The 53,049-nt window shown below is 42.8% G+C and overlaps 1 protein-coding gene across 2 annotated transcripts; it reads left to right on the top strand.

Moving 5' to 3' along the window:
• The first annotated feature begins 2,558 nt into the window (after positions 1 to 2,558).
• On the top strand, positions 2,559 to 48,989 carry ccdc125 (coiled-coil domain containing 125). 2 transcript variants are annotated; one of them, XM_078396572.1, is made up of 12 exons: positions 2,559 to 2,612; positions 14,243 to 14,603; positions 16,754 to 16,812; positions 19,941 to 20,027; positions 23,190 to 23,267; positions 33,331 to 33,416; positions 33,921 to 34,003; positions 35,093 to 35,208; positions 38,078 to 38,185; positions 39,574 to 39,748; positions 42,010 to 42,146; positions 45,047 to 48,989. In XM_078396572.1, the coding sequence occupies exons 2-12, from the start codon at positions 14,294 to 14,296 to the stop codon at positions 45,296 to 45,298; spliced, it is 1,491 nt and encodes a 496-aa protein (XP_078252698.1). In that variant the 5' UTR covers positions 2,559 to 2,612; positions 14,243 to 14,293; the 3' UTR covers positions 45,299 to 48,989. The 2 variants fall into 2 exon arrangements, with proteins under 2 accessions (XP_078252698.1, XP_078252699.1); XM_078396573.1 differs by lacking the exon at positions 2,559 to 2,612 and adding an exon at positions 13,534 to 13,559.
• The last annotated feature ends 4,060 nt before the right edge of the window (positions 48,990 to 53,049 follow it).

The following is a 53,049-nucleotide window of genomic DNA, read 5'->3' as shown; positions in this document are numbered from 1 at the left end:
TCCTGCCCATGTTAGACTTACCAAAATGCAACACCACACATTTCTCTATATTAAATTCCATCAACCATTCCTCAGCCCACCTGGCCAATCGAGCAAGATCCTGCTGCAATTTTTCACAACCATCTTCACTGTAGGATAAAAGGGGAAAGATTTAAAGGTATATGCAGGCAAGTTTTTTTTTTTTCTCCACACACAGAATGACACATGGGATTAGTTTAAATTATGTGCTGCATGGGCTTTCTGGGCTGAAGGGCCTATGTTGTACTGTTCCATGTGCATAGCAAGGGTGAATACAATAAATATATTAAAACTTGTTCAATGTTTAAAGCTTATTACATTGTATTCTAAGATAGACACAAAAAGCTGGAGTAACTCAGCGGGACAGGCAGCATCTCTAGAGAGAAGGAATGGGTGACGTTTCGGGTTGAGACCCTTCTAAACTGGGGAGCCACACTAAATAAACCTGCAAACCCTTGTAAATGAAAATATAATTTTGACGAAATGGAAGTTGAAGTGCTGGAAAGGCAAGAAAAAGGATACCATTATAAAACGCAAAGGCAAACAGTATTTAAATAAACAAATGAAGTACCTTGCAACACATCTTTTTAATATGCCTTGTGTTTTGCATTTTATGTGTTTTTGCACTGTCTATAAGAGATGCGAACCTCAACCAGGATAATCAAGAGTTAAACATAATTAGAATTCCCGACATTACCAAGCTGCCAGTGTCTTTGTTAAGGAGAAAGTATACAATTTGGGGGAAAAAGTCATTGCAATGCAATGAATATGAAGATAGAATTTAAGCTGCAGTTTGGAATTTGACTCTAATTTGTAAGGGAAAAATCAGAGGTCAAATGTCTTATTTATTTTTAGATTTTAGAGATACAGTGCAGAAACAGGCCCTTCGGCCCACCAGGTCCGCGCCGCCCAGCGATCCCTGCACACTAACACTATCCTACACCCACTAGGGACAATTTTTACATTTGCCCAGCCAATTAACCTACATACCTGTACGTCTTTGGAGTGTGGGAGGAAACCAAAGATCTCGGAGAAAACCCACGCAGGTCACGGGGAGAACGTACAAACTCCGTACAGAGTTTTGTTCAGAGGACTTAATGTTATGTCACAGTTAAAATTGTAATGATGTCCTGGACAGGGATATGAAAGTGCCGAATACCTTCTCTGCATGATAGAAGCTTTCCTTTTCCAAAGGAGTTGCTGGGTTTATGATTCATAGAATATTAATAAACTTCTGAACTAATAGCAGAAACTGTTGGCAATATTTGTCAGGCCCGTGTGTGTGGAGTAATGAAAAAAATATATATGTGAAAAAGTTTGCAGATTGGGGAAAATATGGAAAGAATGAATTGCCACAGGAAGTGGAAGAGATAAAGAACCAAAGTATTCATGTTCATAAGTCTAGGAGCAAAATTATGCCATTTGGCCCATCAAATCTACTCCACTATTCAATTATGGCTGATCTATTTTTCCCTCTCAACTCCATTCTCCTGCCTTCTCCCTGTAACCTTTGAAACCTTTACCAATCAAGAATCTGTCAATCTCCACTTTAAAAATACCTATGCCAATAAAGTCCACAAATTCACCATCCTCTGACTAAAGGAACATCCTTTCCAAAGGTACATCCTTTTATTCTGAGGCTGTGGTCTGGTCCTAGATTCTCCCACTCGTGGAAACATCCTCTGCACGTCCACTCTATCCAAGCCTTTCACTATTTGGTAGGTTTCAATGAGATCCTCCCCCCCCCCCCACCTCCTCCGTCCATCTATTGTGAAGAGGACCAGACAAGTGTAAGGTAGGAAAATAACTGCAGATGCTGGTACAAATCGAAGGTATTTATTTCACAAAATGCTGGAGTAACTCAGCAGTTCAGGCATCATCTCTGGAGAGAAGGAATGGGTGACGTTTCGGGTCGAGACCCTTCTTCAGACTGATGTCAGGTGGGGGGACAAAGGAAAGATATAGGTGGAGACAGGAAGATAGAGGGAGAACTGGGAAGGGGGAGGGGGAAGAGAGGGACAGAGGAACTATCTAAAGTTGGAGAAGTCAATGTTCATACCGCTGGGCTGCAAGCTGCCCAAGCGAAATATGAGGTGCTGTTCCTCCAATTTCCGGTGGGCCTCACTATGGCGCCCATGACAGAAGGTCAGACTATGAGTGGGAGGGGGAGTTGAAGTGCTCAGCCACCGGGAGATCAGGTTGGTTGAGGCAGACTGAGCGAAGGTGTTGAGCGAAACGATCGCCGAGCCTGCGTTTGGTTTCGCCGATGTAATGAAGTTGACATCTAGAGCAGCGGATACAATAGATGAGGTTGGAGGAGGTGCAGGTGAACCTCTGTCTCACCTGGAAAGACTGTTTGGGTCCTTGGATGGAGTTGAGGGGGGAGGGAAAGGGACAGGTGTTGCATCTCCTGCGGTTGCAGGGGAAAGTGCCCGGGGATGTGGTGTAAGGTAAAGTGTAAGGTGTAGTTGGTTGCAGCATTCTTCCCATCCCATCCTGGGGGAGGTGACATCACTGGAAGGCGGGCCAGCCATGTGATCAGGCACTTCGGCCATTTTTCGGAGGGAGTGGAAGAGTTTCCAGGATCCGGTTCGGTAAGAAACAAGTTTTAAGTGTGTGGTGGTTGGTGGTGGGGAGGGCGACAAGAGTGGTCTGACCAGCACACTGAGGTAAAGTGAGGTGAGGGTGGTGTCCAGGGGAGCAGGCCCCAGGAGGAGCCATTTTGAACGTACCTGTGCCAACCGCTGCGCTGGCCGACAGCCCTGTCTGCCTCGTCCCTCTCACACGGCGCCTCTCATTCAGCTGCTTCTGTAAACACCCTCACCGCCCAGGCAATCAATAGGTTATCCTCCGAGCTTACAAGTGAGAAGTTCCCCGCTTCCTTGACGTTTGAGGAACAGCGCGCCCACACCTGGAGTGAAGTTGCCGGGGAAGAGCAGAGCTGAGGCTCAGCATCGCCCACACCTGTCCAACCTCTTTCGGTAGAGACAACATCTGTGGAGGCAAGTAAAATGGACAGGCAAGGTCTCAGGTCCCATCCCTTCTTCAGACTGGAAGGAACTCCTTTTCAGAACATGGAAACCGAATTATTTAGTTTGCTGATTGCATTTGCTCCAATGTATTTCTGATTAAACAAGCCATTCAGAGGGAGGAACAGCAAAAAACAGCAAGGTATTATTTACCCCCCCCCCAACAGCAAAAAACAGCAAGGTATTATTTACCCCCCCACCCCACAGCAAAAAACAGCAAGGTATTATTTACCCCCCCCACCCCACAGCAAAAAACAGCAAGGTATTATTTACCCCCCACCCCACAGCAAAAAACAGCAAGGTATTATTTACCCCCCCCACCCCACAGCAAAAAACAGCAAGGTATTATTTACCCTCCCACCCCACAGCAAAAAACAGCAAGGTATTATTTACCCCCCACCCCACAGCAAAAAACAGCAATGTATTATTTACCCCCCCCCCCACCCCCCAACAGCAAAAAACAGCAAGGTATTATTTACCCCCCCACCCCACAGCAAAAAACAGCAAGGTATTATTTACCCCCCCCCCACCCCCCAACAGCAAAAAACAGCAAGGTATTATTTACCCCCCCACCCCACAGCAAAAAACAGCAAGGTATTATTTACCCCCCCCCCCACCCCCCAACAGCAAAAAACAGCAAGGTATTATTTACCCCCCCCCCCAACAGCAAAAAACAGCAAGGTATTATTTACCCCCCCCAACAGCAAAAAACAGCAAGGTATTATTTACCCCCCCCCCAACAGCAAAAAACAGCAAGGTATTATTTACCCCCCAACAGCAAGAAACAGCAAGGTATTATTTACCCCACACCCCCCCCCCCAACAGCAAAAAACAGCAAGGTATTATTTACCCACCCCCCAACAGCAAAAAACAGCAAGGTATTATTTACCCCCCCCAACAACAAAAAACAGCAAGGTATTATTTACCCCCCCCAACAACAAAAAACAGCAAGGTATTATTTACCCCTCCCCGACTAACGTATTCTGTTAAAACATTGTAGTTTCTTACAGTAAAAGGGTTAGTCTATGAAACTGTGGGGTGGTGGCGGCGGGAGACTGCAGAGGCTGGAAATTTGATATAGATCTGAAATTTGTTCGTTTTTTCTGCAATTGTCACTGAGATTGCCATCATCCCCAAATAAAAAGTTGCAGCTACTGATCGGTGATGTGGCGTTGTTAAATTCTCCAGAGTAGGAATGAAGTTTACAATTGTTGATGATAATTTATGCAACTTTATAATATTTTGTTATAAAGAGCTCCTTATTATAAAGGGCATTCAATAGAGAGCTAGTTAGAGCTCTTAAAGATAGCGGAATCAGGAGGTATGGGGAGAAGGCAGGAACGGGGTACTGATTGAGAATGATCAGCCATAATCACATTGAATGGTGGTGCTGGCTTGAAGGGCTGAATGGCCTACCCCTGCACCTATTCTCTATTGTTTATGTGGGTCTTTTATTAAGTATGGCAATATTTCTAAATCTCGAATGTTGAGATTATTGACATTGTCATACGTTAGTAGATCACAGGATTTGGGTCTGTAATAAGGAAAAGGTTACAGGTGAAAAAGAATTGCCTGCATTTGTAATTTATTGTTATTGGTTTTATGTCTGTTAAAAGAACAATTTATTTTCATCAGCTGACTTGCTCTAGTGAGACCACACCTGGAGTATTATGTGCTGTTTTGATCTCCAAATTTGAGGAAGGACATTCTTGCTATTGAGGGAGTGCAGCGTAGGTTCACAAGGTTAATTCTCGGGATGACGGGACTGTCATGTTGAAAGAATGGAGTGACTGGGCTTGTATACACTGGAATTTAGAAGGATGAGAGGAGATCTTATTGAAACATAATATTATTAAGGGATTGGACACCTTAGAGCCAGGAAACATGTTCCCGATGTTGGGGGAGTGCAGAACCAGGGGCCACAGTTTAAGAAGAAGGGATAGACCATTTAGAACGGAGATGAGGAAAACGATTTTCACCCAGAGAGTTGTGAATCTGTGGAATTCTCTGCCTCAGGAGGCAGTGGAGGCCAATTCTCTGGATGCTTTCAAGGGAGAGTTAGATAGAGCTCTTAAAGATAGGGAGTCAAGGGATGTGGGGAGAAGGCAGGAACGGGGTACTGATTGTGGATGATTAGCCATGATCACAGTGAATTATGGTGCTGGCTCGAAGGGCCGAATGGAATACTCCTGCACCTATTGTCTATTGAGGCTATATGGGTATAACTGTATTTAGAAACAAAAAGGGGAATAGGTGACATTTCGGCTCGAGACCCTTCTTCAGACTTGACCCGTAACATCACCCATTCCTTCTCTCCAGATATGCCGCCTGTCCGCCGATTTACTCCAGCATTTTGTGTCTATCTTCAGTTTAAACCAGCATCTGCAGTTCCTTCCTACACAAACAAAAAGGGAATGATGACTTCAGGACTGTATTATAGGCCTGCCTTTAGTCATCAGGAATTAGTGGAGTCAGATTGCTATAAGAATAACAGGGTAATATTAGAGGTAACTGTGTGCAAAAGCTTCCATAATCAATATATAGGGAACCCTAATAGGGTGGATCTGCTCTTGGTGAATGAAATAGAACAAATGATTGAAGTATCAGTAGGGGACCACTTTGGCTCCAGGGACAATAATTCTATTAGTTTTAAAGTAATTATGGAGAAGGATGGTACTGGTTCAGATGTTAAATCAACATCAAGCAAATCCACTGGTGAGTATAAGAAGTGTAGGAGTACACTTAACAAAGCAAACAGGAGGGCAAAAAGAGGACATGAAATGGAGCTGGCAACCAAGGTAAAGGGAAATGAGATTCTCCAGATCTATATTAAGATTAAAAGGGCAGCCAGAGAGATAATAAGTCTTAAGATCAGGATGGCTATCTTTATGTAGAGTCTCACAAGATGGGGAAGATATTAAATAAATATTTCTCATCAGTTTTTTACAGTGAAAAAGATCATGGAAGCTAATAAATTGACGTATACGAGTTGCGATGTCTTATACCATGTGCAAATTACCAAAGAGGGAGCATTGGTAGTTTGAAAGCAAATTAACGTGGATGAATCCCGAGGGTCTAATCAAGTGGCTTGAGGCTCTGGGTTGGGCCCATTGCTGTTCGTGGTTTATATGAATAATTTGGATGAAAATGTACAAGGCATGATTAGCGGGTTTGCAGATGGCACCAATGTGGGGTTATCTAGAACAATTAAGATGGTTATCAAAAATTACAGGATGATCTTGATCGGCTGGGCAAGTGGACTGAGGAATGGCTAAAAGAATTTAATGAGATAAGTGCAAGGCATTTTGGAAAGTCAAACCAGGGCAGGACTAAACTAAACTAACTTTCACAGTGAATTGCAGAGTGTTGGAGAGCAGAGGGAACTAGGAGTACAGATACATAGTTCCAGAAGTGATGTCACAGATAAATGGGGTGGTAAAGAGGGTTTTTTGCTACATTGGATTTCATCAGTTAGGGTATTGATTATACAATACAATATATCTTTATTGTCATTGTACAGGGGTACAACGAGAGTATAGAAGTTAGGACGTTATGTTACAGTTGTACAAGATGTTGGTGAGGTCGCATTTGATGTATTGTGTTTAGTTTTGGTCATCCTGCTCTAGGAAGGATGCCATTAAGCTGGAAAAAAATTCAAAGAAGATTTACAAGAATGTTTCCAGGACTTGAGGTGCTGAGCTTTAGGGAGAGGTTCAGCAGAATAGAACTTTATCCTTTACAGAGCAGAAGGCTGAGGGTTGATCTTATGGAGGTGTATAAAATCATTAGGACAATAAATAGGATGAATGCACAGTCTTTTACGTAGGTAGAGGAATCAAAAACCCGAGGACATAGGTTTAAGGTGAGAGGGGCAAGATTTAATATTAACCTGAGGGGCAACCTTTTCACCCAGAGCATGGTGGGTATATGAACGAGTTGCCAGAGAAGATCATTGTGGGAGGTACATGGTTTGGAAAGATTTAGAAGGATAAGGCAAATGTGCTGGCTTTACCTTGCACGAAACATTATTCCTTTATGTATCTATACACGGTAAATGGCTTGATTGTAATCATGTATTGTCTTTCTGTTGACTGTATAGCACCCAACAAAAGCTTTACATTGTACCTTGGTACACATGCCTATAAACTGAGCTAAACGGAGACTAGCTAAGATGGGGCATCTTGGTTGTCATGGACCAGTTGGGCCAAAGGGTCTGTTTCATTACTGTATGATTCTATGACTCTTAAGTGTCAAACCTTGTGGGAAGCTAGGGAGAATATTAGGGAGATACTTGTGGAGATGTTTGCATCATCTTTAGCCACAGGTGAAATTCCAGAAGACTGGAAGGTGGCTAGTATTGTACCATTATTTAAAAAGGCCAGCAAGTAAAAGCCAGGGAACAACAGGTTGGTGAGCATGATGTCAGTGGTGGGAAAGTTTTTGGGGGGGATTCTGAGAGACAGGATCTACCAGGATTTGCGTTGGCAGAGATGGTCAACATGCCTTGGTGCGTGGGAATCGTGTCCCACAAATCTGATCAGAGTTTTTTTTGAAGATGTCATCAAGATAAGTGATGAGGGCATAGCAGTGGACATTATAAGGATTTTAGCAAAGCCTTTGACAAGAAACCACATGGTAGGCTGGCCTGCAAGGTTAGATCACTTGGAATCTAATAAATTGGATTCAAAATTAGCTTGGAGGAAAGAGTCAAAGGTAGTTCTGGAGGATTGCTTTTCTGATTGCAGGCCAGTGATCAGTGGAGTGCCGCAGGACTTGGTGCTGGGTACACTGCTCTTTATTAAATATGTTAACGATTTGGATGACAGTGTATTTAACATTGTTAGTAAATTTGCAGTTGACACTGAAATTGGTGGCACAGTGGCCAATGAGGAAGGATTTCAAGTGTAAGGTGTTGCTGTTATGGTGTTATGTCAAACTGGGTCAGGCTTAGCTTAGCTGAGGCCCCCTCGGTCATGGCTGACCATGGGTGATGCATCCTAGTTGGCTGCTTGCTCCACACCTCGGCTAGAGCAGCGTCGCTTGTGGCTGAAGAGACCAATGCGGGAGTGACAGTCTCTGTCGCAAAGGTCATATTTGTGTGTGGTCTCTGGTCTGTTGAAGTTGCTGCGCTCCTTTCTGCGTGCCCACTTGTCTACCGCTGCGTTCGTCAGTTTCTCTTCCCCCATTTTGAGATGTTGGTTCAGGTTACCTCTCCACCTCGTACGGCCAGCTGCAAGGCTCTCCCAGGACTCCACATCGATGTCGAGCACCAAATCTCTCTTGCAGTCATCCTTGTAACGTAGCTGGGGGCGGCCGATGGTTCTCCTCCCATATGTCGGCTCTCCATAGAGGATGTCTTTTGGAATACGGCCATCCTCCATGCGGTGGACATGGCCCAGTCACAGCAGCCTGCGCTGCGTGAGTAGAGTGTACATACTCGGAAGGCCAGCGCGAGACAGAATCTCGGCGTTGGACACTCTGTCTTGCCAGGATATACCCAGGATACGGCGGATGCATCTAAGGTGGAAGGTGTTGAGTCTTCTCTCCAGTCTGGCATATGTAGTCTAGTGCTAGCGCCATTCCGGTTCACCCTGTACACAGCGGACTTCAGGCATAGCTCTGCAAACTCCTATCTACAGAAGTTCTCTGACGACTCTGCTATCGTCGGTCTCATCACGGGCGACGAGGACAGGGCGTACAGAGAACTGATCAAGGAGTTTGTGGACTGGTGCCAGCTGAACTGTCTCCGGATCAACGTGGGGAAAACCAGGGAGATGGTGGTAGATTTCCACAGGCGCAGCCTGGTCCCCCCGACACCGGTGAACATCCAGGGAATGGACATCGAGAGGGTGGATTCTTATAAGTACCTGGGTGTCTACCTCAACGATAAACTGGACTGGACTGAAAATACCGATGCGCTATACAGAAAGGGCCAGAGCAGACTTTATCTGCTAAGGAGACTCGGGTCCTTTGGATTGCAGGGGGCACTCCTAAGGACCTTCTACAACACGGTGGTTGCATCGGCCATCTTCTATGGAGTGGTCTGCTGGAGCAGCAGCATCTCAGCGGCGGAAGGGAAGAGACACGACAAGCTGGTCAGGAAGGCCAGCTCTGTCCTGGGTTGCCCCCTCGACTCAGTGCAGGTGGTGGGAGAGAGGAGGATGATGGCAAAGCTAACATTGCTGCTGGACAACGACTCCCACCCCAAGCAGGACACTGTAGTAGCTCCTTCAGTGACAGACTCCTTCACCCCAAGTGCGTGAAGGAGAGATATAGGAGGTCCTTCCTTCCCGCTGCTGTGAGACTGCACAACCAGCACTGCTCCCAGCAGATGAGTAAACAATAACAGCTAAGAACATACGGAAACAAATGACAATTTATGTATCTTTTATTTATAATGAATGATCTCTTGCTCTCTTGCTATCCACTTTGCTGCTGTAACACTGTAAATTTCCCCAGTGTGGGAACGAATAAAGGAATATATTATTATTATTATTATGTCTCAATGCTGTACAGCAGCATGCTGTTGACACGGGCGTTGTAGACTGCTATCTTTGTCTTCACTGTCAACTTTGGATTGGTCCACACTCGAGTTGTGAGACGGACGAGAGTTGTAGATGCCTTCCCGATCCTCTGGGTCAGGACTTACACAATAAATGGTAGAGCTCTGGAGAGTGTTAGGGAACAGAGAGATCTAGAAGTAGAGGTGCATGTTTCTCGGAAAGTGCAATTCAGTTGAATAGGGTGGTGAAGAAGGTACACTTGCCTTCATTGGAAAGGGTGTTGAATATAAAAGTTGGGATGTCATGCTACAGCTGTACAAGTTGTTGGTGAGACCACACTAGGAGTTAGCATTTCTGTATGCAGTTCTGATCGACCAGCTATTGGAAGGATGTCATTAAGTGGAAAGGGTGCAGAAGGGATTCACCCCCAGATTATTACTGGGTCTTGCGGACTTGAGTTATATGGTGAGTTTGGACAAGCTGGTACTTGTTTTGTTAGAGCATAAGAGGCTGATGAGTGACCTTATTGATATATACCAGATCATGAGGGACATGGATAGAGTGAACACTCAGTCTTTTTCCACAGGATAGAATATTCAAAAACCAGAGAGCATAGGCTTAAGGCGAGAAGAAAGAGATGTAAGAAGGACCTCAGGCAATCTTTTCACTGATCTAGATCTGGAATTAGCTACCATGGGAAGCCATGGAAGTAGATACAATTACGGCTTTCAAAAGACGTTTAGACAGATATATATATATATATACACATACACATACACAAATTCGGGCAAATTGGTCTCGCCCAGAATGCTAATTTGGTTGACATGGATAAATGGGTACAGAGCCTGTTGTCGTGCTTTATAGCTCTGTGTCTAAGCAGAAAATTTAAGTGACATAAACAAACAATAATTCTCATTTTATTGCTACTGCTTATATTTCCATTAAAGGAATTGTATCACCTGACCAGAATTATGCTCTTAACATTTGGAATTCATTGTGTATTATTTTTTTCCATGTTGCAGTTGTGTTGGGTAGATTTTGATTCTTTGTTTTGGAAAAAACTGACGGTGGGATCACGTAAGAACAGATTAATGAGGTAAAATCATACCATGTAAATTCTTCGGTGATGACAATAATATGGATTTTAAAGGGTGAGAAATATATATTGCTGTTGTGGCAGTAGTTGTAATAGAATGATGTACATGAGGGCATGTACAGTGCCCTCCATAATGTTTCAGCCAAAGACCCATCATTTATTTATTTGCCTCTGTACTCCACAATTTAAGATTTGTAATAGAAAAAAATCACATGTGGTTAAAGTGCACATTGTCAGATTTTATTAAAGGCCATTTTTTATACATTTTTGTTTCACCATGTAGAAATTATAGCTGTGTTTATACATAGTCCGCCCATTTCAGGGCACCATAATGTTTGGGACACATGGCTTCACAGGTGTTTGCAATTGCTCAGGTGTGTTTAAATGCCTCCAGTCTTTCCATCACATTTAGAAACTTTTATTGCTGTTTATCAACATGAGGACCAAAGTTGTGCCAATGAAAGTCAAAGAAGCCATTATGAGACTGAGAAACAAGAATTAAAAACCATTAGAGACATCAGCCAAACCTTCGGCTTACCAAAATCAACTGTTTGGAACGTCATTAAGAAGAAAGAGAGCACTGGTGAGCTTACTATTCGCAAAGGGACTGGCAGGCCAAGGAAAACCTCCACAGCTGATGACAGAAGAATTCTCTCAATAATAAAGAAAAATCCCCAAACACCTGTCTGATAGATCAGAAACACTCTTCAGGAGTCAGGTGTGGATTTGTTAATGACCACTGTCTGCAGAAGACTTAATGAACAGAAATACAGAGGCTACACTGCAAGATGCAAACCACTGGTTAGCTGCAAAAGTAGGATGGCCAGGTTACAGTTTGCCAAGAAGTACTTAAAAGAGCATCCACAGTTCTGGAAAAAAAGGTCTTGTGGACAGATGAGATGAAGATTAACTTATAACAGAGTGAAGGCAAGAGCAAAGTATAGAGGAGAGAAGGAACTGCCCAAGATCCAAAGCATACCACATATGTGAAACACGGTGGTGGGGGTGTTATGGCTTGGGCATGTATGGCTGCTGAAGGTCCTGGCTCACTTATCTTCATTGATGATACAACTGCTGATGGTAGTAGCATAATGAATTCTGAAGTGTATAGACACATCTCATCTGCTCAAGTTCAAACAAATGTCTCAAAACTCTTTGGCCAGCACTTCATTCTACAGCAAGACAATGATCCCAAACATACTGCTAAAGCAACAAAGAAGTTTTTCAAAGGTAAAAATTGGTCAATTCTTGAGTGGCCAAGTTAATCACTTGATCTGAACCCAATTGATCATGCCTTTTATATGCTGAAGAGAAAACTGAAGGGTACTAGCCCCCAAAACAAGCATAAGCTAAAGATGTCTGTAATACAGGCCTGGCAGAGCATCACCAGAGAAGACGTCCAGCAACTGGTGATGTCCATGAATCGCAGACGTCAAGCAGTCATTGCATGCAAAGGATATGCAACAAAATACTAAACATGACTACTTTCATTTACATGACATTGCTGCGTCCCAAACATTATGGTGCCCTGAAATGGGGGGGGACTATGTATAAACACTGCTATAATTTTGACGTGGTGAAACAAAATGTATAAAAATGGCCTTTATTAAAATCTGACAATGTGCACTTTAACCACATGTGATTTTTTTCTATTGCAAATCTTAAATTGTGGAATACAGAGGCAAATAAATAAATGATGGGTCTTTGTCCAAAACATTTTGGAGGGCACTGTATGAATTTGAATATAAGGAAACTTTTAAAATACAAATGTAATCGCTTTGAGTTACCTTTCATGGTTGGGAAAAGAAAATAACTTTGCAACAACTTACAGAAGTAAAACATTTGGTGGGGAAAAGGGAAGATAAATCTAGATACTTGCCAGATATATCTGGATTAAGATGTGGAAAAAAACAATTGGATGGGCAAAAATTAGAGAATGGGAGGCTAACAGATAATTTAGAATCACTGAGTCTGGAGTAAACTTCATGACAGAACTTCATGGATGTAGTGGTGTAGGAATATAACTGCAGATGTTGGTACAAATCGAAGGTATTTATTCACAAAATGCTGGAGTAACTCAGCAGGTCAGGCAGCATTGCAGGAGAGATTCCTTCTCTCCTGAGATGCTGCTTGACCTGCTGAGTTACTCCAGCATTTTGTGAATAAAATGGATGTAGTGGTAGCCAACTAGTAGTACTAGTAAGAGGTCCTTGTTATCAAAGCTTAGGCAATTGGAAGTTTCTTAATTTGAACTGCACAATCTGTTTTATTAGCATTATTGAGAGTTTGGAAGACCAGACCAGATGGAATGCATCTCGGGTTACTTCTTTCAATATAGGTAGAAATTACAGGTGCATTGATCAGAATCTAGGAGCCAGTTTTGGACCCATTGCTCTTTTTGATTTTTATACCTAATTCAGCATTTGTTGTGGAGAACAATTTTAAGAAATTACATTTCTTACAAATGTGAAGTGATGAACTTGAGACACGAGACTGCAGATGCTAGACTCAAGACCAGAAACAAATTGCTGGAAGAACTCTGTCAGTTTAGCAGCATCTGTGAAAGCTAAGGGATGATGAAGTTGAGAAGGATTTTGTACAAAAGAAAAATGCATAATGAGTACAATAATTTTCAAAACTCCAAAAAAATGCTTGAGTAAGATGAAAATGCTCGGGTTACTTAGATTCCTTCATGTTCGCAGGCATGAGGTTCCTCAGTTATGAAACATTTTAGGAGATTATATGACTTTTCTCCTGTTTTTATCAGAAATATTGGTGCCAGTGGAACTGCAAGGCCACTGGTTAAATATCATTAATTCCTGGTTGAATATTATTCCTGTGTGTCGGCTCATACCTGTTGGGTTGTGAGAAGACAGTAGGTGAAGAACAAGAAAGAGGCAAAGTCTCTGAAAGGTATATGTCCATTCGTGTTTGCCTTATGCACAATTAAATTGTTGGTAAAAATGTCCACATTCCATAGGTGAGGCCTTTACAATGCAACATAAACCAGTCACTAGGGTGGGGCTGAACAAACCTGTGCTTGTGAAATCATTTGACATGAAGTGAGGCCACACCTCTAGATTAGCTCCATCAACCGCATTTTTTTCAATTTTACCGAATTGACTTCCAAAATCAAACTCTATAAAATCATTTTAGCTCTTCAAATATGAACAAAAACGCTTCTAATAAAAACGTGCAGACAACTATATGTATAAACGTAATTTGCCATACCATGCCTGGCATCTCTGCAGTCGTAACAATCTTCATCCAAGTGGATCCTCTGCCAAGTCCAAATGCCAAGATTAAATGCTTGGGGAGATTCCAGCAAGTTTGTCCTTTACTGCGAGACTGCATTAATTATTTAGACAAATTGCAGCCAGGGAATAGGCAATGCTTTGCATTTGTTTTTGAATGCTGGAAGTTCAAGCAGTTCTCAGCAAGGTCTGAGCTAAAATCTCCTTTTATTCGTTTTGTGTTTAAATCTCAATGCACACAAATTGTCATTTGTATTTTAGATTTTTTAACTTGTTCTTCAGAAGCAGGTCTTTGCCCTTTTTTTTGTTAATGGTCTTAATTTAACATTTTTGTTTTCTCAGTTTTGTTTCTGCGTAGCTAATTGAGCTGGTGGATCTATACAACTGATCCTAATGTCTGAAATGCATGGAGTACCAAATGGGAAAGCAAAAGAGGAAGATGATATGTCGAATGGCGATTTGGGTGACGGTTTTAGAAGGAAGCCTGGCGGAATTTATGATCAGCAACATTCAATTGCTGAGGCTTCAAGATCGAGACAAGGATCAGATTGCAATGGTGATGTACTTGGTAGAAATATAAAAAAGGATGAAAAGAATGAGCTTCCATGTTTCTGTTGGACCAAAAACGGCAGCATTTACGATTCCTTCCACCAGCTTATGAATTCTGATGTGACTAGTATCAGCAGGCGATCGAGCAATATTGGTAAATATGAATGTTTTCAGAATATTAATGCCTGTGTGTGTTGCTTTGAAGATTTGAATAGTTGCGATATTTTAATGTTAACACTTGAGTATGTGTACCACAGTAGAAAAATGCTTAATGCTAAAAACTGGTTTTGGTGATTGAAATCCTTATGTTTTTGTACTCATTAGCTTTTGTGGAGTAGTATTGATTACCAATCCCAGTGGAATGTTTGCATTTATCCTAAAATAGTCAAGTTAAAACTACTGTTAATAAGGGATGGAATTAAATTATTTGCACACACAGGTTTTGAATTGATTATGATGAGATTTGTTTCTGTGCTTTTTGATAAATCCATAAAGTAGCACAATGCTCTACTGCACTGCAAAAGATTACATTTATTTCATCAAGTGAATACAGTACAAATAACATTGCTTAAGATAAAAATCTATTTCCTCCTCTGGTTGTTGGTTTAAATATACTTATTTTGAAAGTTAGAGGTACAAAATAAGTCAAGCTGAGCTTACTCATCCAAGGAAGAATAATAAAAAAGCAGATCAATAAACATATGAAGCATAAGGTGTAAATAAGGGGTTGAATCTAATTGAAGTTGCTTTACGAATATATTTCCAGGTCAGTTTATTGTCACATGTACCAATTAAGGTACAGTGAAATATGAGTCACCATACAGCCATCCTAAGTGAAAAGCAACAAGATACACAACCACATAAAAGTTAACATAAACATCCATCACAGTGGATTCCACATTCCTCACTGTGATGGAAGGCAATAAAGTTCAATCTTCTTCCTGTTGTTCTCCCGCAGTCGGGGCAGTCAAACCATCTGCTGTCGGGGCGATCAAAGACCCCGTCAAGGTGATCGAAACTCGCGTCGGGGCGGTTGAAACTCTCTCCGCGGCATGGAGCTCCCGAGTCGGCTTCTTCTTACCAGAGAACGCGGGCTTCACGACATTAAAATCTACAGGCCCCACGGTTGGAGCTTCGATCCCCGGCAAAGGGATCGCAGGCTCCGCGATGTTAAAGTCCCGCGGCTTGGAGTGCCGGGTTGGTCTCTAGGAAAGGCCGCTAACTCCACAATGTTAGGCTGCAGTGGGGACGGAGATACGATAAGGAAAAAAAATCGCATCTCCGCCGTGGTAAGAGATTGAAAAAAAGTTTCCCCCAACCCACCCCCTCCACACCCCACATAAAACAAACCAAGGAACACTAAAACATACTTTTAACACATACTAAAACTAACAAAAAGAAGAAAGGACAGACAGACTGTTGGGAGGCAGCCACTGCACGTGGCGCCACCCGGTGTTTGACTAATCTCTGACTGTTTTATTCCTCAAATAATTTGCACACCTGATTTTCACTTCCAAGACTTTCAATAATAAAGGTGCAACTGTATTTTAAAATTTGTTCAGACTTCTCTGGTTGTATTTTGATTCTTTAATATTGGAGCTCTGTACTCAATCTGAATGCATCTGCAGGAAAATGTTCTGGTCTCTGTTTCACATAAAGAGAGTTTGAGTTTTGAGCATTGGCAAATAAACAGAAGCATTTTGTGGACACAACAGATGGCAGATCCTGGAATCTCGACCAAAACACAGTGTTCGAGGAACTTGGCGGATTAAGGCGCATCTGTGGAGGGAATGGACAGATCATGTTTCAAGTTTTGATCCTTCAGTCGAAACGTTGCCTGTCCATTCCCTCAATAGTTGCTACCTGACCACTGAGTTCCTCCAGCCTTGTGTTTTGTGAGATCAATCCGTTTTTCAAAGATGGTTAATTGGCATCGTTCTCCAAATTAGTTATGCCCTGCTTCATTATTTTTTTGTTTGGAAGGTTATTTGTAATTTTTAAATTATCTGAAAACTAATCATGAACAAACTTGTAATTACATATAACCTTTCATAATTTCCAGGATGTCCCAGAAATCTTTTGCAGCCAATTAAATTATTTTTGAAATGTTTACCACAGGAAACAACACAACTGAATTGCGGAGAGCAAGGTTCCTTTTAGCAAAAAATAAATAAATCAGTGAGCATATTATTTGTTTCTAAGGGAAATGTTGAATGGAATCTAAATTGTTTCGATAAAGTTAACTTATTTATTAGCGTAATGCATTGCACAATCATTATTTTTAAAATCATATTGCTTTCATAGGTACAGAAGTTGAAGTGTCAAATGAAGAACTAAAACTGAGGCTCCTGGAAGTGATGCAGGTGATTAAAAAATATATATTAAGGAGTGGTAATCTCACTCTGTGAGAACTCGCATTTAGAACTAGTTCATTTTGACCAAAGGATAACCTAGTTCTTGTAGTAGTATGTACCAAAGTATGGTTAAACATGTGAAGTACACTGAAAATGAAAACTTCGACTGAAATTAATGATGACAGAAATTGAACACTTCAAATCAGTAACAACAACAAAAAATTTGCTCAATCTAGTTTTTTAACCTAGTTCCATTTAAGAAAAAGTATTAAAAGTATAAATGAGAAATCAATTGTGCCTGTTAAGAGATTCCTTAGTAGTCTTGGGTTTGGTGTGCATAAAAATCTGATCTAAAATTATCTACTTTTTAGAACTCCCCAAGGCCAAAGAAGTGCTTTTTAATTAAATGATGGTGTAAATAATACTCCTTGATTCCTTTCATACTTTTGCTTCGAACTTCTAAGCATACAAAGAAAATCATACCAATCCATCATCTCTTTTTAAATAAATTATTTGAACGAAATGCATATTTTTAATGAGCAGACATTCAAGATCATTGTGTTGTAATATTGATTCTGTATAATTTGCTTATTGGTAAACTCTCAGGAATTTCATTGTAACATTTAATAGTGGTACATAAAAAAATTCTTCCTTAAGGTTGAATGTACACTGACCAGTCTAAGAACTATTAGTGAAACAGTATTCCAACCTTGTTTCAGTGTAAGTTTGATTATCTTCTTACGATACGATATGATAAAACTTTATCCCAGGCCGGAAATTAATTTGCCAACAGTCATAAAAAAACACAAATTACATGAAACATGAAATTAAAGGGACAGGTGGTAAGACTTTGGGGATGTGCAAAGATTGAGGGGGTGGGGAGGGAGGGGGGGGGGAGTCAGTCTCAGTCTACCCCACAACAGAAGGGGGAGGAGTTGTAAAGTGCGATAGCCACGGGAAAGAAGGATCTCCTGCAGCGTTCCGTCCTGCATCTTGCTAGAACCAGTCTGTTGCTGAAGGTACTCCTCAGGTTGACCAGTGTGTCATGGAGGAGATGAGCTGTATTGTCCAGGATACTCTGCAGTTTGCAGAGCATCCTCCCCTCCAAGACCACCACCCATAAATCCAACTCCGCCTGCAGGACGGAACCAGCCTTCCTGATGAATTTGTCAACCCTATTGTTGTCTGCAGCTTTCGCCCTGCTGGCCCAGCACATGGCAGCGAAGAAGATGGCGCTGGCCATCTGCAGCATCTCACTGCAGACATTGAAGGAGCAGAGCTTTCTCAAAAAGTATAGGTGGCCCTGTCACTTCTTGTACAGGGCCTCAACATACCTCGACCAGTCCAGTTTACTGTCCAGGTACACTCCAAGGTATTTGTACTCGCTGGTAAACTGCACATCCACACCAGTGATGGAGACAGGGGTGTTCCTCTCCTCCTAAACTCCTTAGTCTTGTCGGTGTTGAGCTGCAGGTGATTCAGCCCACACCACTCAACAAAGTCGATGACTACACCTCTGTATTCAGCTTCCCTCCCCTCACTGATGTAGCCCACAATTGCAGAGTCAACTGCAGGGGGCCCAGGTAGGGTTTAACCAGGGGTCACAGATGAGTGAGCACCAGCCTCTCCAGGGACCTCTTGATGTGTGAAGTCAGCGCCACCAGTCTGTAGTCATTGGAGGAGCTGGGGTGCATCCTCTTTGGTACCAGAACCAGGGAGGATGTCTTCCACATCACAGGAACCCTCTCCAGGCTCGGGCTCAGGTTGAAGATATGCTGTAGTACTCTGCACAACTGGCTGGCACACGCCTTGAGTACCCTAGGGCTGACACCATCGGGATCCTCGGCCTTGTCTGGGCAGAGTCTGCTCAGCTCTTTCCTCACCTGCTCAGCCTTGATGGTCAGGCAAAGGGCAGAGGAAGTGGACCAGGGGGATTGAGGGGGACAGACTGTCGGGGAGCAGGGGGGAGGGTGGGCGGAGGCCCACCATCAAATCAATTAAAAGACAGGTTTAGTTGATTGACCCAGTCCTGATTGCTTTCCCTCCCCAGGCCACTGTTCTTCTTGTTGCCTGTAATGCTCTTCAAACCGCTCCACACACCCCTCGTGTTGTGCTGCTGAAGTTTACACTCCGGCTTCCTCCTGTCTCAGTCTCACCTTCAGGTCTTTCTGCACCCGTTTCACCTCCTCTCTGTCATCATTCCTGAAGGCCCTCTTCTTTGGGCCTTCATGTCACTGGTGACCCAGGGCTTGTTGTTGGGGAAAGAGTGTGTCCTCAGGGACAACGTTATCCACACAGAACTTTATGTAGCTGGTAACACAGTCCGTAAGCCCATCAATGTCCTCTCCATGGGGACGACAGAGTGCGTCCCAATCAGTGTCCTCAAAACAGCCCTGTAGAGCTTCATAGGCCTCCTGTGACCACCTCCTCACTGACCTTGTGGTCACAGGCAGTCTCTGGACCATTGGCTTATACCTAGGTAGGAGGTGAACCAGGTTGTGGTCGGATCTTCCCAGTGGCGGAAGGGCTATGGAGCTGAACGCCTCTTTTAACATTGGCATACAGCAGGTCCAATGTTTTCATATTCCTGGTGAGACAGTCAACAAACTGAGTGAAAGTGGGTAGGGTAGTGTCCAGAGTCACGTGGTTGAAATCCCCTGAGATAGCTATGAAACCACTGGTGTTGCGTCTGGAGTCTCGCGGTGACTGTGTAGATGACGTCACACACGCACAGAGGGTTGGCGGACGGAGGAATGTAAACAGCCATCACAACGGCGTGAGAGAATTTCCTGGGTATAAAGTATGGACGGAGACCCACAGCCATCAATTCAATGCCCGGGCTACACACACGCTCCTTAACCATGATGTGACCAGGGTTGCACCATTGGTTGTTAACAAGAATAGCAAGTCCCCCAGCTTTCCGCTTGCCACTCTGCAGTCCCTGTCGGCCCAAACAGTCTGAAAGCCGTCCTTACTAGTGTTGAACTTAGGGATGTCCTCATGGAGCCATGTCTCTGTGAAACACATCACACTGCTCTCACGGTACTCCCTTTGGGTCCTCACTAATGCAGCTAGCTCGTTTATCTTGTTGGCCAGATAACATTCTTGTGTTGAATGGAAGCCTTTTTATTTTCCAGGAAGCAGAAATTTTACGATCTGAGCTTGAAGTAACACAACAGAAACTTGAGGGGAAATATGAAGCATTAAAAATACTGCAGAGCATGGTGAGCTCAATAATAATGTCATTAATTTCAGTTATATGCCATTCCAAAATATTGTTTATGAACCTCCACTGATTCGAATTGGTTTATTATTATTCTCATGTGTACGAAGATAAAGTGAAAAGCTTTGTCTTGCCTGTGAACCAGGCAAAGTATGCCATACAAGAGGGGATTGTGTAGTGCAAAAGATAAACAAACCAGAGTGCAGAATATAGTAGAAACAAGGAACCTCAACTGCTGGTTTACATTAAAGGACACAGTGCTAGAGTAACTCAGCAGTTCAGGCACCACAATAAACAATAGGTGCAGGAGGAGGCCATTCGGCCCTTCGAGCCAGCACCGCCATTCAATGTGATCATGGCTGATCATTCTCAATCAGTACCTCTGGAGAACATGAATAGAAGCTGTTCTTGAATCTGGTAGTACATGCTTTCAAGCTTTCAAGCTTTTGTATTGTCTGCTTGTCAGGAGAGGGGAGAAGAGAATGACCATGCTATGAATGGTCCTTGATTATGTTGACTGCTTTACCAAGGCTTCGTAATGTGTCGTCAAATGGGGCGAGGCTGGTTTGCTTGATGGATTGGGCTGCGGCCACGACTCTGTAATTTCTTGCGGTCTTGGGCAGAGCATCTGCCTTACCAAGCTATAATGCATCTGGAGACGATGCTTTCTATAGTCAGGGTTTATGAGCCAGAAATGACTGCGCAATCTTAATGCATGCACAGATGATCAAAAAGGAAAACTGGTTTAACCAAATTCTATGGGAACAACATCATATGTCTAAGATAGACAGAAAAAGCTGGAGTAACTCAGTGGGACAGGCAGCATCCTTGGAGAGAAGGAATGGGTGATGTTTCGGGTCGAGACCTTTCTTCAGATCATACGTCCAAGTTTGGATAGCCTAAGACTTGATGGGAAAGTTGGACTTGATTGTTTTTGTCCTCATCCTTTAGTAACAAGGAAATATGGTGGTGTTGAAGTTATGTTGGTTAGAGCAGTATATCCTGTACATTATATTTTAGCTACAGATGGAAGATCAAACAAAATGCACAATCCTCTATTAAAGCCTATTAAACTCCTTTCCAATTGAAATTGAACCAGCTGGGTAAATATCGAATTGCATTCCTGATAAAGATTTAGATGGTGACGATGCATTTTTGGGCAAAGCGGTGAACTAGTCAACTTTCTTCAGGTGCGGTAAGGTATGATTAGTACATTCAGATTACTGATTATTGGTTACCCCGAGATGCTGATGGCACACTTTGTGATGGAGCTGCAATTTAAGGTTTCTGCTGCTCTTTTTTTTCTTGTCTGAAGTGTTATCCGGGACCACCTGCTTTGACTTTATCCATGACTGGAATTATTATGAATGGTTTGAGACTAGCTAGCGTTGTGCCGATTGGGGCCCACTGCCTGCACACAATTCCTGAGTTTGCTGTTAACAAGGACTTCATTGTTGCCTGAACCATAAAGCTGATCTCACTGGCCCTGGTGCTAAATTGAGGCAAGGACTGAAGTGATGTAAGCATGAAGAGTTTGGCTTATGGATCCTGAGACACTTATCTGAGAACAAGTGCTGCAGGATGATCAAGCACCCATTCCACCAGTGAGCAATAACACAATGGCCAATGAAGTTCAGACATTTATATTGGAGGAAACAGATTGGGTGAGCATTTTACGGAGTGCCCCTTATCACTCTATCTGCAAGTCAGAGCTCATAGTTTCCAATGACTTTTCACTTTAATTCTCTGCCTGCTTCCTCTCTATCTTTGGTCTTTCACTTGGTTCCATCATTGTTCATTGCAAACTTGGGGAACAGCACCTGAACGTCTGTCTGGGTACATGGAAACCCTTGGGACTTCAAATCAAATGTAACAATTTCAGGTAACTATTCTACTCTTTTTATTTTTCTCTTTGTAAATGTGTGATGCACCTCATTGTTTCAGTTTGTTTTCTCTTTTTGGCCTCCATCTGCTATTTTTAAAGTGATTATTATCTTTCAACTTCAGCCTGCATCCTGTCACAGATGTTTATTCTCTATCACTCGCTCTGTTACAACTTAACATCCATCTTTGCTCACTTTTCTGGTTCTGTTGAAAGATTCTTAACCCAAAACATTGAAGGTAACTTTCCTAATTGATGATGCTTGAGCAGGTTATGTGTGATAATGCTCTTGAATATGTGTTGAATTGTCTCAATTCCGTGCACTTAGCTTCAGTTTAACGTTTACTGTTAACAATTTTCATATCCAGGTTGCTATTTGTATACTTGAACATATTTGCTTCAGTGTATTCGGGTATAAAGGTTTGTCTCAGTTTGCAGCGAATTTGAATGTAGGATGTGCTTGAGGTTTTTCTCATTATTCCACATATAATTGAAAATATCATATTGCCGTGTTATTGGGAAGATTGGTCTGAGTTAATTGATGGTATACTCGTGGATGTCCCATAACAAGTTTAATAGATAAAATAAATCTTAAACATAGTACAGAATGCTGTGATAGCTGTCCCAGAGAGCAGGTTAGTGGGTAAAATAAATTGAGGGAAAAACCGATGGAAGACTTTGCTGTAGATGATAATCTCAACAAGGCAGTGAATAGCCAGCAAAAGAATAAAACAAATAAAACAGTGAATTAAGTTTCACCAGAAAATGATTGCAATCTTGTTAGCATTTAAGTACTTATGGCCTTTTTTTGCAATGGCAGAACATCTACATTGTTTATTTACATATTATGCTTAAAATATTGAAATTCATAAAAATGTTACAACTGACTGTTATATTAAGGCTAGCCCATTTAATGTGTAAAGGAAAGAACTGATATTGAGGACAGTGTTACGATGGATGAGTTATTGCATTAGGAGGCCAGAGAAGGAATCTCTGTGGGACGATGTTGGACAGGTAACTCTGCTACAATGCATGTTTTCAGAATGTGAATTATATATAATGCGATTGATGAATCGGGGAACACCTTTTGTACTACACAGATTGTTCAGATGTAGAGTTACTTGTGAAATTAACAATCAGAAAGAAAAGCTGTCTTTAGAGGAAAAGTTGAGATAAAAGAAACTGTTTCTTTCTAATTTGACAGTTTATAAATGCTTTTGCTTTGCAAGAAGTAGAAAGTAAGTGTGTTGCATCTGCTGATATTTTCCTGTCTTTGATCAGGCAGTGCTTGATAAAGCCACAGTACACAAAAAGACTCTACTTCAAAAAACAGGAGAACGAAACAAGATTTTAGAAAAGGTATGCATGCGTTTCGTTTTTCGTTTCGTTTTTATTCTCTGCAGAATTAATGCCTCATTCTACACTGTCTAACTTGACTATTATTTTCTTTGGAGCTTTTCTATGGTACTTTATTGACACATGTACAGTGCCCTCCATAATGTTTGGGACAAAGATCCATCATTTATTTATTTGCGTCTGTACTCCACAATTTGTGATTTGTTATTGAAAAAAATCACGTGGTTAAAGTGCACATTGTCAGATTTTAATAAAGGCCATTTTTATACATTTTGGCTTCACCATGTAGAAATTATAGCAGTGTTTATACATAGTCCCCCCATTTCAGGGCAGCATAATGTCTGGGACACAGCAATGCCATGTAAATGAAAGTAGTCATGTTTAGTATTTTGTTGCATATCCTTTGCATGCAATGACTGCTTGAAGTCTGTGATTCATCGACATCACCAGTTGCTGGGTGTCTTCTCTTTTTTTTTGATAAATATTTTTATTAAACATAAATACATATTAATAAAATTTACTTATTACATACATTCGTGATATTATTAATATTAACAATTATGTTCTACATATTTCTATACTTTTTTTTTTTAGAGAGGGAGAGATAGAGAAAAATAAAATAAAAATAAGAGATCCAAATTGGAGAAATGAATGGAGTATTAAAAAAGTTATCTATCATTGGAGATATATCCATGATTTGTTATTCATAATTCTTCCTCCATTCCATTATTCAGGCCACGGTCAGGTCCCCGCACCAAGCCATTTTGACCCTTTAAATATACAATAAATGGAGACCATATTCCTCTGAAAAGATTCAACCTGTCCATTAGAACAAGTCTCAATCTTTCCAGATGAAGTGTCTCCGACATTCCTGTAATCCACATTTTAATTGTGGGGGATGTAGGACCTTTCCAAAATTTCAGTATTAATTTTTTCCCAATTATTAAACTATAATCAATAAAAATTCTTTGATTCGTTGTTATTAATTGATCTGTTTCTAATATTCCCAGTATTATTAAGTTTGAGTCAGGGATCAGCTTCAAATTAACAACATTCGAAATTATTTTAAATATTTCTGTCCAGAATTTAGTGATTTTTTCACAGTTTGTGAATATGTGCGTTAAATTAGCTTCCAATTGCTGACATTTGTCACAAATGGCAGATATATTTGGAAAAATACTATGTAATTTAGCTTTTGAATAATGTAGTCTATGTAATATTTTAAATTGTATAAGAGAGTGTCTAGCATTTAGCGAACAGTGATGTATGTGTTGTAAACTTTCATCCCATATATCAGGTCTAATAATTTGACCTAATTCATTTTCCCATGATTGTCTATATATTTCTGTACTTGGAGCGTCGTTTTCCAGTAGAATATTATAAATATATGATATCAATTTTTCTGTATTTGGGTGTTTATTTAAACATTCATCTAAAATCTCTGTCTTTCTATTTCTAATTTCATGTGTATTTGCTTTTACATAATCTCTAATTTGTAAATATCTAAAGTAATCTTTTGAATGTAATCCATAAATTTGTTGTAATTCTTGAAATGAAAGGAAAAAAATTTCCCTATAGAGATCTCCCATCTTATTAATTCCACAGTTTTTCCATTGTAAAAAACCTTTATCTATCATTGAAGGTTTAAATGTGATGTTATTTACAATAGTAAGAGCTAGTGGTATACATTCCAATTTTAATGTTTTCTTTATTTGTTTCCAAATACGTATTCCACTATCTATTATGAGGTTTTCACTATAGGTTTTCTTACTTATTTTATTATTGGCAAATAAAATCGAACTAATTTCAAAGGGCGAACAATCTTCTTTTTCCATTTTTAACCAGGTTGGTTGTTTATCTGTCTCTACTAACCAAAAGTTAATATTTTTAATATTGACTGCCCAATAATAAAACGTAAAATTTGGTAGAGCTAGACCTCCATTTATTTTTGGTTTACATAAGTGTTCTTTTTTTATTCTATGGCTCTTATAATCCCAGATAAAGTTAGTGATTATGGAATCAATCTTTTTAAAAAAAATTTTAGGAAGATATATCGGAATCATTTGGAAAAGATATAATAATTGTGGAAGAAAAATCATTTTTATTGCATTAATTCTACCTATCATTGAGATTGGTAATGTTTTCCAATATAAAATATTTTTATTTAATTTATTCAATAAGAGCGGAAAATTAGATTTAAATAAAGAATCAAATCTTTTTGTTACATAAATTCCAAGATATTTTATTTTTTCGTTTGCTATCTTAAAAGGAAATTGTTGTAATATATGTAGATTATTTACCCTTATCGGCATAAGTTCACTTTTGTTCCAATTAATACTATATCCTGAATATGATCCAAATTCAGTTATTAATTTTAGTAAATTTGGAATACTAATTTCCGGGTTTGTGATATAAAGTAATACATCATCCGCATATAAAGAAATTTTATTTTCAGTATTTGTGGTGTCATATCCATATATTTCAGGATGTATTCTCACCCGTTGAGCTAAAGGTTCTAATGCAAGTGCAAACAATAGTGGGGATAAAGGACAACCCTGTCTGCAGCCTCGAAATAGATTACATTTATTTGATAGTATTTGATTTGTTATTATTCTAGCTGTTGGATTGGTATATAATAATTTAACCCAAGTGATAAACTTCTCTCCCAAATTAAAAAATTCCATAACCGAAAACAAATAAGACCATTCCACTTGGTCAAAGGCTTTCTCCGCATCTAACGAAATAATTACTAAGTCTTTATTAATACCTCTTTTCGAATATATCTATATACTATTAAAACTCAGATGTTGTGTATATATATATATATTCCACTAATGTCGGCTGAATACGGCAATTCCGGCAAAACGGTGAACCGTAGCGCCACGATTTTTGTACCGCCTTAATCAGCATGCGGTTCGCTGCTGGAAAATGATATTTTTATTTAATTCGGACGCATATTTTTTAAGTTACAGAGGTTTAAAAGTGCTGCCCCCCCTGATTTATCGAAGTTTTGACAGAAGGGGGGCGCTGCGGTGCGGATTGTGATGTCACAATGCCCCTGTGAGATGAACTCGAGCTGACCCCCCTTCCCCCCCCCAGCGGTATTCAGCGTGTGACGTCACAATGCCCCTGTGCTACATTGTTGCGAAGAGCTGTCAAGTCAAGTCCATTTTATTTGTACAGCACATTTAAAAACAACCCACGTTGACCAAAGTGCTGTACATCTGATTAGGTACTAAGGAAAAAAATGAAACATACAGTAGCACGCAAACAGTTCACAGCGCCTCCTCAATGAGCCTCAAACGCTAGGGAGTAGAAATAGGTTTTGAGCCTGGACTTAAAGGAGTCGATGGAGGGGGCAGTTCTGATGGGGAGAGGGATGCTCTTTCCACCCTCCCCCTCTCTCCCTCCCCCCTCCCCCCTTTCCCCCCTCCCCCCCTTTCCGCCCTCCCCTTCCCCTCCTCCCTCCTCCCTCCCTCCCCCTTCCCTCCCTCCCCTCCTCCCGGTTACAATGGAATCCCTACGAGGACGGGCCCAACGGGGAAAGTGGGGTACTGGGAAAAGGGGAGAGCCCCCTCCCTCCCCCCTTCCCCCTCCCTCCCCCCTCCCTCCCCCTCCCCCCTACCCCCCCTCCCCTCTCCCCCACCCTCCCCACCCCCTCCCCCTACCCCCTCACTCCCCCCTTCCCCCCTCCCCTCCCCCCCTCCCTCCCCCTCCCCACCTCCCTCCTCCCTCCCTCCCCCTTCCCTCCCTCCCCTCCTCCCGGTTACAATGGAAACCCTACGAGGACGGGCCCAATGGGGAAAGAGGGGTACTGGGTAAAGGGGAGGTCCCCCTCCTCCCCCCTTCCCCCCTCCCCTCCCCCTCCCTCCCCCTACCCCCCTCCCTCCCCTCTCCCTCCCCCTACCCCATCCCCTCCCCCCTCCTTCCCCATCTCCCTCCACACCTCCCTCCACACCTCCCTCCTCCCTCCCTCCCCCTTCCCTCCCTCCCGTCCTCCCGGTTACAATGGAAACCCTACGAGGACAGGCCCAACGGGGAAAGAGGGGAACTGGGAAAAGGGGAGGTCCCCCTCCTTCCCCCCTTCCCCCCTCCCCTCCCCTCCCAAACAGTTCACAGTACCTCCTCAATTAGCCTCAAAAGCTAGGGAGTAGAAATAGGTTTTGAGCCTGGACTTAAAGGAGTCGATGGAGGAGGCAGTTCTGATGGGGAGAGGGATGCTCTTTCAAACCTTCCCCTCTCTCCCTCCCCCCTCCCCCCTTTCCGCCCTCCCCTTCCCCCCCTCCCTCCCCTCCTCCCTCCTCCCTCCCTCCCTCCCTCCCCTCCTCCCGGTTACAATGGAAACCCTACAAGGACGGGCACAACGGGGAAAGAGGGGTACTGGGAAAAGGGGAGGTCCTCCTCCCTCCCCCCCTTCCCTCTCCCCTCCCCCTTCCCCTCCCTCCCTCCCCCCTCCCTCCCCCCTACCCCCTCCCTCCCCTCTCCCTCCCCCCTCCCCTCCCCCCTCCCATCCCACAACGGGTAAAGAGGGGTACTGGGAAAACAGGTGGTCCCCCTCCCCCCTCCCTCCCCGCCTCCCGGTTACAATGGAAACCCTACGAGGACGGGCCCAACGGGCCCACTTGGTCTAGTAATATTATATAATCGTCTGAGGTTATATGAGGAATATCGTTTTGGTATAAATCCTGTTTGATCGGGGTGAATTAGTTTATTAATAACTGTGCTTAATCTTTGTGCTAATATTTTCGTTAGTATCTTTTGATCAGTATTTAAAAGAGCTATAGCTCTATATGATCCTGGATCCTCCAGATCTTTGTCTATTTTAGGTATAAGTGTTATAATAGATTCATTTAACGTTTCTGGTAGTTTCTGACAAATATAGATATTTTCATAAAGTATCTTCAGACGTGGTGTGATCAGATCATAAAATGTGGGACACAGCAATGCCATGTAAATGAAAGTAGTCATGTTTAGTATTTTGTTGCATATCCTTTGCATGCAATGACTGCTTGAAGTCTGTGATTCATCGACATCACCAGTTGCTGGGTGTCTTCTCTGATGATGCTCTGCCAGGCCTGTATTGCAGCCATCTTTAGCTTATGCTTGTTTTGAGGGCTAGTCCCCTTCAGTTTTCGCTTCAGCATATAAAAGGCATGCGCAATTGGTTTCAGATCGGGTGATTGACTTGGCCACTCAAGAATTTACCATTTTTTAGCTTTGAAAGACTCCTTTGTTGCTTTAGCAGTATGTTTGGGATCATTGTCTTGCTGCAGAATGAACCGCCGGCCAATGAGTTTTGAGGCATTTGTTTAAACTTGAGCAGATAGGATGTGTCAAAACACTTCAGAATTCATTATGCTACTACCATCAGCAGTTGTATCATCAATGAAGATAAGTGAGCCAGTACCTTCAGCAGCCATACATGCCCAGGCCATAATACCCCCACCACCGTGTTTCACAGATGAGGTGGTATGCTTTGGATCTTGGGCATTTCCTTCTCTCCTCCATACTTTGCTCTTGCCATCACTCTGATATAAGTTAATCTTCGTCTCATCTGTCCACAAGATCTTTTTCCAGAACTGCAGTTGCTCTTTTAAGTACTTCTTGGCAAACTGTAACCTGGCCATCCTATTTTTGCGGCTAACCAGTGGTTTGCATCTTGCAGTGTAGCCTCTATATCTTCATGAAGTCTTCTGCGGACAGTGGTCATTGACAAATCCACACCTGACTCCTGAAGAGTGTTTCTGTTCTGTCAGACAGGTGTTTGGGGATTTTTCTTTATCCGAGAGAGAATTCTTCTGTCATCAGCTGTGGAGGTCTTCCTTGGCCTGCCAGTCCCTTTGCGATTAGTCAGCTCACCAGTGCTCTCTTAATTATGTTCCAAACAGTTGATTTTGGTAAGTATCATTAAAAATGTTATAAGTAAGTATCATTAAGAATTTTGTAAGTTTCTATAAGATCCCCCCTCAATCTTCTAAATTCCAGCGAGTACAAGCCGAGTCTATCCAGTCTTTCTTCATATGAAAGTCCTGCCATCCCAGGAATCAATCTGGTGAACCTTCTCTGTACTCCCTCTATGGCAAGAATGTCTTTCCTCAGATTAGGAGACCAAAACTGTACGCAATACTCCAGGAGTGGTCTCACCAATGCCCTGTACAACTGCAGCAGAACCTCCCTGCTCCTATACTCAAATCTCCTCGCTATGAATGCCAACATACCATTCGCTTTCTTCACTGCCTCCTGCACCTGCATGCCTACTTTTCCCCCTCGGCACGGGTTGGACAGGGCTGGGGAAGGGACTAGTGCTACGGGGTTTGCCTGAAGGGGCTAGAGAGATAACTCGTGCTTGAGACTGAAGAGAGTGTGGATGTTCTGTTGCTGCATTAAATTACTGTTAATACCTACCTGGCATCTTGCCTGATTCCTACTGGGTCCAGACCCACTACACTGGTGACCCTCGACAATTCCTCGCATGTTGCGATAGACCCAAACGTTCCTCAACACGCTCTACCCGGTCCTGCCGGGCAGCCGCCTCAGGACCCTGCCGGACCCCACCCCATGGACCCTGCCCACCGCGCCGCTCTCCACGCCATGGCGTTGAAGCTGCCCCCCCCTTTGGACCGACGACCCTGATTTCTGGTTTGACCAGGCCGAGGCGCAGTTTGCACTACGGGGAGTGACAGCCGGCTCGCAACCATGTACTTTTATGTTATCGGTGCTCTCGACCAGGCCACTGCGCGACGGGTCAGACCACCCCCCCCCGGCGGGTAATAAGTATGAGGGTCTCAAGGCCTTTCCCCTAAGGAAGTTCAGCCTCAGCGAGGCCGAGCGGGCGACCCAGATCCAACGGATGACTGGCCAGGGTGACCGCCACCCGTCGGTATTGCTGGGCGATATGCTGGCGCTGATGGGCGACCACGAGCCCTGCTTTTTATTTAAACGCACTTACCTGCAGCTGTTGCCGCCGTCGGATCTCCGCCAGCAGCTCACCAACAACCCGTTCACCGAAATGCAGGCGGTGTGCGAGCGCGCCGATGAACTCTGGATGGCCCGTCAGCTGGCCCTCGACGCGCTGGACTTTCCTCCGATGTCCGGCTACGATCCGCAGGTCGGTGCCTCGATTTTCCGCGTCTCCACCGCTCCTCGACGTCCTTTGCAGCGGGACCTGGCTGCAACGGTCTTTCCCGCGCAGCCTGCCGTCATTCCCCCCGCACGCCACCAGAGGTCGCTGGTGGTTGGATCAGCCCGCACAGCCGCCCGTTTCCACAGACGCCAGCAGAGGGGGCTGGTGCTACTTTGTCCGCCGCTGGGGACCTTCAGCCCATCGATGCCGGCAGCCCTGCTCGTTCCCGGGAAACGCAGGGGCCGGCTGTCAGTGGTTGCTTCGGCGGCCGGCCAGATTCATCGCGTTTTTGCGTGCGATCGCTGCACCGGGGCTCGTTTCCTTGTGGACACCGGGACTGAGGTGAGCATTCTTCCTCCTTCGAATGATGACATCCGCTATGGTAAACGTGGCCCCCTCCTCGCCGCGGCAAACGGGACACCAATCCGCTCATACGCTCTCCTTCAACTTCAGAGAGGGCCGCTTCTCCTGGCCATTCGTCATTGCGGATGTGACCCAGCCGTTGCTGGGCGAGGACTTTCTACGGGCACATTCCCTGCTCGTGGACGTCAAGAGGCAGCGTTTGGTGCACTCCGTCACCTTGCAGCCTGTTTCCCTCCGCGTGGGCGACCCTGTCGTGCTGCCTGATGGGCCCCTGTCGTCTGTGGACGCTACTTTCTTACACATTCTGGCCGAGTTCCCCGAAATCCCTGACCCCCGGTTCCACTCCTCCGCCCTGAAGCATGAGGTGGAGCATCCCATTCCCACCACTGGCCCGCCCCTTCACGCCGGAGCGCGGCGTCTTCCACCAGACAACCTCCGTCTCGCTCGAGCGGAGTTCCGCCTTATGGAGTCGCTGGGTATTGTGCGCCGCTCAGACAGCCCGTGGGCGTCCCCTCTCCATATGGTCCCCAAGGCAGACGGTGACTGCCGCCCTTGCAGAGACTACCGTCAGCTTAACAATGCCACCATCGCTGACCGGTACCCAGTCACCCACATTCAGGACTTTATCGCGCACCTGGCTGGTGCCAAGGTGTTTTCCAAGGTCGATCTGGTGCGTGGCTACAATCAAATTCCCGTCCACCCAGATGACGTCCCCCGGATGGCAATCATGACGCCATTTGGCATGTTCGAATTCTTCCATATGCCGTTCGGACTTAAGAACGCGGCGCAAGCCTTTCAGCGGCTTATGGACTGCGTGTGCCGTGGCCTGGACTTCGTTTATGTTTACGTTTACCTCGATGACATTTTGGTGGCAAGCCGCTCGAGACAGGAGCATGCTACCCATCTCCGCCAGCTATGCCAGCGCCTCAGCGATCATGGGCTGGCCGTCAACATCGCCAAATGCCGTTTCGGGGTGATGTCCCTCAATTTCCCGGGCCACCACGTGACTCAACACGGGGCACTGCCGCTCCCGGACAAGGTGGACGCGGTGCGCCAGTTTCCACGTCCGACCACCGTGAGGGGCCTCCAGGAGTTCGTTCGGATGGTGGCCTTTTACCACCGATTTGTGCCGTCTGCGGCCCGGATCATGCGCCCGCTGTTCCACCTCGTGGCGGGCAAGCGCAGGGAGGTCGAATGGACTGACGATGCGGTGGCAGCGTTCCGACCGTGGTCAGCTCGCCAGCATCGGCAGTTAGCTTTCGTCTCGGAGTACACTACCTCCATCCATTTCATCAGGGGCAAAGACAACAGCGTGGCCGACGCCTTGTCTCGACCCGCGGTCCATGCCATCCTGCAAGTGGCCGATGGCATCGATTACTCAGCCCTGGCGGCGGCCCAGCTGACGGACAATGAGATGTCCGCCTATCGTACCGCCGTTTTGGGCCTGCGGTTGGAGGACGTTCCCTGTGGCACGGGGACGCAACGCTGCTGTGCGATGTATCCACCGGGCAGCCGCGCCTCATCGGCGCAGTGTTCGAGGTGCTCCACGGGCTGGCCCACCCTTCCATTTGGGCGACGATGGCCCTCGTGGCTTCCCGTTTCGTGTGGCACGGGTTACGTATACAGATTGGGCATTGGGCGCGCACCTGCATCCCGTGCCAAACTGCCAAAGTACAGCGGCATGTGCGAGCGCCGCTCAAGGAGTTCATCGTCCCTCCCCAGTGGTTCGACCACATCCATGTGGACATCGTGGGGCCGCTGCCGCCTTCTCAGGGCTTCACCCACCTCCTGACTGTGGTTGACCGTTTCACGCGGTGGCCGGAAGCAGTTCCACTGCCAGACTCTTCTGCCGCTACTTGTGCCTGTGCTTTGGCAGCACACTGGATTGCCAGATTTGGAGTGCCGCTTGACATTGCGTCCGACCGGGGGCCTCAATTCACCTCCGAACTGTGGTCGGTCATGGCTCACCTACTCGGGGTTCGGCCTGGCCAAGCAAAGCTGTTGACGTCGTCCACTGCTGCTCTGCTGCTACAGGCCCCTGGTTTCTTGGAGTGACGACCAATCCAATTGAGCCCCAGGCTATTGCAGGGCCTCCAGCAGCCCTCTCCACCGACACATTGATCTGGATGCGTCAACCCGCGAACGCTTCGTCCATTGCCGCACATTGCCACCGTGCAGTCTCCTTGTCCCCTGGCCGCCTCCTGCAGCCAACCCAGAGCACCCTCGAGGGCGGGGGACGTGTGCCCCCATCCCCCTCGTAGCACTGTTCTTTTTGTCTGCCTCCATCTTGAAGGACCATCAAGTGGTCTGTCCTTCCTGTTCGTAGTATGTTTTTTTGTTTCAAAATTCATTTATATATTTTTTTAATCTGCCATTTATAACCCTGATCTTTTCTGTGCTTATTTGCTGGCGCTGTAAAGAGGACGAAATACATCAGCTTGTCTGGAACATCTTTGATGTATTGAGCAAGGGGATTTAATTAGGTCGTATTGTTGAAGGAAGATGCCAAAGATTTTGAAGAAACATGTCCAGTACATTTTAGATTGGCACTGCGTGTAATTATTTTTTCCTCTGTTACAGGAAGTGAATATATTGCAGTGGGAAAATGACTTCAAACAAGATAAATTTAAAAATCTGGAATACTTTTGGATTGAAAGGATTGAAAGGTTAGCAGATTTGTCATGAATGCAGTGATACTTCATTGTGTTGTATCCCCCCCACAATAAAATCATGTTTTGTAAGAGTTATCCAAAGTACGCTGTGAATGAAGTGTTTAAACTACTTTTATTCTCCAGCCTTCAGGATTGCCAGTGATGCATGATTTGTTATATTTTTGTTTGTCTGGTCATCCATTTGTGGTTATTTCTTAGCCCTTGAGCAGATGTGTTCTCTGAGCATGTGTTTATCGCATTTAAAATCTCAATGCTCAGATGCACAGTGAAAGGATTTTCAAGCCCTGCACATGCCTAGTGAAACAGCTTGTATTTGGCTGGATGTGTTTATTCATTTTTGAGGCGGCAGCAAATATGTTTAATTTAGTAAGGACTGAATCTTTGAATATGGGTGTTAAATAATTCACAATCGTCAGTAAATTCTGTTTCTGTAAATTCTCTTGATTTGGCAATTGTTATTGTGAGATCACAGCAAACCAGTTCTTCTTTTCTTTGTAGAATGTGCATTGAAAATGCTGACCTTGCCAAAAATTTGGAAGTAAGAGATGCTGAGATTCGGGACCTCAAATCCGAAAAAGCATGTAAGTGTAGTGAGCTCTTGGTACGTTGCATGGTGAAGCTGCTCTTCATTTCATTGGTTTCTCCAGTTCCTCCCTCCCACACCTACTAATCCCTAAAGGATGATTGATAATAGAACACTTGCTGCTTTATTCACTTGCGAGTTTTGACATTGAGTGCTGCTGGACTGTCCTTAATGCCACCAAGTAGGCTTGCATGAGAAGTTGCAAGTTTGCTATCTGAAGTAGTGTATCTTCCCCATCTCTAATCCAGGACATGGATGTTAAATGTAGAAACTTTACCATCATTTCCACAGAATAAATTCGTACTTAGGGCTTTTTTGATTTTGTTGATTCACTACTAATTTGAGTAGGAAATCTCATGGGAACCTTCTTCCTCTTAAAATCATTCATCTATTGTATATATTCCCCAAACGATGCCAACAGTCACGTGAAGCACAATATCTGCCTCCAACATGATCTTTAAAGGCAGCACCTGTGGAGGGAAATTAACAGGTAACATTTTGGGTCACACATTTCCCTTCACATATGTGGCCTGGCCTCCAGCACTTTTTTTGTGCACAAGATTCCAGCTTCTGCGGTCGTTATCACTGGTTATGAGAAATTACAATGCTTATTTGCAGAAAAAAAAAAACACATTTTGCTAACTCCATTTTCCTGTTTGAAGACCTAATGTGTAAATGGAATTCTTTGTCCTTGCTGAGATCTGTGACTTTCTGTAGCTTAGTCACATCGTCCCAGTTACTCAAAGGGTGATTCTGAGTCCGGCATCCCTTGGTGCCCTGAAAAATCCCTGTGACGTATTTGGCCCATTGTACAAATACATTTCTGCTGGACTTCTGCACTTCTTCATCAGTTTGCCAGGCCCCTTTGGCATTCGGGAGCACACTTTCTGAATGCCACGAGGAGGGATTGAAGCATTTTGCAGGCTACCATCAATGTACATTAATGTCCATTGCTTAAATTGTTAGAATATTGTTTTTTTTAAAAAGCCATTGTAATGTCAGATCTGGAAACACTGAAGGTTGACTAAAGACTGCTTTAATAAATTGAATTTCTTTTGCCTTTTACAAATATTTATTACTTTATTAGTATTGACCCAGCAGCATTCAGAGCTATTAGCAATGCTCAACATAAAGGATCAACACACATTCCAAAGAACATTGCCAACAAAAAAGAATGGCTTTACTGAAATTACAGCATTAGAGGTAAAATTTCCATTAATTTTTGTATTGTGTTTGTTTTATCATATGTTTTCATTTTACATCGACAGGTTAAAATGTAAAGCTTAGCATTGTGGTTAGTCTAAAATTGAATATGTTTTTCTATTGAGCACGGCAGTGCCTTTCTGGATCCTTTTGTTGGTATTGGTTTCTTAAAAAAAACTTCTACTGACCTGCCACTAGTCTTTTTTTAGATTTTTTTAGATTTAGAGATACAGCGCGGAAACAGGCCCTTCGGCCCACCGGGTCCGCGCCGCCCAGCGATCCCCGCACATTAACACTATCCTACACACCCTAGGGACAATTTTTACATTTGCCCAGCCAATTTGGAGTGTGGGAGGAAACCAAAGATCACGGAGAAAACCCACGCAGGTCACGGGGAGAACGTACAAACTCCGTACAGACGGCGCCCGTAGTCAGGATCGAACCTGAGTCTCTGGCGCTGCATTCGCTGTAAGGCAGCAACTCTACCGCTGCGCCACCGTGCCGACCTTCAGTCTTCATAATATTGTATGCCATTTATTTTCAGTTTGATACCATCCTTAACTTTGTTATTACAGATGATACAACTTCCTCAAACCTTTCTTTCTCACTGGAATGCACCTTTAAGCCTTGCCATTTAAATCTATTTTCCCAGCTAACTTTGCTCTTACACCATTGGAGTTGCCTTTATTTTAGATTAGGCCATTAATTTTGGATCCAAGTTTCTCTCACTCAAACTGAATATGACATTCCACCATGCTCTGATCGATCTTTTCCAAGAGATTCTTAACCACAAGATCATTCATTCATTACAAAAAATATCTTTAAAAATACCGATGCCTGAAATTTAGTATGTGCAGGAAGAAACTGCAGATGCTGGTTTAAATCGAAGGTAGACACAAAATGTTGGAGTAACTCAGCGGGTCAGGCAGCATCTCTGGAGAGAAGGAATGGGTGACGTTTCTGAAGAAGGGTCTCGACCCGAAACGTCACCCATTCCTTCTCTCCAGAGATGCTGCCTGTTCCGTTAAAGACAATAGACAACAGGTGCAGGAGTAGGCCATTCGACCCTTCGAGCCAGCACCGCCATTCAATGTGATCATGGCTGATCATTCTCAATCAGTATCCCGTTCCTGCCTTCTCCCCATACCCCCTGACTCCGCTATCCTTAAGAGCTTTATCTAGCTCTCTCTTGAATGCATTCAGAGAATTGGCCTCCACTGCCTTCTGAGGCAGAGAATTCCACAGATTCACAACTCTCTAACTGAAAAAGTTTTTCCTCATCTCCGTTCTAAATGGCCTATTGTTGAGTTACAATTTTGTGTCTGCCTGAAATTTAGTGAAGTTTAGCTTCGAGATACAGCTTGGAAACAGGCCCTTAGTTCCACCGAGTCCATGACAACCAGTGATCACTCCTACACTAGTTTTATCCGACACACTGGACAGTTTACAGAAGCCAATTAACCAATAGACCTGCATGTCTTTGGAATGTGGGAGAAAACCGGAGTACACGGAGGAAACCCACTGTGGACATGGGGAGAACATACAAACTCCACACAGACAGCATCGTAGTCAGGATCGAACCCGGGTCTCTGGCGCCGTAAGGCAGCAGCACTACCGCTGTGCCACTGTGCTGCCCTAAATCTGAAAAAAAAGCATCAAATTCTGAACAGAACAGCCAAATCCGTGACAAGATAGAGTCAATGCTTCAGATCCAAGACCCTTATCTGTACTTCCATTAATTCATTGTAGAATGGCAGATCTAAATTAGTCTGCCTCCTGCTTGGTTCCTCTGCTTGTTGGTTTAAAGAAAATATCTCCAATATATTCAATGAAGATTCTTCTTGCAAATTTGGTTTGTCCAACATATATTATTAAAATTGGCCATAATTATTGTCTTTCTAACAACCTACTGTACTATTCCTACCAGTAATTTTGTGCCTTTACTATTTCTCATTTCCATCCAAACTGATTCTATATCTTAAGCTTCTGAGCCAATATCATTTCATCATAAATTGACATGGCTACTCCACCTATTCCTGCAATCAATTATTTGCAAATATCAAATACCTTTGAATATTCAGTTCCTACCCTTACAGCCATCAGTCTGATTATACAGCTCCTCTGTCCTTCCCCTCCTCCTTCCCAGATCTCCCTCTATCTTCCTGTCTCCACCTATATCCTTCCTTTGTCCCACCCCCGACATCAGTCTGAAGAAGGGTCTCGACCCGAAACGTCACCCATTCCTTCTCTCCCGAGATGCTGCCTGACCTGCTGAGTTACTCCAGCATTTTGTGAATATAGTCTGATTATACTTCTGCATTTATATTTGCACAATCGACTTATCATTCTTGTTACAAACGCAGTGCACATTTTGAATCTTTAATTTTACATTCTCGTTTTTTCCTTTGATTCTGTGTTAGGGCACTTGTGTGTTTATGATTTGCCCATTCCTGATGAACTCTGATTATCCCCTGAAACTGCCCTGAACTATCTTATTTTTCCTTCCCTTCCCCTTGACCCTTTCCTTTCTATTTCCAGTACAGGATTTCTTCCTTCTGATGCTACCCTCTGGTTTTCATAAGATTCCTTAACTGCTGGCCTGTTGCAAAGCATGCAGTAGATCACAAATCTCTCAGCATCTTAGAACTCTTTCAGTCTCTTACAGTAGTGGAAGTGTGGTTCTGTGTATCGTGTACAAACTGCTAACCTTGCACATTTGACATTCAGCAGTATGTCATGAAAGCCTTTGAACGAACAGCCATGGGAATATGGTCATATTAAAATCAATTGTGACAAAATAGATAATTATTTTGCAGTTATGATCATGCTGACCATATTACTCCCATGAATTCTGATTCTTGTTTTTCAGCTGGGAGTGCTTGGAGCCTGTCACTGTAATACTGTTGGAGCGGAGCCTTGTGGTTGTGCCAGAATGGCAGCTGCTACACGCAAGGAATTGTTGCAGCTTAAGCAAGAGGTTTGGTGCATATAATTAATTTTGTGGGGATAAAAATAATTTTAAAGTTGTTAAGTGGTATTGCTTTATAACCAGTAAAAGTATTCTCATCTACTATGATGCTTGAGGTTTGTAGTGCAGTTGCTATTTTAGATCTGTAATCCTCCTATCTTGATCTTATTAACATTAATGATGAGAGCTTATTAGTTTAGTTTAGAGATGCAGCGGAGAAACAGGCCCACCGAGTCTGCGCCGACCAGCGATCGCTGCACTCGAATGCCATTCTACACACAATGGACAATTTATAATTGTACCAATCCAGTTAACCTACAAACTTGTATGCCTTTGGAGTGTGGGAGAAAACCGGCAATCCCGTGCAGACTGAAGAAGGGTCTTGCCCCGAAATGTCACAGTATTCCTTTTCTCCAGAGATGCTGTCTGACCCGCTGAGTTACACCAGCTTTTTCTGTCTTTCTTTGGTTTAAATCAGCATCTGCAGTTCCTTCCTACACCTCTGAAGCAAAGATAGGTGAACCGTATTTTCAACAATGAAAATACGGTTCAGTAAATCTTTGCCAAAATTAAGCTGGCCCTGCGGATATTTGCCTCTTAGCTCTCGTATAATTTGTGAAATAATATTGAGCTTGGCCTTAAACCTGCTATTTACAAAAGATTAATGCAGACGTGCTCTGCTTGTATATATGAAAATAAAGCAAAGTATCCATAATCTTCTATCTGGGTTCTAGAGATATTATAATACAAACTTGTCTTCAAATCTAGGGGGCACCAACAAGTGTGTTGCACATCATTTTGAATGGGGGGAAAAAATGCAAGAGAACATATTGTAATGGTCGGAGATATAATGTTGATTTTGCTACATTACTAAATGTTTGGATCCAAAAAGGGAAAATAAAATACTTGTTGAGAAGAATGCTACAATCAACTAACTGGAGATGGGTTTGTTTCTAAAGGTCAGCTCACAAGATGAGACTTGTTTTTTTTATTTCTTGAAGTAATTTAGGGCAATGGAATACACAAACTGTTTATGTTGGACTTCTTGTGCATAATAAAGGAATAAGCTAGCTTTAAGTTTCAGGAAAAAGCACAAACAGGTGATGAATTTTGCTAAAATCTTTGAGTTCAGGAGAATTATTGCATTCTTTGATTTAAAAGTCGGACTCTTGACAGTTTTAAAATAAAGAATTAATTCAAAGTATGAGATTAGTTTTAAGTTTATCTGGAACACCATTTGTTCAACAATGAAAAACTTCCTCGGCATGCCTTGAAAATATTTCCTATCTATGCTAAATTCATAAGTTGGTGAGGGACAAAAGGGATGGGGGCTCGGTACCTGTTGCAAGAATATCAAAAACAAACATGGCAACTAAGTTTTCATGTCACACCATTAGTTTGATCTCCAGAGAAAACGTGAGGAAGAGGCATATCTTGTGGCTGATGCATTTAGAAGTGCTTTTGAACATCAACTGAAAAGGACAAATGATCAAACTCTTCGAATTACTGAAGTGGGAAAACTGCAGAGAAAATATCTCAAGAAATGGCTTGTAAGGACGCAATCCAAAGAAGGTATGACCCTAATTGGGATGTTGGCTTGTAATGAAGATATTGGAGCAGATCTATTGCATGAATACTCCCATGGCTTTCTAAGATTGGACTAATCTACTGGAATTTTTTGAGGATGTAACTAGGAAAATTGACAGGAGAGAGCCGGTGGATGTGGTGTACCTCGACTTTCAGAAAGCCTTCGACAAGGTCCCACATAGGAGATTGGTGGGCAAAATTAGAGTACATGGTATTGGAGGTAGGGTACTGACATGGATAGATAGTTGGTTGACAGACAGAAAGCAAAGAGGTACGGTACGGGCGGCACGGTAGCGCAGCGGTAGAGTTGCTGCTTTACAGCGAATGCAGCGCCGGAGACACAGGTTCGATCCTGACTACGGGTGCTGCACTGTAAGGAGTTTGTACGTTCTCCCCGTGACCTGCGTGGGTTTTCTCCGAGATCTTCGGTTTCCTCCCACACTCCAAAGACGTACAGGTATGTAGGTTAATTGGCTGGGTAAATGTAAAAATTGTCCCTAGTGGGTGTAGGATAGTGTTAATGTACGGGGATCACTGGGCGGCACGGACTTGGAGGGCCGAAAAGGCCTGTTTCCGGCTGTAGATATATGATAAGAGTGGGGATAAATGGGTCCCTTTCAGAATGGCAGGCAGTGACTAGTGGGGTACCGCAAGGCTCGGTGTTGGGACTGCAGCTATTTACAATATACATCAATGACTTGGATGAAGGGATTAAAAGTACCATTAGCAAATTTGCCGATGATACAAAGCTAGGTGGCAGTGCGAACTGTGAGGAAGATGCTATGAGGTTGCAGGGTGACTTGGACAGGTTGTGTGAGTGGGCGGATACATGGCAGATGCAGTTTAATGTGGATGTGTGAGGTTATCCACTTTGGTGGTAAGAATAGGAAGGCAGATTATTATCTGAATGGTGTCAAGTTAGGAAAAGGGGACGTACAACGTGATCTGGGTGTCTTAGTGCATCAGTCACTAAACGGAAGCATGCAGGTACAGCAGGCAGTGAAGAAAGCCAATGGAATGTTGGCCTTCATAACAAGAGGAGTTGAGTATAGGAGCAAAGAGGTCCTTCTACAGTTGTACAGGGCCCTGGTGAGACCGCACCTGGAGTACTGTGCAGTTTTGGTCTCCAAATTTGAGGAAGGATATTCTTGCTATTGAGGGCGTGCAGCGTAGGTTTACTAGGTTAATTCCCGGAATGGCGGGACTGTCATATGTTGAAAGACTGGAGCGACTAGGTTTGTATACACTGGAATTTAGAAGGATGAGAGGGGATCTTATCGAAACGTGTAAGATTATTAAGGGGTTGGACATGTTAGAGGCAGGAAACATGTTCCCAATGTTGGGGGAGTCCAGAACCAGGGGCCACAGTTTAAGAATAAGGGGTAGGCCATTTAGAACAGAGATGAGGAAAAACTTTTTTAGTCAGAGAGTTGTGAATCTGTGGAATTCTCTGCCTCAGAGGGCAGTGGAGGCCAATTCTCTGAATACATTCAAGAGAGAGCTAGATAGAGCTCTTAAGGATAGCGGAGTCAGGGGGTATGGGGAGAAAGCAGGAACGGGGTACTGATTGAGAATGATCAGCCATGATCACATTGAATGGCGGTGCTGGCTCGAAGGGCCGAATGGCCTACTCCTGCACCTATTGTCTATTGACACTGAAGTCTGCCAACCTGCCCACTGCATCTGCTCCAGGTTGGAATTGCAGACTTGCTGAATATCAAAACTATCACTGGAATTGAATCTGAATGTCTTTTACATTAAAAAAAATAGTGCATACTGTTACAATCAATTAAAATCATTTAAACTAGCTTAATTTAATCAAGCAAACAGCTTTATTTGTCTTTCATGCCCATTTTGCCCATTCATTTTATTCTGAACCCAGATCCACTTCTCAATGGCTGTCAAAGCCACCTGTCATTGCGGCTGACCACCTATGTTGAGAGTGGCTCTGCATGGCTGCTATGCTTTGCCAATGTGCTTGGAATTGGACTGGAAGAGGTAGCTTGACTGCTGCCTCCCAGACACAGGGCAGGAGTAAATATGCTCCATTAAAAGTACCCCATTAAATTGTGAAACCTGTTCTGTATTTTAAACTTCTACGGCCTTGCTTGCAAATATGTGTAATAACTTCTGTCAGAGAACAATTCAAAACCTTTTTTTGAACATTCCACTTTGAAGCTATGTTACCCCTATATTGCACTGATCTTGCATTAATTACAGATCTTGCTGTGTTTTCCACATTCCAGATCCTACTTGCAAAACCGAAGGGAATCATTCAACATTTGGGCAAATGTTGAAGGGTCTGTTTAATTCCGCAGCAGACTATAAGAAATTGGAAGTCTTGGATGACCCACAGGAAGTGCTAAGGGTGCTTATTGACTTGGTCAGTAATGCTTTTACCGTTACCTCTCATTTAACGAAGGCTGGGTTAATAGATTCTATAGAATCTTGCATCAATTGTTGCTTATGAATTTATGATATTTTCTATTCATTCAATATTTAAATACAAGAAGTGAAGTATGTTATTAAAATGTGCTGCAAATGTTGCAACTGTAAAACTAATATGGAGTGCCTCCTGTTTAAGAAGGGGAGTAGAAATAAACTAGGAAATTAAAATAAGTCTCAATGGTAGGGAGATTATTGGAGGAGGTTTTTAGTGATGGGGTCTTTCATGTGGAAAAACAGACTTATTAGGGTTTGTCAGCATGGCTTTGTGAGAGGAGGTCAAGTTTTACACACTTAATTACATTTTTTGAGGACAATGACAATCGAGGAAAGAGCTGTGGAAATTCTATACATGGACTTCAGTAAAGCTTTTGACAAGGTCTCATGGTAGGCTGGTCCAGAAGATAAAGGTACATGGGATTCATGGTTACTTGGTAAACTGTGTTCAAAATTGGCTTGGCCATAGAAAAAAGAGAGTAGTGGCATGCAGGTGATTTTCTGACTAGAAATTGGTGACCAGTGGTGTTCTGCAGGGAGGTTTAAACCGGCATCTGCAGTTCCTCCCTACACCAGTAATGAGACGCCTATTTTTTTGGATTTTATATAAATGACATTGATGAAAATGTTAATGATTAGAAAGTTCGCAGACTAATCAAAATAGTGGTTATGCAGACCTCCCAACCCTTCCGAATTTGGCGGTAAGTTTACGCTTTCTTATTTCATTTCCGCCATTCCGATTTTGCCTCACATTTTTCCCCAGAACAGTCGGTAATTGCAATTTGTCAATTCAGTCGCTAGGGGTTCCGCGAGAAATCCTCCTGGAAGTCTCCCCGAAAATGTGGAACCTATGCTGGGCAAGGCAGCCAATCTTGACCTCATCGGGGTTTCCATGGCCGATCGGTGGGTTGAATTTGCAACCTTCGGCTGGGGCTCTGGAACTCTAGCCCAGCTGGAGCCAGCACATCTATCCCCATAGCCGTCTTCCTTGGCCAGCTGGATAAACCAGCAAAGCTCTGGAACCAAGAGTGCCAGAAAATCAGTGGTGGGACTGTAATGAGTAAATATTAAATTTAAGTGCAAGATTATATAACTATATTAATTAATTAAGACGGGGTTAAAATATAAAACACAGCAGAAAAGCCAATTACCACCTTTTTGGGCTGATTATCAATTAATGTGCGAATTTACTTCAAGTACTTCCGTATGCTTAGTCGAGTCGCATACATCAACTCTTTCTTCATAACTTAGTCATACATTTTATGAATATTGTTCTTTTATTCAATACCAAGAGACTTGGGATGTGTAAGGAAAAAGCAGAATAGAAAAAACAAAACAATTTTTCCTTTGTGTTGCAAAGAGTATCTCTCTGTTCAATAACCTTTCTATAAATAGCAGAATATACTCATGATAGACCTGACATTGTACATGTAGTCCAAGAACTACAGACTGTTGGAAATAATAGTCGTTTTACACATATGAATGTAGCGCAACGCCTATGCGCATTTGGCGTGCATACCTTTTTTTTGCTGAAAAGTTGCATTACGCGCCATATTATGAATTTTGATGTAAAATTCTGAATTTTGGGCATCAAAATTATGAATCTGTAAAATCAAATGTTGGGAGGTCTGGCTATGGATAATTTGGAAAGTTGTCATAAGATACAGCAGGATATTGGACAGTTGGAGATATGGGTAGAAAAATGGAAGATGGAATTTAATTTGGACAAGTGAGATATTGCTTTTTTAGAGGTCAAATGTAAGGGCAAAGTATACAGCACCCTTTGGAGCATTGGTTGTGGAGGGATCTTGGGCTTGAAGTCCACAACTCCCTGAAAGTAGCAACAGAACCAGATAGGATGATAAAGAAAGCATATAACATTGAGTATAAAAGTTGGAAAGTCGTGTTGCTGTTGTATAAAACTTTGTTTGGACCTCATTTGGCGTATTGGGTGCAGTTTTAGTCACCACATTATAGAAGGGATGTGGCTTAGAAGAAGGTGCAGAAGAGGTTCACCAGGATGTTGTCTGGACCAAAGGCTATCAGCTATTAGAAATTGGACAAATTTGGATAGTTGGAGCTGAGGGGTAACCTAATGAAATTGTACGCTTGAGAGAAGCAGAGATAGGGTAGACAGTCTTTTCTTCCCCAGGGTGTAAATGTTAAATACATGAGGGGATTTTTTTTTTTTTACAAAGGGTGATGGGTGTCTGGAATATGCTGCCGGGGGAATTGGTGGAAGCAGATTTGATAGGACTATTTTAGGAGGCATTTAGGCAAGCAGGGAATGGAGGAATATAGACCAAGTGAAAGTAGATAGGATCAATATCGATTGGCATTGAAACCCCCATGCGTAGACACATTGTGCCAAAGGGCCTGCTCCTGTGCTGACTGTTCCATGTTCATAACTTATTTCCTTTTGCATGCCCAACCCCCATCCCTCTGATTTTTCTACCACCCAACAACATTGCAGGTGACTTAAGTTGACCAATACCAACGAATCAAGGTGGAAAGAAGGGTCCTGACCAAAACGTCACCCATCCATGTTCTCCAGTTCTTCAGCTGAGTTATTCCAGCACTTTGTGTCTTTTTTTTGTAACCCTATGAATCAATGCGTCCTTGGGAGGCAAACTGGTGTACCTGTTTGGCAGCAGGGGGTTGAGAAAGAGAGATTGTTTAAGAATTAGTTGTAGGCATTGTTGGGTCTTTCTAGCCCCAAAATATGATTTTTCCCCCCTCATTTATATCAATCAGGTGAAATGAACGGATGAAGTATCAACTGAATAATTATTCTAATAATTCTGTAATTATTACATTTCTATTTCTTATTAATATTGACAGTTAAATGATAAAGAGGAGGCTCTGGCACATCAGAGGAAAGTTAGCTATATGCTGGCACGAAATATTGAAGGACAAAATCGAAATAACTCGCAGGACATCCCAACTACTGATGGTTCAAGATTTCATCAATGTCAAAAAAGATCTGAAGAGCTCAAAAATACCACTAGCCCATCAGTTGATCGACGCTTAAAAGAGCACAGAACTGTTTTCAGGACATATTCGTTTCCTCCAAGTTACTTTACAGAAAGTTAAAAATGCAAAGAATATTTAAACTTTTTGTGGCAAAATATTTAATACAATTGGGTGGAGCCCTCCTCATTACAAAGTGGCCAGGAAATTGCAGATATTTAATGAATTTTACCTTTTTTTAAGTGAACTTTTCAGAAGCAATGGTACACCATCTTTAAAAATATATGACTAAACTGTGTTTTCCATTTCTCTGGAATATTATTAGTCCATTTATTGAAAATAAGCTCACCATTTAATGACTTTGGATGGAATGTGTTTAGCACTTTATATTACGGCAATTAAGTGGTATTTACCATATGATGCAAATCTGGGCAAATCATGATGAAACCAATGCTCTGGCCAAAAGAAAATAAATGGAACATTGTTTTCAGCTTTGTTCATTGAGAATCAAAGGAAGCAATTGGATTACAGTCACGTGGATTGCCCTGGTCTTGAAAATCTCAGTTACGTAAAAAGACCTGTGAAGTTTGGGTTCTGCAATCTTGAATGTACCTCAAAGTGATTTTGTAGAGAAATGCAATATTGTAAAAGATCTCTTTAAGTATTTCAAGTTGGCTTGTAAATGTAGCCCTCATGTAAAAAAGCAACTATTTTTTTTGCATTTCATTTGAAAGTATGTAGTTTTATTTAAGCAAACACAAGTCAATTTGCACATATCAGGTGCACACAAACAGTTGGAATAATTGACCTGTTAATCTGCTCTTTTTCAAATGATTTAAGTGCCATTTTTGTTCATGTTAATAATGTTTTTGCTTTCCAAGATGGGTTCTTACCAATAAATCTTTGGTTATTTATTGAATGATCATGTGGCAGAAGAGAGGGAGAAACTTAAAGTAATCATCATGAGTCGTGAAAAAGTATTGCATAAACTAATGGGATTAAAGCTGACAACTCCCTTGGAACTTAGGGTCTCATGTTTCCAGTGATAGTGGTTGCATTGGAGATGACCTTCCATAATTCCATGGATTCTGGAAAGATCCCAGCATATTGAAAAATCATAAACTCATACATAAGCTCCTCCATTTAAAACTGAGGATCTTGATCACAACTTCTTGACCCAAAGAGTTGTGAAGTTGTGGAATTCTCTGCCACAGAAGGCAGTGGAGGCCAATACACTGGATGAATTTAAAAGAGAGTTAGATAGATTTCTAGGGTCTAGCGGAATCAAGAGATATGAGGAGGTGGTAGGCACAGGTTACTGATTGTGGATGATCAGCCATTATCACAATGAATGGCAGTGCAGGGTCAAAGGGCTAAATGGCCTCCTCCTGCACCTATATTCTATGTAAGAGGCTTGGTCCCTTCTCTAGTAATTAATTAGATCTGATGGTTTTGAGGATGTAACTAGGAAAATGGACAGGGGAGAGCCGGTGGATGTAGTGTACCTTGACTTTCAGAAAGCCTTCGACAAGGTCCCACATAGGAGATTAGTGTGCAAAATTAGAGCACATGGTATTGGGGGTAGGGTACTGACATGGATAGAAAATTGGTTGGCAGACAGAAAGCAAAGAGTGGAGATAAATGGGTCCCTTTCAGAATGGCAGGCAGTAATTATTGGGGTACCGCAAGGCTCGGTGCTTGGACCGCAGCTATTTACAATATAAATTAATGACTTGGATGAAGGGATTAAAAGTACCATTAGCACATTTGCAGATGACACAAAGGTGGGTGGCAGTGTGAACTGTGAGGAAGATGCTATGAGGTTGCAGGGTGACTTGGACAGGCTGTGTGAGTGGGCGGATGCATGGCAGATGCAGTTTAATGTGGATGTGTGAGGTTATCCACTTTGGTGGTAAGAATAGGAAGGCAGATTATTATCTGAATGGTGTCAAGTTAGGAAAAGAGGACATACAACGGGATCTGGGTGTCCTAGTGCATCAGGCACTGAAAGGAAGCATGCAGGTACAGCAGGCAGTGAAGAAAGCCAATGGAGTGTTGGCCTTCATAACAAGAGGAGTTGAGTAATGGAGCAAAGAGATCCTTCTACAGTTGTACAGGGCCCTGGTGAGACCGCACCTGGAGTACTGTGTGCAGTTTTGGTCTCCAAATTTGAGGAAGGATATTCTTGCTATTGAGGGCGTGCAGCGTAGGTTTACTAGGTTAATTCCCGGAATGGCGGGACTGTCGTATGTTGAAAGACTGGAGCGACTAGGCTTATATACACTGGAATTGGAGGCAGGAAACATGTTCCCAATGTTGGGGGAGTCCAGAACCAGGGGCCACAGTTTAAGAATAAGGGGTAGGCCACTTAGAACAGAGATGAGGCAAAACATTTTCAGTCAGAGAGTTGTAAATCTGTGGAATTCTGCCTCAGAAGGCAGTGGAGGCCAGTTCTCTGAAAGCTTTCAAGAGAGTGCTAGATCGAGCTCTTAAGGATAGTGGAGTATGGAGAGAAGGCAGGAACGGGTTACTGATTGAGAATGATCAGCCATGATCATATTGAATGGTGGTCTGGCTCGAATGGCCTACTCCTGCACCTATTGTCTATTGTCTAAGTATAGGTGAGAGAGGAAGGATAAGTGGAGGAAACATGTGCAGGACATGCACTGTTAATGATAAAGTACTGGCAAGTGTTGTAGAATAGAAAGATGTACAAATATGTAGTTCCATGAAAATGGCGACATGGGTATCCAGGGTGGTAAAGAAGGCATATGACATGCTTTCCCTTGTCTGATAGCCTATTGAATACAACAATAGGGACACTGTAATAGAACATTGCTGAGACTAGGCTGGATGTGTGTGTGCGCAGTTCAAGTCACCATACCATTGGAAGGATGTGATTCAGCTCAAGGGTGCTTGAAAAAAAATGACAATGATATTGTCGGGACAGGAGAGCTTCAATTATAAGGAGAGACTGGATAGGCTGGGACTGTTTTCTTGGGTGATAATGCAGAGGTTTATAAACCTCCCTCATTGGTGACCCTCTGGACATCCTTGATCGGGCCCCTCATTGGTGACCCTCAGACTATCCTTGATCGGAATTTGCTGGCTTTACCTTACACCAAAAGTTATTCCCTTATGTATCTATACACTGTAAATAGCTCGATTGTAATCATGTATTATCTTTCCGCTGAATGGATAGCACGCAACAAAAGCTTTTCACTGCACCTTGGTACACGTGACATTAAACTAAACTAAATAAACTCCAAGTTCACCCAGGATGAGGGGTGTAGATAAGGTGAATTGTCAGGAAAAAGAAGTCTAACGCTGGAGGGCCAAACTAGGAAGGGGAAACGTTTTAACGGGACTTGAGTGGCATTTTTTTCCACACAGAATTGCTAGGTAGCACTGAGGATGGAGCACAGGCAAATAGAATCAAATGTGTTTAAGAAATTTGGACAGATTATTGGATACGAAAGGTTTTGAGGGATACGATCCAAACACGGACCAATGGGACTATGTCAGGAAGGCACATTGGTCGACATGGTCAAGTCGGATAGAAGTACCTGTTTCCATGTTGTATAAGGCAACGACACCAAATCTGACTCCACTTGTTTTGTAATCTCACTGGTTGTAAAAGTTGCTGGCTATTATTTTGCATGATGTATGGCATAGACAAAAAAAGTACATTTCTAATAATGAGACTGTTGATAACAGGGAAGAGACATTTTAAGTTTGCCAAGATCCTTGATTATTACAATTAAATAATATAATAAAAAGATGGATGATAAGAAACCAAATGATAAATCTGTCACCTGCCTCTTTTGTCTTCTACACTAATAAAGAAAAATCTAGTTTAAACCTACTTTAATTACTTTCTTCAAAGTTTATCTTTTGAGGATTGGATGTGTTTGTGCATTTGCACATACTGAAATAACGTCCTTTTGGTCTGGAAACAGGCTGAATTGTAAAGTTCAATTTCTTTCATGGGTAAGTTCAGTAACAGTCATTGGAGGAGTTTGCTTTTCTAAGAGCTGGTATGAAGTTACTCGGTTGTATATTCCCACTTCTAAATTCAGCTGCTGTTATTTTATCATTTGCTTTAAACCATTAATCATTAATCATTAATCATTTTATGAATATAAGTTTGGCTACGTTAGCTTTTTCTTGCCCCGATGGAATTCCTCGTCATTCCAGGTCAGATGTGTTCAATGACGGTGTCACTCTACTGGATCCTTTATGCATTCAACAAGTGACGTGGGCATTCAGTTAAGTGAATGTACTGTCAGTGCTAAAGTTTGTCACCCAATAACAGGTCCATAATGACTGAAGTAACCAGAGTGGCAAGACATTGCTCCTTTGATCACATTGTCTGGAGTGTCTAAGTTAGGCACAAAATGCTGGAGTAACTCAGCGGGACAGGCAACATCTCTGGAGAGAAGGAATGGTGTCTACCTCATTAACCAGAACCCTATAAACCATCATAGGTGCAACACAGGATTGGAGCCAACCTCAAGAAGATCACTTGATGAGGATGCACGACTGATAACAAACATCTCAGTTTTGTACTCTGAACCGCATGTTGGTGTATTCATTGTGGGGTCTCCTACATACAGCCTTGCTCTGACCATGAGCAAGTAACTGAAGAAAATTACATTTTGAGACCCAATAACAGTTCAATAAAGTGTAATTTATTAGCATGTGAAATGTTCATCACTGGTCAGTAGAGAAAAATGTTTCTGATTTTTCCTTCCAAATTATGTTTCCTTGTGAAAGTATTTTGAAGTGTGAAGTATTCCCAATGGCTAATGGTAATCATTTCCAGCCGAATGATTCAAACAGCAGGCCTTTTAATTGGGAATGAATCCCCCCCCCTCCCCATAGTGTTTGATTCTGAGGTTCATAGAGTTAAAAAAATATTGAACAGGCCCTTTGATTGAATTTGTCCATGCCAACCAAGGAGCTAATCCCATTTGCATGCATTTGGTCCGTATCCCTCTGAACATTTCCTATCCATGTAATAATCCCAATGCTTTTTAAAATGTTATAAATAGGTCCCCACCAGCGACTTTGGCAGCTTGATCCATATACCCATCACCCTCTTAATAGCAAAACTTACCTGTCAATACCCTTTAAACCGTTTCCCTCACATCTTCAAACTATGCCCTCCATTTTTAGCCTACCCTACCCTGCTATGAGGGAGGGGGCAAGAGAGAAATGGACTATCTACCTTGTATGCCTCATATCATTTTATAAACCTACATATTCACGACTCAAATGCTTTCACTTCAGGGAAGGGGTTATAAGGAATAGGAGTAGAATTACGCTGTTCAAACCATCAAGTCTACTCTGCCATTCAATCATGGCTGATGCATTTCTCCCTCCTAACCCTATTCTCCTGCCTTCTCCCCATAACCTCTGACACCTGTGCTAATCAATAATCATCCATCTCTGCCTTAAAAATATCCACTGACTTGGCCTCCAGAGCCTTCTGTGGCAAAGAATTCCACAGATTCACCATCCTCTGACTAAAGAAATTTCTCCTCATCTCCTTCCTAAAAGAATGTCCTTTAATTCTGAGGCTATGACCTCTAGTTCCAGCCCAGTGCAGGCCCAGTGCCGACAAACGCTCATCATAGGTTAACCTACTCATTCCTGGGATCATACTTGTAAATCTCCTCTGGACCTTCTGAAGAGCCAGCACATCATTGCTCAGATAAGGTGCCCAACAAATGCTCACAATATTCCAAAGGCGGCCTTACCAGCCCCTTACAGATCCTCAACATTATATCCCTGTTTTGTATATTTATTATTTAATTTATTATTAAGCAGACTCATGGTCCATTAGAATACACATACAGTACACAGTATATACATATAAAATTAAATTAAATTAGAAAAGGCAACAATACCAATGTTTCCACATAGGTGACAGGTATCTCACGGCACTGAAACCAGGATTTACCAGCAGCACAATGATGGAATTCTGAGAACCATTCAATCGGCATATAAATTTAAACATGAGATTCCTCAACAGGGCATGAAACGTATTGACTCCTGCACTACAAAACAGTTCACTTGCACTGCACCACCTTGGCTTTCTAAGCAATATGCGCATGCAGTCATTATAGGCAACCTTAAGTTTATGGATGCTTGACTTATTAAACTTTGTCCACAAAGGAGCAGTGTAAAGAGGAGTACAGTACGCTCTAAACAGGTTTATCTTGACATTTCCTGAGCACCAGTGGAATTTCCTAACCAACATGTTAGCTTGTGCATACAACATGCGGCGCTGTCTATACATGTCCTCATCATCAGACATTTGATCTGTGATGACATGTCCTAGATACTTAGCTTTACAGCAGACAGATAGAACCTGCCCTGACAGGTAAAATGATGGGAAGACTAGATCTTTATCCCCTTTTACTTTACAAATCATGACAACGCTCTTTTTAGCATTGTATTTCACGTCAAATTGGACACCATACTCAGAGCATATATTCAACATCTGCTGAAACCCAGCACTGCTAGGAGAAAAAAAACGCCAGATCATCGGCATACATAAGATGGTTTACCAGGGTGTTACCAATCATACATCCTGTTTTACAGCCTCTAAGCTGTTCAGATAAATCATTCATGTACACATTAAAGAGGGCTGGTGAGAGTAGCCCCCCCTGGCGAACCCCATTACCAACACCAAATGTTACAGAGACTGCATTACCCCATTTGACCTGCATGCTCTGGTTGGCGTACCAATATGCCAGGACCCTAATTATACTGTTAGGCACTCCTCTTTGACTCCGTTTTTGGAACAGCTTATGATGGTTGACTCGATCAAAAGCTTTAGAGGCATCAATAAAACCAATTAACACAGAGGAATTCTGCCTTCTATACATTTCAACCATTTCCTTCAGGGCATAGATACATAAATCAGTACCATGCTTAGCCTTGAAGCCAAACTGGTTGTCTGTAGTACCCAAATAAAAACATAATCTATCTAATAAAATTCTTTCCAGGACTTTGGATAACACACTGGCTAGAGCAATCGGTCTGTAATTATCCAAGCTCCCCACCTTGCCCGCTTTGTCCTTGATGACAGGCACCAGAGTGACGGACAACATGGAGTCCGGTAACAGACCATGATTCATAAGGCCAGTAAAACAGATTGCAAGAAGGACAGCAACCCTCGGGCTTGCAAGTTTGAGGTGCTCTGCAGTGATCTGATCTAAGCCGCTAGTTTTGTTATCAGCTAGCTGTGTGATTGCTTGATAGACCTTATTGGCTGTGATTCCCACTTTGTCACTGTTGGCAATGTTGCCCACTTTGTAGGGATCACTTTTAATACAATTGAATAGCTCAGAGTTGCCTCCACAAATCAGCTATGTTGTCGGCTCCTGAGACTCCTTCTATGGTACATGGTAACGATGTACTGCCTCTGTTCAGAGCTCTCACCTCCTTCCAGAAGCCAGTAACATCGTTACCAAGGAGCTTATCAGCCATAGAGTCTGCTCTCATTAATTGTTCGTGTTTGCTGATATAACGAACTGCATATTTATACCGAGCATTACTAAGCTTTTTGTGATCCAGGACAGGCCCCTCTCTGGGCCTACCTGCTAGGACCCAAGCCTTAAAGGCATCCTTAGCTTCAGCATAATGAGCAGCCACATGTTTATTCCACCCTGGCTTAATGCTGTGTCTTTTATCAGAGTGAGTAAAGCATAGCCTACTAGCTTCATACACAGCACCCACAATACAATTATATATAGCACAGAGGTCCTTACAGTGAGCGCTGTTATTACAATTCACATCAGTACACATAATCGCATCTCTGGGTAGCTATACATTACTTAGAAGGACATCAGTTCTCCCATAGT

This window comes from Rhinoraja longicauda, chromosome 3 (genome assembly GCF_053455715.1).
Source record: "Rhinoraja longicauda isolate Sanriku21f chromosome 3, sRhiLon1.1, whole genome shotgun sequence".
In the NCBI taxonomy this organism is placed as follows: domain Eukaryota; kingdom Metazoa; phylum Chordata; class Chondrichthyes; order Rajiformes; family Arhynchobatidae; genus Rhinoraja; species Rhinoraja longicauda.
This window is presented reverse-complemented; position numbering and strand designations above follow the sequence as displayed.

Coding starts and splice junctions, on each gene's coding strand:
- ccdc125 (XM_078396572.1), top strand. CDS start 14,294: ATGTCTGAAATGCATGGAGTACCAAATGGGAAAGCAAAAGAGGAAGAT. Junction 14,604..16,753: donor CAGGCGATCGAGCAATATTG/GTAAATATGAAT, acceptor TTGCTTTCATAG/GTACAGAAGTTGAAGTGTCA. Junction 23,268..33,330: donor GAAACAAGATTTTAGAAAAG/GTATGCATGCGT, acceptor CCTCTGTTACAG/GAAGTGAATATATTGCAGTG.